This window comes from Myotis brandtii, unplaced genomic scaffold (assembly GCF_000412655.1).
Source record: "Myotis brandtii unplaced genomic scaffold, ASM41265v1 scaffold417, whole genome shotgun sequence".
Classification (NCBI taxonomy): Eukaryota; Metazoa; Chordata; class Mammalia; order Chiroptera; family Vespertilionidae; genus Myotis; species Myotis brandtii.
The window spans coordinates 25,840-78,071 of NW_005366017.1; the positions used below are offsets into that span (position 1 = coordinate 25,840).

The 52,232-nt window shown below is 44.6% G+C and overlaps 3 protein-coding genes and 1 long non-coding RNA gene across 7 annotated transcripts; 2 read left to right on the forward strand and 2 right to left on the reverse strand.

Moving 5' to 3' along the window:
* Nucleotides 1–1,902: 1,902 nt before the first annotated feature.
* Nucleotides 1,903–4,624, reverse strand: LOC106727371. Of its 2 annotated transcripts, XR_001363551.1 has the most exons (4): nt 4,400–4,624; nt 3,025–3,268; nt 2,619–2,641; nt 1,903–2,154 (listed from the first exon to the last, which is right to left on the reverse strand). It is a non-coding gene; the product is annotated as an uncharacterized LOC106727371 (long non-coding RNA). The 2 variants fall into 2 exon arrangements; XR_001363550.1 differs by lacking the exon at nt 4,400–4,624 and having other exon boundaries at nt 3,025–4,393.
* Nucleotides 4,625–9,107: 4,483 nt separating this feature from the next.
* Nucleotides 9,108–20,906, forward strand: C1RL (complement component 1, r subcomponent-like). Of its 2 annotated transcripts, XM_005873649.2 has the most exons (6): nt 9,108–9,213; nt 9,756–9,984; nt 16,036–16,225; nt 17,318–17,443; nt 17,565–17,639; nt 19,465–20,906. In XM_005873649.2, exons 1-6 carry the CDS (start codon nt 9,131–9,133, stop codon nt 20,235–20,237), a joined length of 1,476 nt encoding a protein of 491 aa, XP_005873711.1. In that variant the 5' UTR covers nt 9,108–9,130; the 3' UTR covers nt 20,238–20,906. The 2 variants fall into 2 exon arrangements, with proteins under 2 accessions (XP_005873711.1, XP_014401129.1); XM_014545643.1 differs by lacking the exon at nt 9,756–9,984.
* A 3,364-nt stretch (nt 20,907–24,270) lies between these two features.
* Nucleotides 24,271–32,582, forward strand: C1R (complement component 1, r subcomponent). Of its 2 annotated transcripts, none has more exons than XM_005873651.2 (11): nt 24,271–24,403; nt 25,131–25,359; nt 26,932–27,124; nt 27,441–27,587; nt 27,689–27,885; nt 28,182–28,329; nt 28,440–28,561; nt 29,294–29,372; nt 29,719–29,874; nt 31,160–31,234; nt 31,705–32,582. In XM_005873651.2, coding segments are annotated over exons 1-11 (2,118 nt in total). In that variant the 5' UTR covers nt 24,271–24,401; the 3' UTR covers nt 32,475–32,582. The 2 variants fall into 2 exon arrangements, with proteins under 2 accessions (XP_005873713.1, XP_005873712.2); XM_005873650.2 differs by lacking the exon at nt 24,271–24,403 and adding an exon at nt 24,930–25,022 and having other exon boundaries at nt 31,705–32,580.
* An 8,167-nt stretch (nt 32,583–40,749) lies between these two features.
* On the reverse strand, nt 40,750–50,031 carry C1S (complement component 1, s subcomponent). Its single transcript, XM_005873652.2, has 12 exons — nt 49,848–50,031; nt 48,531–48,608; nt 48,036–48,243; nt 47,664–47,841; nt 46,690–46,815; nt 46,055–46,254; nt 45,340–45,493; nt 44,860–44,975; nt 44,371–44,449; nt 43,734–43,862; nt 42,947–43,021; nt 40,750–41,923 (listed from the first exon to the last, which is right to left on the reverse strand). The coding sequence occupies exons 2-12, from the start codon at nt 48,551–48,553 to the stop codon at nt 41,124–41,126; spliced, it is 2,088 nt and encodes a 695-aa protein (XP_005873714.1). The 5' UTR covers nt 48,554–48,608; nt 49,848–50,031; the 3' UTR covers nt 40,750–41,123.
* Nucleotides 50,032–52,232: the final 2,201 nt, after the last annotated feature.

Sequence of the window (52,232 nt, forward strand, 5' to 3'; positions counted from 1 at the left end):
CTGGAACCAGATGACAAGCAATAGGGGCTGGGGGTCGAAAAGGGCGGGCAAAGGTCTGGCGCCTCCGGGACTAGATTGTTTCAGCAACAAGGTTGTTAATCTTTCCATAATGATAGGCAGTTCTCAGACAAGGAGGTTGGACTGCATTCCGATGTTGGCTCCCATGTCCTGGGGCGTACAACTCTCAACTAGGTTTTCTCTAATCACACTAGAACAATCACATGAGCATGATTAACATTTCTTATAATTATAGCGTCCGCACTATTCCATTTCTGCTCCTAACATTCCTCACTGCTATTTCTCTCATCTCATATCTATGAGATTAGTTTTAAGTGAAAAGTCTCATCCTGCTGGACTGCATTGGCTTCTGCCTTGAAAGCAGTTGGCAGGGATGAAATATAGGGAATGCAGGATCTAAAATGAGGAAGACATTGAATACAGCAGCAATATTTCTTATAATTATAGCGTCCCCACTATTCCATTTCTGCCCCTAACATTCCTCACTGCTATTTCTCTCATCTCGTATCTATGAGATTAGTTTTAAGTGAAAAGTCTCATCCTGCTGGACTGCATTGGCTTCTGCCTTGAAAGCAGTTGGCAGGGATGAAATATAGGGAATGCAGGATCTAAAATGAGGAAGACATTGAATACAGCAGCAAGCAATCAGGCTACAAAAATAAACAGGAGAAAAATGAAGCCTGATTCTCTAGAATTGCCTCCCTGACCTGGCTCAGCTCTTGATTTACCCCAGGTATTGTCGTTATTAGAAGTGGCATTCCGGGCTTTTACTTTGCTACCAGTCAGCTGGGCCACTTCCACCTTAAGGGAGCCTACCATTACCAGCATAACAAAAATGGTAAAGCAATATATTCAGCAGGACTCCCAGTTGGAGATCGCCGTTGCAGTCCAGTGCCACGGCTGTGAGAAGATCCCTTTTGGTTCAGACCCTGTGATGTTTCTGGGGCATAAAGACAGTCAGTCATCCTAAGGAACAAGGCCTCCCAGTCCTGCTGGCAGGGATATATGAATAAATAGTTACCCCACATATCAAAAACCACCCAGCCGGCAGCTTAGCATGTCCATTACCATAAGGGAGGGTGAAATTATCAGAACAGTTCAGATTGTAGTTCTTAGATATTAAAAGACAATATAGAGCAACCGGTAAAAGTCAGACATTTGCCACAGGAAGTCCTTCCCTATGCAGGACAGCAGGTGGCAGCACCAGCAGGAATTTCAAAAATAATCCAAATTCTGAAAACATGTTTATGCACTTCTTACACTCACACCCATGGACTTCGGCTTTCTCTCCATCCTCCCCAACCCTCACATCACAACTTTGAAGACTGTCCCTTCTCCCTGCTTCTGCCCTTTGCCCCTTCTCAGTCAATGAGAAACAAATTCCAATGGAGGGGAAGAGTTGAGACAGTGGGACATGAGGTGTCTTCAGACATGAGCTCCCCAAGGTTGAAAGAATCATGCCTGGTCTAAGCTTATATCCAAGAGCAAAAAGTTCTTCATTGATCACACGGCCTAAAGATGCCACTGGAGCCAGGGTCTTAGCATCATCTTCAGGATCCAGGACCTCATCCTTTTAATCTTGTTTGTCTTAGAAGGGGCCATCTGGTCACAATTATCATTTTAAATACATTTATTTTATAATTATTAAAGTGATTTAATCACATCACATAAATTTCACTAAACAGAGAAACATTTTTTAAGTCACCCATAGCCTTATACTCTAATATGGTCACAGTTGTTTTATTTCTTTACTTTTTAAAATATATTTTTATTGATTTCAGAGAAGAAGCGAGAGGGAGAGAGAGATAGAAACATCAATGATGAGAGTGAATCATTGATCTGCTGCTTCCTGCACACCCACAGTGGGGAATGAGCTCACAACCTGGGCATATGCCCTGATCGGAAATCAAACCTTGACTTCCTGGTTCATGGGTTGATGCTCAACTACTGATCCTTGCCGGCTGGGCCGGTCACAGTTGTTTTAGATTGTTCTCTTGTTTCTATTTTTGCGAACATTGTGTACTTACAATTTTATAGATTGTTCCCTTTATTTCTTTTATTCAATCCTCTTAACCTATATTTGGGGACCCATGCATAGAGCAGATGTAGCCTTGGCTCATTATGGGCTCACATTAGCTAAGGGAAAGGGGAACAAAATAGATGATTGAAGGACTAGAAATAACCAACTGTCTGGGTTTGCCTGGAGCTGAACCAGTTTTAGGATTGAAAGCCCTGTGTCCCAGGAAACCCCTCGGTCTCAGATCAACCAGGACAATTTCTAATAGGTCACCCTTTTAGCAACAAGTCCCCCAAATTAATCCCATTTAGGGTCCAGAATTCCATTTCAATTTATCTATTGGCCTTTAGCTATACCTTTTTGCCTTTCTTTTTTTAATTTTTCTTTTTTAGTGATCACTCTAGGGCAGTTGGACTCAAGCTTTATACCCTTAAAAATTATTGAGAACCCCAAAAAGCCCTTGTCTTTGTGGGTTGTATCTATTCGTATTCACTGCATAAAACATTAAAACTGAGAAAAATTTAAAATGTAAGGATAAATAAGCACATGTTCCATTAGTTGTGAAGGGACGATGCTGACATACCTCGCGTAGCCTCTGGTCACGCCCTGATACATTCATGAGAGAAAGAGAGAGAAAACAGCAAATAACATCTTAGTGTTGTTATGAAAATAATTTTGGCCCCATAATCCCCTTCGAAGGATCTCAGGGATCCCTAGCGTTCCCCAGACCACAAATAGAAAACCACTGCTCTAAAGAGAACTGCATCCTTCACTTTTTTAGTCTTTTTAGACTTACTGTTGAATGACGAAACTTCGTTACCACATACTAGTAAGTCTCCCCTCATCCTTTATGCTATGGTTTCCATGCATATTAAATCTACACATGTTATAAAGTTCACAATCAATGTTATAATTTTTGCTTTAAACAGGCATATGTATTTTAAAGATATTAAGAAAAATACATATTTTATATTTACCCACAAATTTACCATTTCTCTTTATCCATCCAGCGACTCTGTTCTTCCATCTGGATTTCTTTCCCTTCAGCCTGAAGAAGTTCAGCGTCTCTCTTAATGCAGGTCTGCTGATGACAAGTTTTCTAAGTTTTCTTTCTATCTGAAGATGCTTTTATTTCATCTTCTTTCTTGATGAATATTTTTGCTGGGAAAGCAACACTGAGTTGACGCTTTTTCCCTCCAATGTTTTGAAGAAATTGTTCCACTGCTTTCTGGTCTGCTGGTTTTGATGAGAAAGCAGTGACATTGAAAATGCGGTTCTGTGATTGCGATGTGTTCTTTTTCTCTGGATGCCTTCAAGATTTTCTTTTTATCTTTAGTTTTTAGCAATGTGACTTTGATGGGCCCATGTGTGCTCTTTTGTTTATTTTTAGTTCTGCTTTGAATTTATTGAACTTCTTAAACCTGAAGATAGATGTCTTTTTCAACAGCTGGGAAATTTCCAGCCATTATTTCTTCAAATATTTTTTCTGCCTCATTCTCTTCTCTCCTTCTAGCACTCCAAGAACATGCATATTAGAGGGGGTTTTTTATATATTGTTCCACTATTCCTGAGTTTCTACTCAGTTAAAAAAATTGCCTTCCTCTGTTCTTCAGATTGAATAATTTCTATTTATCTTCAAGGTCACTGACTCTTTCTTCTGCCATCTCCATTCTTCTATTAAGCCCTTTCAGTAATTTTTTAAATTTCACATACTGCATCATTCAGTTCTAGAATTTACGTTTGGTTCTTTCTTAAAGTTTCTATTGCTCACCAAGTCGGTGTGGCTCAGTGGTTGATCCTCAACCTATGAACCATGAGGTTGTGGTTCGGGCCACATGCCTGGTTTGCAGACTCAATCCCCAATGCGGGGTATGCAGGAGGCAGCCAACCAATACCCTGGTGGGTATGGTACTAATGATCTTGCTAGACCGATCAGAGTCAACAACAATAAAGTGAATCAATGATGAGTGATTCAAATAAAGTGAGGCAGGGTGGGTGACAATCAACGCAGAAGTCACCAGTATTGTTAGGGCTACTAGGTGTTTAGACGGCTGGATGACAAAGGAGTAGCTATAGTGAAACATAATCAGAGAAACAAAGGACTATCATACTATGGGGTCCCTACCCCTTATGATCTAGTGGTTGGTTCAGCACCCCTCCTTCCAGGACAGATTCCTGTGGACTCATGCTATGGCCCCTCTGGGTCATGGGCTGGCTGTTCCAGCAGGTCCTGGCTTTTTACTTGCAGGTGTCAATAGAAAGTTTCCTCTTCTGGGGTTTCATTTGACTCCTCCCTCAACTGACAAGAAGTGGCCCAACCTGGACTTCTAAACACCATGGGCCAAGCAGTCCACAGCCAGCCACCTGACCTGCTCTGACATCCAATGAGAACGCAGGACCTCAAACACCAGCTGAACCTCCAGGTTTCCAACTCAGGGCAAGGAGGAACAGTGCAGACCAGAAACTGAGGAGGAGTCCACGGAGGTGAATTCTACTGCCTGCACCAAAGGCTTCCCTTCTCCCCCACCTCATATGAATGAGGTCGGGTCCTGGTGCTGCCACATGGCCTTCGCCCTTCTCCCCAGAGCACCCGGCCTAGAAAAGGAAGGCAGAGGTAGAGAACCAGGAGCATAAAGAAATGGAAATAGAGGCTTTGAGAAAGAGAACTTAAAAACAAAAAGTAGGCAGCTGGCCTGGTCCCCAGAGAACTTTCTTTAGCTTTTCCTTCAGTTAAGTCTGATAGTTGGTGGTTAAGAGGTTTTCCCGGTCTCAGAAATGTCAAGCCTCAATTGGGGTAAAAATCAGCTCCACTATTTCGGTCATCCCCAAGCCAGACCACAGTGGAGTCTACTCTGGAGATTTAAAGTCGTGTTGATAAGCTCTATATTTCCAGTAACTTTCTGCTCCTCCTGCTCCACAGAGCCTTCCCTACCTACAGCCCCGTTGCCTCGTCCAGGCCAAGCCCTCTCCCTTGGCCTGGAGTGAGGGGACCTGACTCACAATTGTAGATGAGAGACCTAATGTACTGTATTTCCAGTAACTTTCTGCTCCTCCTGCTCCCCAGAGCCTTCCCCAGCTACAGCCCCGTTGCCTCGTCCGGCCAAGCCCTCTGCCTCGGCCTGGAGTGAGGGACCTGACTCACAATTGTAGATGAGAGACCTAATGTGTCCAATATTTACACTTGTTAACTTGTTCTTTTCTTTTGTACATTTTAAGCTCCTCAGACCTGCCCTTTGTTCCCGCTAAATCCTCTGAAATGAAATTCTGGTGCTTGGTTTTAAACAGCAAGCCTCACAAATGCCAACAAAATAAACCTGAGCAAGATGAGGACAGAGTGTACTCCCTGTTAGCCTAGCCTTGCAGAAAATCAGACAGGATTCTGCTCATACAGTTGATTCTGATAAAGTGGAGAACCAAAAACACTTAATCTCACTGGTATGAAACTACATAATCCTGTTCCATGTTATATTTATGTCATCTTTGGAGTGTAATTTACACAAAGGAATCTTTAAAGACATTCAGACTTCAAAGATGATTGCTTTATGACCATGTAGTCTATAAATGTTAAAAGTCTGCAATTCTGATTGATCATTGATAACTTATTACTCATAAAAAATTTAATTAACCTTTTACTTTCCAGAAAGCATAAATACTTGTGAGATTATTGCTTATCTGTTAAACCAGAAGAATACCTTTGGGATTCTCTTTTCCTCCTTTCAAGCATAAAGATAAAATCCCATTACTCTGTTTGATTTTTTATCAGAGATTTAAGATTCTGCAATTATTTGAATTAACTGAAGGAATCCATGCTCAGTGATCGACCAGGGAAGATAGGAACCAGCCTATGGGAAGAGCTGGAAAAGGAAAGAGAGGAGCACAGAACAAACCGATGGTTGCCAGATGGGAGAGGGGGTGGAGGGGATGGACAAAAGGCGAAAGGGATTAAGAAGTATAAATTGCCAATTATAAAAATGGTCAAAGGGACGTAAAATACAGCATAGGGAATCCTATATAATAAACCCTAATATGCAAATCGACCGAACGGCAGAATGACCACAGGAACAACCAGTCGCTATGATGTGCACTGACCACCAGGGGGCAGATGCTCAACGCAGGAGCTCCCCCCAGCCCACAGGCCCTGACCCCGCAGCATCAGCGGGGGGCGGGGCTGGCGAGTGGGTGGTGCCAGGACAGCCAAGCCGGGTGCCAGCAGGGCCCCCCTCCTGATTGCCCTGTCGATCATCCCTGCTCACCCGGCGAGTGGGTGGTGCCAGGCCTGATTGCCCCGCCGATCATCCCTGCTCACCGGCCATGCCTAGGGACCCTACCCATGCATAAATTTTGAGCACTGGGCCTCCTGTATAGTCAATAATATTGTAATCACTATGGTGTCAGGTGGGTACTAAACTTATTGGGGGATCACTTTATAAGATATACAAATATCTAAATGTCTAATCACTATGTTGTACACCTGAAACTAATATAATATTATATGTCAGCTGTAATTGAAAAGTAAATTTAAAAGGAAAAGAAAAAAAAGAGAAGCAGTAAAACCCTGAGTTCAGTTACCTCAGGATTTGGAATTTGTCTGTGGCCTTTTTTTCATTGTTATTAGATAGTTGAGTTACAACCATATGTGTCTGTTGGGGGCAAAGGGGAGTATTCCAGGGGGATGGAGAAAGAAGGAAAAGTCAGGTCCACACAAGCCCACAACCCAGACATGTGGACCAACCAGGAATTGAACCATGACCTCCTGGCCCACGGCTCGATGCTGAACTACTGAGCCACGCCGGCCGGTCAAGCCAACAATAAAAATTCTTAAGCCCAACAGGAAACTTCCTTCTTGAGTCAGAGGCTCCCCAGGAAGATGGAGCAATAAGATGCTCAGAGGAGAGAAAGTTGTCAGAGCTGAAGTTAGAGCAAGGAGGAGGATGAAAGAGAGCACAAAGGCCTGGAGAAAGGGAGGGAAGGAGGGAGAGGGACAAATAAAAGCAGAGTAACAAGAAGGAAGAGAACATACACACCACCAGGGACCTGAGCAGCATGCATGCACCCGGAGTAGAGATTACTTCATGGAATGGGGGTGACAGGGATTGCCCCCCAAGCTGTCCCTTGGACTTAGGCTGAAAGGACAAGGCTCTAGGAAGGGGAGGACCCCAGAGGAATGGTGCTTGGGAAGGAGCCTGGTCATTTGGAATGACCCAGAGAGAGCCCAGAAGGAGCTACTTATTACTATTACAGGATTAAGAACATACAGAGGTCATATATAATACCTTAATCAATAAAGAAAAAAATTTAAAAATATATATACAGAAGTATACCGTTTTTCAGTATATTTTGTATCTTTAATTTTTTTTCACTGTTATTAGATAGTTAAATTACAACCATATGTGTTTGTTGGGGGCAAGGGGGAGTATTCTGTGGGGATGGAGAAAAAAGGAAAAGTCAGGTCCACAGAGTGGTAGCAGAAAAAATCTTAAAGCAACAGTGGGGCTGAATAAAGGAGGATTAGGGGGTTAGTGTAGGGAGGAAGAAGGGAAGAAGCCAGCTAAGAGACTTTCTAGCCATACTTGCAAGATTCAACCACACACATTTCCTGACCCTTATATGGGCTAGGAGCCCTCGTAGACATTGGTGATGTGAGCTCCGGCCTAGCAGATTGCTTGGGAATACCCCAAGGGTTCCCAGAGAGTCTCCTGGAAGAATTGTGGACTGACAGCACTAGAGGAGGTGAGGAGCCATTCTTGGCATATGGCAGCCTTTGTGGCCCAAAGAACGGGGGGGACAAAGGGTGAGTAAAACTATTTGACAAAGCCACCGCGAGGTGTGGCTCTGAGCCCCAGAGGTGTGCAGAACTTCTAGATGAGGCTGGAGTCCACCCAGGATGTGACCCTGTGACCACCAGTGGTGCAGAATCCTCCACACCTGCCTGCCCCCCCCATCCCTTCCCTTTCAGATCACAGCCCCGTTGTAGGGGCTGCTGCTGACCTTCCACACACCTGCCTCCTTTGAGGACAGGAACACTGGCCTCCACAAGGACTTCCTGGCCCCCTATCAAGCCATGGGTGAGTGTCTCCTAGGGAGTGTGGCCCCTGTGCCTAGTCATGGCCCCTGGTATCTGCCTAAAGAAGATGAAGTCAGGGCCTAATCCCAGCCCTGTGCCAACTTGACCCTGGTGGACGAGCAGCTTCCAGGGGTTGTGAGCAAAAGATTACCTAAGCGAGGGCCCCAGACTTGCTTGGGGGAGAAGCTCAAGGTCACAGATCACAAACCTCAAGTTCAACAATGGGTAGGCTGGTAACATAAATGAGTGGAAAGTCAGGGAGGGAAAGGTATGGCCGATTAAAGGCAACAGCCATACTCACAAGGAACCACCCTACCATTTACTATTTTGTACAAATAGTCCAAGAGAGCCCAGAGTCAGTGCCCTCGCACCCCTGATCTCTGAAGCCCACATCGGTTGCAGGGGTCCTCAAACTACGGCCCGCAGGCCACATGCAAATACAAATATTGTATTTGTTCCCGTTTTGTTTTTTTACTTCAAAATAAGATATGTGCAGTGTGCATAGGAATTTGTTCATAGTTTTTTTTTAAACTATAGTCCGGTCCTCCAACGGTCTGAGGGACAGTGAACTGGCCCCCTGTTTAAAAAGTTTGAGGACCCCTGGCAGAGTTTTTCCCCTTAAGTCAGAGGTTCTCAGCCTGTGGGTCGCGACCCCTTTGGGGGTCGAACGACCCTTTCACAGGAGTCGCCTAAGACCATCGGAAAACACATATATAATTACATATTGTTTTTGTGATTAATCACTATGCTTTATGTTCAATTTGTAACAATGAAATTGGGGGTCACCACAACATGAGGAACTGTATTAAAGGGTCGCGGCATTAGGAAGGTTGAGAACCACTGCCTTAAGTTGTGGTGGGTGAGCTATCCCCAAGTTAGACAGTAGGTGGCGCTCAACCCAGAGAATTAGAAAAAGGAACCAGAGAATTACTCAACCCGTTTCCAGTAACTGCTCCCTCCTCCCCCTCAGGGCCCTCTCCAGCCCCACCTCTTGTTCCCTAACCTGGGCCAAGTCCTCTCTAAGGTCCCAGATGGCCCATTCCAGATGCCTGGTCTCAGAGGTGGAGAATCATCTCTGGGGAAGCCCCAACTCCATAAGCTGCGCACGCATGATGTGAGTGTGCCCTTGGAGAGGCCTGGAGGAGAGGAAAAGGATGGGGTGGGACCCAGGGGTGTATGTACACACACACACACACACACACACACACACACACACACTCACACACACACACACAGAGAGCCACTTCATGCAGAGGGGACTTAGAAATTGCCCGTAGCTTCTAGCAGCCTTTCCTGGGGGTGATCAAGCCCGATGCTCTGAGCCAGGAAACTAACATCTAACTGTCCCTCACTTGTACCACCATGTCTCCCTCAGTTCCCAGGGTGGGGGTGGGATCTGCTAAAGCAGAAAGTAGCCCCCAACTCTGTACGAGACTCTCCATGGAGACAGCAATGGTGGAAAACTTCTACTCAGGCTGAGTAGGAGGCTGGAGGAACTGGGGCAGAGAGGGGTGATAGGGAGCAGGCAGAGGTGCCAGGCCTCAAGGGCTGAGGCCACAGCTGCTAATGCCTTAGCTGGTCCCTCAGTCCCTTGGCACAGCCTGCCCCCACTCCTCACGACTCCACAGGCTTCATCTTGCCCTCACCCCCTCACAGGTGGTGGCTGCTTCTCTGGGGCATCCTCCAGGCTTGCCCCACGCAGGGCTCTGTGCTCTTGGCCCAGCAGCTGCCCCAGCAGCTGACCTCCCCAGGGTACCCAGAGCCATACCTCAAAGGCCAAGAGAGCACCACTGTCATCCAGGCCCCGGAGGGCTTTGCTGTGAAGCTTATCTTGCAGGACTTGGACCTGGAGCTGTCCCAGGACTGTGAGCCGGACTCTGTCACTGTGAGCTGGGGTCCTGGAGGGACTCTGGGGAGGGATCCTCCGGCCTGGAGCCCAGGGGGCAGTGGGAGGGGGCAGTGCCCTGAACCTCAGAGGATGGATGAAGAGCCCAAGTCAGGGCCACAGGCGGGTTTACCTGGGAGGCCGGGGTCTGCCCAGGTGTACAGCCTCCGCCAGCAGCCCTGCCCCTGGCTCTGCTACCATCTTGGCCCCAAAGGAACATACAAATACTGCCAATCCCTAGAATAAAGAGCAAGGACTCACACGTCAGTCATTAAACACACCTGAATACTTGCTCTGTCAGGGCAGGCAGCTGGGCATGAATAATAACAAAAGATTTGGTGACTAGATTTACCTTAGAGGAGCTATGGCGAAAGTTCTTAGGGTAAGGGCATTATCCGAATAAGGACACTTCAAAAACAGTACCTCATGTTATCTTTTGGTTTAAGTTTTATTTATATCAAAATAATACATGCACATAGTTGTTGTTGTTTTTAATATATTTTATTGATTTTTTACAGAGAGGAGGGAGAGGGATAGAGAGTTAGAAACATCGATGAGAGAGAAACATCGATCAGCTGCCTCCTGCACACCCCCAACTGGGTATGTGCCCGCAACCAAGGTACATGCCCTTGACCAGAATCAAACCTGGGACCCTTCAGTCCGCAGGCCGTCGCTCTATCCACTGAGCCAAACCGGTTAGGGCTGTTGTTGTTTTTTAATCAGAGTACTACAAGGCATATAATGAGAAACAGTTGTCTCCAGCCTACTCCCTCCCCCCCCTCCATTGTCCTCTCCTGGGGCAATTAGTTACAATTCATGTAGCTGTTTCATCTGGTAGTTATTTTCATCTGTATCACTAACATGCTCATTCTGGTTTTGTTTGTGTTTTGTAAAACACATTTGAAAGGGTAAAGTTGGTGATGCACGGTCAGGCTAAATAGCCATCTCAGGCAGTGAATAAAGAAATTTTAATTTATTTAAGGAAAAGGGGATAGGAGTTGGAGATATCCAAAAGGAAGGGCTGCACGACGCTGAGCCAAAGGGTATTGTATCCATGATGGCAGCAAAAATATCCTTAGGACAGTGAAGCAAGGAAGGCCATAGAAGAAGCCACAGGAAAGCCTGGGTGGGCCGCTTTGGCTCACTGAGAAGTCAGAGAAAAGGGGGTCCTGGAGACAGGTTCGGGGGTTAGCCTGGGGCGAGCTGCCGCTGCCCATTGCTCCTCTGGTTACAAGTCTCCTGGGATCCCTTAAAAAAGAAGGGGGAAGGGAATGGTGCTGGCGTGCTCCCCTGGGGCAGTGTGCGCACTGGGGTCCTTTGTCCTAAGCATATGTATCTCTCTCTTGCAGGTGGAAATCTTAGGGGAGGTCTCAGGGGAGAGTCTTAATAGAATATTCATCAGTTTTCTGGGTGTGCTCTACTGACTGGTCAGTGCCAGGACAGGGGGTCACTAGTCAAAGTAGCTTGTCCTGAGGCAGCCAGAGCATCACTTGTCAGGTTTTGCTGCTTTTCTGGACCTGGAGCTGAAATACAACTGAGGCCTCGATGTTATCTTTAAGGAGGAAAAGGTCAGGGGGTCTAAACCACCTGACCATCGATATGAAAGACCAGGGGTCCAAACCGCATGAGCAGTGACATGCTAGGGGAGGATAGGTTACCTGGGGGTGAGGTTCTTGTTTTCCCAGTTTTCCCCCTTGCTGGGCATCCGGGGCTTTCTGCCCTGTGAGTTTCTGTGCCTGGCCTTGCTCTACTCATGTCTGTCTAGCAATATTACCCATTAACTTTCAACTATAGATGATAGGACTAGCTCTATCTCAGAACTTCACCATCTACATTTCCCCTCCTCCATCTGCCCCGTTCACCAATACTGTCATTTTTTATTAAATCTAGAGTCCTTATTTGTATTATTATAACTTTAAAATATTCAGATCTGAGCCAGTGAAGTACAATAATTATAGGTTTGTTTGTTTTCTCCGACTTTGGTTTCCAAGAGTCAATAATTACATGGAGTTCTTTGGAATTTTTTGTTGGTTTTTGTTCTAATCTTTGGTTTGTTTAGTTCTCTGTAACTGACCTCCCCAAACTCTTAGCCAGGAGAGTAAATCTCTTCTCAGCACATTCAAGTACAAATGTCAATCTCTGAGTCCTCTTTTTTTATTGGTGACACTCACCTACAGATCTCTTGATGGTTTCTTCCCTCGGTCTGAATTCTTTGTTCTCCAAGCCTTCACACTTTCTGGGAGTCCCCTTCTCCCTCATGCTGGCGATTCCCTTTGCCTGTCCTGTGTTGGAACTGACTCCCATCACCATTTCTTTCCTGGTTTACTCCCTCTTTTTGTAGGAGCACTTTCTCCTCCAGAAAAGGTATGTGGGAGTACATTTCAGAGGCTCTTACATAACCCTAAATGTCTTTGTTCTGCCCTCACAGTTGATGGATTGTTTAACCGGGTTGCATTCTAGGTTGGAAGTCATTTTCTCTCAGAAATTTGATGGTATTGTCTTCTAGCTCTCGTGTTAAGTCGGATAGCATTGAGTCGTGATCCTTAGTTTTTTTCTCTCTAGAGCTTTGGGAATATTTTCTTTATTACCAGTATTCCGAACTTTCATTATGTGCTTTTTACTGGTTGTACAGAGTTATCTGAATCTGGAGACTCTTTTAATCTAGTCCTTCAATTCTAGGAATGCTCTTGTATTGTTTCTTAAATTATTTCCAGACATCTACTCGCTTTATTTTTGATTTCTGGAACTCCTGTGATTTAGCTGCTGTATGTTCTGAACTGATTCTCTAGTTTTGCTATTCATTCTGTTGTGTTTTCCATCTCCTTGTCTTTTTGTTCCACTTTCTGGGTGATTTCCCCCTTTTAAATGCCAACTGTAATGGTTTATTTTCTGTTGACACATTTTTATGTCTAAAGCCTCGTTCTTATTTTCTAAATGTGCCTTTTTATAGAATACTGTTCCTGTTTACTAGACAATACTCTTTTCCCTATAATAGAATTATTTTTAAATGTTTCTTCTAGTCCCTGTATTATCCAAGTTCTTTTTTACTCTTCATCTGTTTTAGTCTCTGCTTTTCATCTCTCCTACAATGTTTGATAATCCTTGGCCGTCCATTCATACTTAAGAATGAAGTACTAGAATGATATTGGATGCTCTGTGTGATAGCTGAAATTTGTGAAACAAGTTTGAAAACAGGGTTATCAACAAGGTGATGTCTGTGGGGGGGCCTCCAGTGTCAGTATGCAGAAGTACTCTCTTTGAGGACAGCCAGCCTCACTTAGACGTCTGTGGGGGGCTCCCAGTGTCCGTATGCAGAAGTACTCTCTTTGAGGACAGCCAGCCTCAGAGAGGAATCCTCTGGTCTCCCGATCAGAGTTGCCAGCCTTCTAGTAAACAAGCAGTAGCATCTCACTGTTTGCTATGTAGACTTTCACCTAATCCTTCTGTTTTCAATTCTGGCCTCACTCCCTCTATCAAGTGTCCCAGGGGACCCCAAGTCCAGGGTCTCTGACTCACATTCAGGTCTCCTGCCAGGGTGAGCCTGAAAGTTATCTGGATGCATAGGGTGAGCAAAGGGACCAGAATCCTGAGGTCTCCCTACATAGGCTCCTCTTAGCCTCTCTCTCATCCCCATCCTCACGGTGCCTGGTTATCCTAATTTCTGCGATGAGAACCTGCTTGCTTTATGTTGGCCTCCACCTCTGCAGAGTCAGGCTGTCCCTTTTGCATCTCCATTCCACCTTTCAAGATGTTACTGGCATCGCTCATCTGCTGTCATCTCTCACTGTTTGTCCTGGACCATGTACACCATTTCATCCCTTTGCTGTCATATTAATGGGACTGGAGATAAATGCATGTTTAAAGCTTCAGATTTCACCAGAAGCCAAGACTATATTCAATTCAACCGATTCTATTGAGCACCTACCATGAGCCCTGTTCTTCTTAGTCATGGACAATTTTAAGCCCAGACTGACTCTTCCCTTGTCATTGAGGAAATCCAAGCTCAGGAAGAGAATTTTTTTCTCCTCTCTGCTGCCATGGCAACACACACACACACACACACACACACACACCCCTTAAATGCAATATTCTCAACCAGACTATGGGCTCCTCGGTAGCAGAACCATGTCTTATTCATGTCTGTATCCCTGCACTTAGCATAGTATCTTGCACATAGAGCATAATAACTCTCAAAGAAATAAATGAAAGAATAAATGAAATCCAAGCTCGTCATACGTGTAGGACACACAGCACAATGAATGAGCAGGTATTTTGTATCATCTTCACCACTGCTCTTTAGGGACATACTGGAAAGCTGCCATAGGACATGCTGCCCTGACAGCAAGAGGCCTCACAGACCATTTTACAGGACAGGAAACGAAGATCTGAGGTGGTTGAGCAACTGCCCATGTCACACAGTCTTTGAATGAGCAGGTATTTCGCATCATCTTCACCACTGCTCTTCAGGGACATACTGGAAAGCTGCCATAGGACATGCTGCCCTGACAGCAAGAGGCCTCACAGACCATTTTACAGGACAGGAAACGAAGATCTGAGGTGGTTGAGCAACTGCCCATGTCACACAGTCCTAAGAGCAAAGTCTTAGGACTCACGGCCATGTGTTCATTCTGCTTTGCTAGTTAGACTCCTACGTGATTCTATTTAGCCAACAACTTGTGAGGAAGCTAAAAAGAAAGCTGAGGAGTTTGACAACCAAGTAGGTCAGTAAAGGACAGTTTCAGAGAGCAAAAAGGCTTCTTCCCACAATAGATAATGAGTCTCTTAAATATGGGGCTTAAGTTTGTTGTTGTTCTGAGGAAAAGAACAGTATTGGAATGTGCCCAAGCAAGGCATTGGGGTGACTGAGAAATTTTCTTCATGCCAACTTTTACCCAGTTAATGTGATCACAATGAGATAGGCTGGATGGCCTCTTAAAGGAATTTGAGACTTTGGAAGAATAAGCGAATGAAAAACTAGCAAGGACGCAGGTTGTGGGTCAATATGAAATCAGGAATAAAATTTTAAAAATAAAATGAGCTGAGCAGTGAGCCATGTGCCCAGAATAGAGACTAAGCATGAAGCATCAGTCAAGGGAACTCCTTCCAAGGTATCCTGCGTTGGGTTGGGGAACCCACAGAAAGGAATTTGAGCAGGGGTGAGGCAGTCAAAAGGGTTTGACACAGAGACACCCTGCTCAAAGAACATGTAAGTTAAACACCAATAGCCAGAGTATCCACACTGTGTACACTTGAGTCCTTAGATTCCCACGCCTTGTGGGGCTTTATTTACAGTGCAAGGGGTAAGAGGAGGGACACTCCAAAAGAAGGAGAACAGGAAAGACCAGGAACCCCAGCTAAGTGTTTGCAGAGGGTCTTATTGCATCACAGCTGTTGGCCCACAGGAAGTTACTCAGAGAAAAGGAAGGTGATGGGGTTGGATGGAAGGGACTTTTGTCTGCATCATCGTTGATTCAAAGCCGTGGTGCTATAGGCACCATGTTGAGCATCAGGGATTCAGTGGCCAGCAGAATAGATGTACTTCCTGCCTTCTTGGAACTTACAATCCAGTGGACTATTGGGAGAACCCTAGGGTTTCCAAGGAACTTCTTTTTTATTGATTTATTTTTCATTATAATTGACATATAGTATTATGTTAGTTTCAGGAGTTCAATATATTGACTCAATATTGATATACCTCACAAAATGACCACCACAATAAGTCTAGTAACCATCTGTCACCAAACATCGTTGTTATGATGTTATTGACTCTGTTCCCAAGGAGCTTCTTGAAAGAAGGTAAATATGGTAGACTTTATGAGACAATTACAGCAGGCTAAAGAAATATGCAAGGTATCTGGTCATGTCTGGAAGAAACTGGGGGGTCAATAATGGAACAGGAAGCTACTTGAGCAAGGCTCCACAGAGAACAGCTTCTCAGCCCAGAGGAGGCAGACCTCCTAGATGGGGATGAAGCCTGTGCCCATGATGTGACCCTGTGACCCCTTGGGCTGCAAATTCACCCCACACCTGCCTGCCGCCCTCTCCTTTCAGATCACAGCCAGTGCGATGGATCCAAGCCGGTTCTATGGCCACGTGGGCTCTCCGCTGGGCAGCCCCCCAGGTCAGAGGGAGTTTGTGTCCTCGGGGAACAGTTTGCGGCTGACTTTCCCTGCACCAGCCTCCTCTGCGGACAGGACAACGGGCCTCCACAAGGGCTTCCTGGTCCTCTACCAAGCCGTGAGTGAGTGTCCCTCGGGGATGCACTCTCTGCCCATAGCCATGGCCCTGGTACCTTGAAGCTACAAGCAGAAACTTGAGTGACTGTTGACACTGGGGGCTCAGGAACACCCAGGCCCACACCTTCCCTGCCCCCTCCAGGCTCCTGCTGATGAGCTGCCAGTTAAAGGGCAGCCATTGCTCAACAGTTGTTTCCATGACCATTTACTGGCCCAGAATTTGCAGATCATCTTGTTTTTTCGAGAGAAGCCAAAGGTTACCAATTGTTTTTCAATTGGTAACTCAGAATTTTTTTAAAGGTAATATATGCTCACTATAAAAATATCCCAAAAATGTGGTAAAGAGTAAGTCTTTCTCTGATCTCTGGCCCTTAGTCCCTGGCTATCTTGTCCAGAAACAACTCTGTTCTCCATTTCCTGGGTATTCTTCCAAAGACATGCTATGCCATTCAAATATAATTGTGTGGGTAGGTGAGTGTGTGTGTGTGTGTGTGTGTGTGTGTTGTGTGTGTGTGTGTGTGCTGCATGCATACTATTCACAATGTTTTAAATTTGACATTTTTCACTCAGTGATATATCTTTTTTTTTCCAGTGATATATCTTAAAGATCATTCCATATACATGTGGCTAGCGTTGCCTAATTATTTTTAATGGCCATATAATATTCCTTTGATTGATGTGTCATAATGTGTTTAATCAGTCTTCCACTGGTAAATATTTTGCTGCCACAGACAGTACTGTTATGGATATCTTACATATACATCTTGGAGCACACATATGAGGATAAATTCTTAAAAATGGAAATGCTAGGTGACAAAATGCATTTTTAATTTTGGTATTGCTAAATTTCCCTCCTAAGAGGTTTTGGTACTTTACATTCCCACTAAGCATGTCTGAAAATGCCCGTTTCCCCATATCCTAGTTATTTGTTTTTTAGCATTGACCATCTGATCAGTGAAAAATAATTCAAATGTTTAAAAAGAAAACAAAAAAACACTGTACAGGTCAAACTAAATATGGCCATGGGCCAGAATCACTCTCTGGGGTGCCAGTTTGCAATTCTGTTCTACGTCCTAATGAGCACTTTTTCCCTATAGGTATGAACCATAGTCGGCCCATCAGCCAGGTTAGTGGTGACTCTGAGGCCACACACACACCTGGGGACAACTCCTCCAAGATCCAGAACCACTGCCAGGAGCCCTATTATCAGGCGGTGCCAGCAGGTGAGTCCCCACCTGCTGGGGAACCAGCTTCTATCTGCCTTACTCCCACCAAGGGGCCTGTGGCACCTACTTTTTTAGCCCCACCTCCCAATTCTGAGCCTCACCTCATTTCACTCCTCAGAGACGCTCACCTGCAGAGCCCAGAGCCCTGGGAAAGAGACGCTGGACAAGGAGGAGGCTCCTCACTGTGTGCCTGGTGAGTAGTGACCTGCCAGTGCTGTGATTATGGCTACTTTCCAAGCAGGGGCCTGTGGAACAGAATACAGGGGGTTAGAGGAAAGCCTTCAAATAGAAAGAGGAAATAAAGGCAGAAGGGGAGGAAGAAGAGGGAAACCAAGAAGGTCCAAAAAAGAAGAGGCAAGGAGCTTGTCCCATATTCTTCAAAGATTGAGAGATAACCAAGCCCAGCCGGTGTGGCTCAGTGTTTGAGCATCGACCTATGAACCAGGAGGTCACGGTTCGATTCCTGTCAGGGCACATGCCTAGGTTACGCCCAGGTTTCAGGCTCGATCCCCAGTGTTGGGGTGTGCAGGAGACAGCCAATAAATTATTCTCTCTCATCATTGATGTTTCTATCTCTCTCTCCCTCTCCATTCCTTTCTGAAATCAATAAAAAAATATTTCTAAAAAAGAGATAACTAAGAAAGCAAAAGCATGAAGGAAGTTAATCAGATGGAAAAGTGAAGGGGAAAGAGGGGCAGAGTTGTAATAAGAGGAAACCCTCTCTTGGTATGGTACGCTTTAGGAATACACAGACAGGCTCTCTGTCCCCAAAACATCTCCCTTCTTAGATCCCACAGGGCCAGAAAGTCCACCTTTTTTGTTTGTTTGGTTTTTTCCTGAAATAAACTTCACATAATATAAAATTCACCATTTTAAAGTGTACAATTTAGTAATTTTTAGTGTATTTACAATGCTGTGCAACCATTACCACCAATTCCAAAACATTCCCATCATCCCAAAAAGAAACCCAGTACCCTTCCAATTCTCCCCTTCCCCATCCTCTGGCAACCACTAATCTGTGTTCTGTCTCTATGGACTTGCCTATTCTGAACATTTCATATCAATGGAATCATACAATATGTGACCCTTTGTGTGTGGCTTCTTTCATTTAGCACAATGTCTTCAGGATTCATCCACATTGTAGCTTGTATTCATACTTCCTTCCTTTCATGAGTGAATAGAATTCCACTGTGTGGATATACCACATTTTGTTTATCCATTCACTAGTTGATGGACATTGGGATTGTTTCCACTTTTTGCCCTTTATAGACAATGCTGCTATGAGCATTCATGTACCAGTTTCTGTTTGAACGTATGTTTTCAGTTCTCTTGAGTATATACCTACGAGTGGAATTGCTGGGCCCTATCATAACTCTATATTTAACTTCTTGAGGAATTGCCAAACTGTTTTCCACAATGGATGCACCACTGTAAATTCCCATCAGCGGTATATGAGGATTCAAGCCTACCATTTTTGAAACCCATTTTTTTAGTCCAACCATTGCCTTTCTAACCCATTTGAATAAATTTTTAAGATTTACTCCTGATCCACAGAAAGCTCTAGGGGCAGCCTGAGGAAATGGCCATGGGCAGTGTGGCTCAGTTAGTTGAGCATCATACCATGCACCAAAGGGTCACCAGTTGGATTCCGGGTCTTGTAGGCTCCATCCCCCCACATCCCCAGTGGGGGGCATGCAGAAGGCAGCCAATCAATGTTTCTCTCTCACATTAATGTTTCTCTCTCTCTTCTTCTGTCCCTCCATCTCTTCCTCTCCCTCTAAAATCAATAAAAACATTTTCTTAAATGAAGAAATTACACACAAAAACAGAGGCAAGAGGCACGGAAGGCAAACTCTGCCTGCTACATGAGTTTGCTCAGGGTGGTCCCACCAAGAGTGTAAAAATGTAGCCTAAAATGGCTCAGGAGGCAGGAGGAAGAGCACTTCACAGAAGTAGGTCTTTAATCATTGTGGCTTGATGCATGCTGGTTTCTCACCCTTACCTCTCCTCTCTCCCAGTCTGTGGACAGCCAGTCACCCCCATCGCCCAGAACCAGGAGGCCCAGGGTTCTTCCAAAGCTAAGCTGGGCAACTTCCCCTGGCAAGCCTTCACCAATATCTATGGCCGTGGGGGCGGGGCCCTGCTGGGCGACAGATGGATCCTCACTGCCGCCCACACCATCTATCCCAAGGACAGCATCTTTCCCAGGAAGAAGAGGAATGTGGACGTGTTCCTGGGCCACACAGGCATAGATGAGATGATAAAACTGGGGAACCACCCTGTGCGCCGTGTGGTTGTGCACCCAGACTACCGTCAGAACGAGTCCTACAACTTCAACGGGGACATTGCCCTCCTGGAACTCCAGCACAGTGTCCCCCTGGGCCCCCACCTCCTCCCAGTCTGTCTGCCCGACAACGAGACCCTCTACCGCAGTGGCCTGATGGGCTATGTCAGTGGGTTTGGTGTGCAGATGGGCTGGCTAACTACCGAGTTGAAATACTCAAGGCTGCCTGTTGCCCCGAGGGAGGCCTGCGAGGCCTGGCTTCAAGAGAAACAGAGGACTGAGGTGTTCTCTGATAACATGTTCTGTGTTGGGGATAAGACACGGCAGCAGAGTGTCTGCCAGGGGGACAGTGGTAGCGTCTATGTAGTATGGGATGACCATGCCCGTCACTGGGTGGCCACGGGCATCGTATCCTGGGGCATTGGGTGTGGCAAAGGGTACGGCTTCTACACCAAAGTGCTCAATTATGTGGACTGGATCAAGGACGTGATGGGTGGGAAGGGCTGACCCTGGGAGCGCTGAGCAATGACACCAGCACTGTGGAGGCCCCAGAAGAAGAGGGTTGAAAGCGAAGACTGAGTCCTGTGGGTGGGGAGGGGGTGGGCAGGGAATCCCTATCCGAGTCCCTGAGAGAGAACTCCTCCTCTGCTCAAGGCTGATCTCATCCCAGATAAGAAGGGTGCCCCCCAACCCCTCCTCAGCCTCTACCTTCCTGTGAGTTTGCGTGAAGCCCAGGGAAGCCCTGTACATCTCGGTGAGTTTCACTTTGAACTTCACTTTCTGCTGACACAGCCACCCGCTCATCCCCCTGTTCAGTGATGTATGAGGGAAGTGGTCTTAATTTCATTGCATCTTTGAAACATTCCCAAATCTCTTTAATTGACCTTCAAATATCCAAACTGTCAGCTGCACCGCCTACCACAACTCCCAGATGCAATTAGTGACAGCTCGGTTTTTGTTACACATTCTGTATACCAGGCGCTTCACACGTGCTACTTCATTGACTCCTCACACCAAGTTTGCAAAGGATGTGTTATGATCACATTTTATTTTCTTTTTTTAGATTTATAGATTTTATTTTTACTCCTTTACATTTTGTTGGAGCTTGTTTTTAGACCGTTTTTTATTACATTTATTGGAGTGACATCGGTTGATAAAATTATATTTTCAAGTGTACAATTCTATAATACACCATCAGCATATTGCATTGTGTATTCACCACCCAAAGTCAACTTTCCTTTCATCACCGTGTATTTGAGCCCCTATACCCTTTACTACCTCACCCCAACCCCTCTGGTAACCACCGTACTGTTGTCTGTTTCTATGAGTTTTTTGTTTGTTTGTTTGTTCATTTATCACTTTCAGTTTTATATTCCACATGAGTGAAATCATATGGTTCTTGACTTTTTATCTCTGACTTATTTAACTTAGCATGATATTCTCCAGATCCATCCATGTTGTCCCAAACGGCAGTTGTTTCATCTTTTCTTGTGACTGAGTAGTATTCCATTGTATAAATGGGTCACAGGATATGGAAGTGTCCCTCACTACATGATTGGGTAAAGAGGATGTGGATGCAGGTTTTATTGGAATTTACTTGATCTTTTCAAGGCTTACTTTTAAGCTTTGTTAGTAAATGTATGGATCAACCTTTCACCTATGAACAATTGGACACTATTACTGTGGGAGTACTTTTTCAAAACTCAATGCAAAGCTTTTTCCACTCTGCTGACTCACATTTTAAATGAGGAAACTGAAGTTCAGAGGGGTAAAGTGACTTGCCCAAATGCCACAGCTGGTCTGGGACAGCCAAGGCCGTGTGCTTCCCAGTGCGCCTTTACACTTCTCAGGGCTCCTCCAGACCTGCCCTATCGCCCACTGCCCCTTCCCAATCCCACATCCCTACAGATTCTCTCTCCCTGGGAATTCCTGCTTCAGTGAGGAGGATGACACCTGGCTCGCACTTTCCTGGGGCCCCATCTCCTGCAGACACTCCATCTCCTGAGCCCAGCCCTGGGCTGGATGTTCCCACAGAGCCCTCCAGTGCTGCTGGACACCCCAGGCCATGCTCCACCTGAGAGGGCCAACTATTTAATTTTTAGTAAGGACATGGTGGTGATTTAGAGTAAAAGTTGCAAATAAAATACACTTGTTCAAATAGAACTAGAAAATGAATGAAACAGAGAAGAGAGCAAATTTGCTACTATTGAAAATCAAGTTAGCTATATAGTTAAAGGTTAAATTTACCTTTGGAAAAATAGGATTAAAATGTGAACGTACATGTGGTTACTTCTATTTTACAAAGTTGAATAGTACATAATACAAAGACCATTAAAAATACTCTAAGCCCAGCAGGTGTGGCTCAGTGGTTGAGTGTTAACCCATGAACCAAGAGGTCACTGGTTCAATTCCTGGTCATGGCACATGTGGGGGTTGCAGGCTTGATCCCAGCAGGGGGCATGCAGGAGGCAGCCGATCAAAGTTTCTCTCTCATCCATGTCTCTCTCTCTATCCCTCTCCTGTCCACTCTCTCTAAAATCAATCAACTAATAAAGACATTTTTAAAATACTCTAAAATGTTCTTCAGAGATTGTTTTAAGTGGTATAATTCTGGCTGTTTTGTTTTCCATGTTTTTCTCTATTTGCTAAATTTTATTTAATGAACATGTATTTAGTTTTATTGTTTTTTATTATTGAAAAAAAATGATATGAGTTTCTCCCAACCAAAGCAAAAAATATATACCCATATGTATACATCTATATTTATATAACTAGATATAGGTATAATTATGGATATAGCCACAAAGAAAAACCTACCATTACTTTAAGGGAGAAAAAATTTCCCCCAAAATCAAATCCTAAGAGGAATGAACAATGTAATAGACAATGTCTTCAAATACTGGCTTTAAGTCAAGTGCCTGACACTCTTTATATGGCTGTTCCTTCTTTCTATTCTTGTTATGAGTCAAGGGCATAAGTCAAATGTGTAAGTAAAGGTTATTCTGAGTGGTTGGGCAGAGTGGAGGTTAGGGTGGGACTGAGCTAATGAGGGCCAGGTTTGTCACTTTCCAGTCATGTTGCAAAGTACTGGGACAGACCTCAGAATCTGTAGATGGGCTAGGAGAGCTTCAGCTAAGACTTACATTCTCAGACCACCTCCTCCTTCCCTGTTACCTCTGCCATCCTGCCCCCACCATGAACACACACACACACACACACACACACACACACACTGCTGTCAGGATGCTAATGTGCAATTTGCTGGGCAAGAGTCCCCCTCCTTCTTGTCTCCTGATCTAGTCCTTATCCTCCCTATCCTCTGTCTTTCCTGACCTTACAAGGCCATAGGTCATGTCATGGGTCACGCCATGGGTCAGCCCTGCCATAAGATGTATTCCTCGGCTCCGACATATAAACCTGCTGAAGAAACCCTCCACGTGCCTGCTCTCACTGCATTCAGTGATGACTTGTTGCTGCCTAACGGAGAACTGCTCCATCTTCATGAGTCCTTACAATCCATCGCCTAGGAAAGTGCCTGTCTCATTACGTAGGTGCCCATTAAGGAGGAATGAGTGGGTGGGTGGGTGCAGGGATAGAGGAATTGATCTAATAAGGGAAACAAGCAGGATACACGACAAAGGCCTCAGACCTCAGGGCCCTGCTCTGCAGCCCGAGCCTCCCAATGGAATTCATGCCATAAGGCATTTGAACCATGGAGAGTTGATGAAGAAAGGCTCCCACAAACAGCAAACCTTTAAAACAGGACACTATGTCCTGGTGGACAGGAGGGACAAGAGCTCTCCTCCCTCCCAGGGTTCTAGCTTCCCCTCAACTCACTCTTGGTCCACAGCCACTCCCTTCGCCTGGCCCTAAGCAACTGTGATGCTCAGGGGCTCAAATTCTTAACAAGATGCTGAGGCAAAGAGGATGTCTCCGCCCACTCCCCAGCTGCCCTTGCTTCTCTAAAAGCCAATTTCATTGAGGAGGGGAGGAGGAGTCTTACAACAGACCCTAGTGCAGCAATTCCTGTTCTATGTCTAGGTGTCATCCATGAGCGAAGTAAGCCAGGGTTCCAATGCAGCCACACTCCATTCTCCTCTGTCCACACCCTTGCTGCCCTCCTCTACCCCTGTCACATCATCCCGGGTGTCAAAACTCTGGCCATTGCTGGACCAGGGCTGCTGTGACTAAGGGCAGGACAAACCCGGTGAATGGAAAAGGGCAGTCCAGAAGAGAGAGTCCCCTCAGCTGAGATTTCCACTGCACTTCGGGTGGGAATCTTGCAAACACAGCAGCAGTCCCTAGGAAGGTCCCTGAAGATAGGGAGTATTCAGATCAGACTTAGAAAACAAGAAGTTTGGGCTTCCAACCAAAGGCTTTTCTGTCCCTAAAAACTGACTCTTCCCCCATGTAGGCCAGCAGGTGGCAGCACTATCAGGGAATTCAAAACCAAAACTGAATGAAACTGGAAACAGATTTTTTTTTTCAGTTTTGTTTATGCAAATAGTTCATTCCCTACAGCATTCCTCCGGGAAAGGTCCCCCTTCCCCCACCTCAGTCAGTCCCTCCCTCCCCCTTCTCTCCTCTGCATGACCGCTGCTCTCTCCCTCTGCACAGAGTGGATGAAGACGCTATCAGGAGAGTCCAGGATCCAAAAACAGGACTTGAGAAATGTGAGTAAGGCTGACGGGGACCGAGGAGGGAGGAAGATACCAGAGGGGAGAACCCAGGGCATGGGAGGCAACGCTGCCCCCAAATATATTCAGAGAGACAAGAACAGCCTTCTCCTCCCCATATCCCTTATCTATTCCAATGAGCACATGCATGCACACACTCAAACTCATACTCCCCATCCCTCCTCCTGAGGACTAAAGGAGGCCTGAGACATATGAGGTGATGGCCACATCCTCTTCTTCCCCCCAGCTCATAGCAGGGGAGTGCCAAGATGAGGGAACCCACTCTGCTCAGTAGGGGCTCTTCTGTGCTACACTTCTCCATACTCCACAGGCGGTTTCTCCCAGAGGCCTTTGCTGAGCCTTTGGGAGCCCTTTAAGAGACCCATGACTGGAAACCCTCACCCTCAATTAGCTGGTCCCAAGCCATCCCTATTCCAGGAATGAAAAGGGGGGGGTTGGGGGGAGGGGGGAGTGATGGTACAGGGCAGGGGAGGAGGATGGGGAGAGAGGTGAAGGCAGTTGACCTCTGGACTGGACTCTGGCCTGGGGAGAAACAATCAATGCAGCAGATGCAGAGACCAGCCTCCCCACTCCAACCACTCTCACCTGGAACATGGTGAGGTCTAGAATGGGCAGAGGAAAATGCCCAGCGGTATGACTATCCCATCCCCCACCCCAGTCACTGCCCAAACAGCCCTCCAGACACCCTCTTTCTTTCTGGCAGGTGGCTTTTATACCTCCTGGCGTCAGTCCTGTTCTGCAAGGTGGGAGGCTCCATGCCCATCGCTCAGGATCTCTATGGGGAGGTGACTTCCCCTCTGTACCCCAAGCCTTACCCCAACAACTTTGAGACCACCACTGTGATCACAGTCCCCACGGGATACAGGGTGAAGCTTGTCTTCTGGCAGTTTGACCTGGAGCCTTCTGAAGACTGTTTCTATGACTATGTCAAGGTAGGAGGTCAGGTTGTGAGGGCAGAGGGAGAGCTGGGTGGCTCTGGAACATGAGGACTTGTGTTCTAACCACCCCGGTTATATTCCCCATCCGTGGACACAGCCCCAGCCCTGTTAGAGCTGATGGCCAAGTGGAGTTCTGGGAGTCGGGTGATACCATGAATGGTGTCCACCCGTTTTTAGAGGCCCTCAGTGAGCACTGTGGGGGAGAAACACAGAGGAAGGAAGGTACAGTTCCCACTCTCAAGAAATGTACCATCTACAGCGGCGGTTCTCAACCTGTGGGTCGCGACCCCTTTGGGGGTCGAACAACCCTTTCACAGGGGTCACCTAAGACCATCGGAAAACACATATGTAATTACATATTGTTTTTGTGATTAATCACTATGCTTTAATTATGTTCAATTTGTAACAATGAAAATACATCCTGCATATCAGATATTTACATTATGATACATAACAGTAGCAAAATTACAGTTATGAAGTAGCAACGAAAATAATTTTATGGTTGGGGGTCACCACAACATGAGGAACTGTATTAAAGGGTCATGGCATTAGGAAGGTTGAGAACCACTGATCTACAGGATTCAGAAAAACCTTCCCCATCCATTTCCTTGATGGGAGTCTTTGAGAAACTGCTCTGCCTCAGTTTCCCTGTTTCCATCGAGAATATCACCATGACTTCCTGCCTCATCAGGAGCACAGGAACATGGGGAAGAAAATGTGTGTGGTTATAGCTCAAGCGTAGTCTTTAGCAAGGACAGTGGACTCAGTCCCCTCCCCTCTGTAATAACTAAGGGTACCCTCCCAGTCCCATCTTTCTGCATCCAATAAAAATGAGATTCTAGATTCAGGATTCAAATAGAACCTACACACCTCCAATAAATATCATTCTCAGGAGGTGGTGAGAGAATAACATGAAAATGGTACGTCTTCCTAGTTCAAAGGACTTGGGAAGTTTGCTGTGTTGGAAGGAGGGTTTCGGTGGCAGGGATAGTGAGGAACTGGGTTGGGGGAAGGGCATCTGCTTTTGATGGGCTAACGAATCATGAAGAAAGAAATAAGGAAAGCTGGGCGATGCTTGCCGATGCTAAAGCTGGAGGGCCCCTGCTGGGCCCCTGCGGCTCACATTCAGCTATGTGTATCAGGAGACTTGACTGGATGTGAATGGTTTGAATAAAGTGAGGTCCAATAACAGGATAGAAATTAAAGCAGATCAGTCCAGATTCTAAGAATGAAGGAAAATAAAGGCTGGGTAGAGGCAATCAGGATTCCAGTGGAAGACTGGAAGGGAAGGGGTGGGAATGAAGAAAAGTCTGAAACATGCTTGGGGAACATAAACAGGGGAGGGGCACAGGAGAACATGAAAAGAGTTAGCCAATGGGAGACTCAGGTGCCAGATGAAAATCACCTGGGGACAGCCAGAGCCCAGCAGGTGGAGATGAGTTGGAGGCCATTCTAGAAGTGGGGCTTATTCACTCTTTGGACAAGATAAGGCCAACCATCACTGACTATCCACATGGAACATGTCTCAAGAGCCCTTCTTTCTATTCCTTGTCCTTCCTCCACCAGATTTCTGCTGATAAGAAAACCCTGGGGAGGTTCTGTGGGCAACTGGGTTCTCCACTGGGCAACCCCCCAGGAGAAAAGGAATTTATATCCGAAGGAAACAAGATGCTACTGACCTTCCACACAGACTTCTCCAACGAGGAGAATGGCACCATCATGTTCTACAAGGGCTTCCTGGCCTACTACCAAGCTGTGGGTGAGTGGTCCCCAGGTACCCTTTTTAAGGCCTCCGTCCTTTTGAATGGGAACTGGAAAGAGGGAATCTTGAGTACAAAGAAGCAGGAAGCCTGACCTTCCTTATTTTTCTCCTCAAGAGAGCTTTTTCCAGAAAAGGCATGCCAACCTGGGCTCTGTTCCCATTGGGTAGTTCCCAGAAAGCCTTAGAGAGGCCTAGAGGTCCAGGTGGGCAGGAGCTAACTTGGTCTTGTGGCCTCTGGTGAAAGACACTCTGAGACCAACAGCACTACAGAAGTCCCCTGGCAGGAATTTAATCCTTCCGGAATCTCTTCCAGACCTTGATGAATGTGCTTCCCAGCAAAACACAGTTGAGAAGAATCCCCAGCCCCTGTGCCAACACCTTTGTCACAACTACGTTGGTGGCTACTTCTGTTCCTGCCGTCCAGGCTATGAGCTTCAGAAGGACGGACATTCCTGCCAGGGTGAGGTTGGGTAGTGTGGGAGAGAGGTAAAGGCTGAACAAAGGTTTGCTGGGCCAGCCAGAGAGTCTCCTGGTGACCCCCTCCCGGCTGTGCTCTCACAGTTGAATGCAGCAGCGAGCTGTACACAGAGCCATCAGGCTACGTGTCCAGCCTGGAGTACCCCCAGCCCTACCCTCCTGACCTGCGCTGCAACTACAGCATCCGGGTGGAGCGGGGCTACACTATTCACCTCAAGTTCCTGGAGCCTTTTGAAATCGATGACCACCAGCAAGTACACTGCCCCTATGACCAGCTACAGGTACGGCCATCCCACCCCCAGAGAAACCCCTCCCTCTCCTTCCCATCCCCACTTGGTCCTTTTTATCCCTACTGCCTGCTGGATCCTCTGGCCAATTGGGACAGGAATGTCCAACATCACACATGGGCTGGGCAAGCTCCTATACAACTGGAAGCAGGTCCTGGGGATCCCTTTTCCCCTCCAGCTGAAAACAAACAATTATATAATTTATGGTATGAAGCAAGATTACCACCACCACCCGAACCTGTGGGAAAATGTCTGCATTGGAGAGATGACCCTCCTTCCTACCCCACCAGATCTACACCAGTGGGAGGAACATCGGCGAGTTCTGTGGGAAGCAAAGACCCGCTGACCTTGACACCAGCAGCAATGCTGTGGATCTGCTGTTCTTCACAGACGAGTCAGGGGACAGCCGGGGCTGGAAGCTGCACTACACCACTTCAAGTAAGGTTGCCTGGGGGCCTCCTTCACTGACCAGCAATGGGGCAGGATCAGGCAGGGAGAAGGAAGGCAAGTGGCTCTGAAATAAACGTACCCTCTGGTCTCTGCCACAGTCATCAAGTGCCCCCAGCCCAAAACCCTAGACGAGTTCACCATCATCCAGAATCTGCAGCCTCAGTACCAATTCCGTGACTACTTCATCGCGACCTGCAAACAAGGCTACCAACTCATCGAGGTAAGAGCCCAGGGCTGAGGGAGAGAGCTGGCCCAGGAGTAATTCAGATGGACATATAGTACATAGGGAATATTGTCAATAATCTAGATATATAAAAGCCTAATATGCAAAGTGTCCCCTCGGGAGTTTGACTGACCAGAAGTTCAATCTCTCACTATGACATGCGCTGACCACCAGGGAGCAGGGCGGAATGAAGGGAGGTCCTGGCCAACAGCCAGCAGCTGCTAGGGACCCTACCCATGCACAAATTTTGTGCACTGGGCCTCTAGTATTGTAATAACTAAGTATAGTGCCAGGTGAGTACTTGAATTATCAGGGGGATCACGTTGTAAATTATATAATTGTCTAATAACTATGCTATACACCTGAAACAAATATAAAATAATATTGAATATCAACTATAATGGAAAAACTGTTAAATAAAGTGAATAAATAAATAAAATTGTGGGGTTCAATTAGACTTCAGTGGAAATAGACAAGAGTCTAGAGAGAGGATTATTGGGTCTGACAATTAGCCCTTTCTCTGACTTTCTCCTGTATGACTCAGTGCTCCCATGTATAACTCTGGCCTGAGCATCCTGGCTAGGGAGAAGGATGAAAGAGCCACATCCCCAGGGGTGCTGAGGTCTGAGAGTCTGAGAGCTGTATTTGCACTACTGTCATGTAGGGAAGGGCAGGATGGGAGTTGCAGTGCCTCCTGTACTAATGGCACCTCTACCTCTGCTCCATCAGGGGAAACAGGCGCTGCCCTCCTTCACAGCTGTCTGCCAGGATGATGGCACGTGGCACCGCGCCATGCCCAGGTGCAAGAGTAAGTCACAAGTCAGGATGTGTCTCCCACCTTGGGGACCCAGGCTGAGAAGGAAAGAGGGGGGTCTGGAAGTAAGCCTCTCCCCAAAGACCCTCCCCTTGATTTCTTCTTTGAAGCCTATGGCCATCTCAGGAACCAGGCCACCCTCATCTCAATAGGATTGATGGACTCTGCTTGGAACTGAACTTCAGTCCATTTAGTTCTCATCCACCCCAGGTGCCCCCCAATAGAGAAACTTATTTCTCTAAGGTTCTCAGCCTGTTCTGTGGGTAGACAACTCACATTCCTCTCACCGAAGTTCCAGCCGTCATTGTCAGCTCTCATGTGGCCCTGTGTTCTCTCCCAGTCAAGGACTGTGGGCAGCCCCGAAGCCTGCGTAATGGGGCCTTCAACTATACCACCACAAAGGGGGTAAACACCTACCAGGCCCGTATCCAGTACTACTGCAATGAACCATATTACAAGATGAAGACCAGAGATGGTAGCAGCGAGTCTGAGCAAGGTAGGACCCATGCAAATGGCAGTGTTTCCCTTCTATCTTCTCAAGACATCTTCTAAGATTTCTTCCAATAGAAACCCTGGGGAATATATATTAAAGTGGCTGCCCAATACACTAGGTTCAGGGTCCTAAAGTACAGTGCCAAGAGGCACCTAGTCATGTTGAAGAAGGAAACACCTAAGTGACAAAGAAAGACTTGAATCTCATAAACAGTCAGCTCCCTCTCGCCACCACCACCACCATCACCGTCACCTCCATCACCATCACCACCACCTCCATTACCACCACCATCACCATCATTACAACCATTCCCATTATCGCAACCATCACCACCCCCACAGCCACCTTCACCATCACCACTATCATCACCACCATAACCATCATGACCACCACCACCATACCACTACTAATGCCAACAACAAAACACCATCGTCACTACCAACAACACCACATAAGCACCACCATTATTACTATCACCAACACCGCCAACACCACCACAACCATCACCACCACTACAGTCATATCAGTGGGACCTCCCCCAGCATTCTCCCCACATACGTCTCAGGCTGCTATGTTGTGATATTCTGCAGCTAGTTTTGCTAAATGACTCTCAAATTCATCTATGGTATCTTTAAAATTTTCTTTAAAGAAAAGAAATCCCTTACTTCTGGTTTGAAACATGCAAAAAAAGAAAAAATCTTATATGTGGGTTATATATGATGTTATTTAAGAGCTGGACTTTGAAATCAGACAACCCTTACTTTGCATCTTGGTTCTGGAACTTATGTGGCCTTATGTACATGATTTAAGTTCAGTTTCCTCGTCTATAAAATGAGGAGGATAATAATGCACACCTGAAAGTGTTACTGGGGCACTTAAATGAGATAATGCAGATAAAATGCTTAGCAACAAGCATGGCACATTGTCAGCAATCAGAAATGTAGCTGCCATTATTATCTACAATCCCACTATGAAGATACCAAGACTCTGGTAAGATCTTGATATGCTCCTCCCAGTTTTTGTGTCTATTTTCACAAATAGAAATCACATTGTAGTTAAGTATTCTAATATTTTCATGTAACATTAAAACAAAAATGTATGTATGAAGCCTCTTCACACTTTCTATGTTCCACCCTTATATATATTTGAATCTTTCCCTTGATCCTTGTCCATGCTGGTTCTGATTCTCCCCTGTCTCTTCCCAACACACTCAGAGCTCATTGACCTCTGTAACCTGGTCTCCCTGCCCAGCTCCTCCCAACCTGATCATAGTCCCTTCTCCCCTCAGGCATGTATACCTGCACAGCCCAGGGCATTTGGAAAAATGAACAGGAAGGAGAGAAGATTCCTCGGTGTTTGCCAGGTGAGTGGAAACCCTCTGGAGACATCCTTGGTGACTTTGCAACCGAAAAAGCGTGCACAAAGAATGGAGGCAAAGTGAGTGGAGAGACACTCCAGCTTGAAGTTGAAAATAGACATGAGGAGTAAGAGAGAAAAAGAGAGGATGTCCCAGGAGAAGGGGAGAGAGAGAAATACAAAGAACTGGATGCAGTCCTGACATTCCAGCATTTTTTTTGAGCAGATGGGAAATCAGAAATAAAAACAGCAACAGCAACAACAACAAAAATAAATAGATAAAACAGGAAGAAATAAACAAGAACAAGGAGAACAGTCTGACAATAGGCCAGAGATGGAGCTGTTGGAATGGGAGGAGAAAGAGGAAAGGGCCCAGAGCCAATAAGAAGGGATGAAAAGGGAATGGGTTGACCAAAGGAGGGAAGAGGGGCGGGCCTAGAACTGACTTGTCCTTGACTTCCTGTCTCTCTTCTCCAGTGTGTGGGAAACCCGTTCACCCTGTGGAACAGAAGCAGCGCATCATTGGAGGGCAAAAAGCCAAGATGGGCAACTTCCCCTGGCAGGCGTTCACCAACATCTATGGGCGAGGGGGTGGAGCCCTGCTGGGTGACCGCTGGATCCTCACAGCTGCCCACACCCTGTACCCCAAGGAACACAACGCACAAGCCAATGCTAGCATAGATGTGTTCCTGGGCCACATAAACGTGGAAGAAATCACAAAACTAGCAAACCACCCTGTACGCAGGGTCAGCATCCACCCAGACTACCGCCAGGATGAGTCCCACAATTTTGAGGGGGACATCGCCCTCCTAGAACTGGAAAATAGTGTCACCCTGGGACCCAACCTCCTCCCCATCTGCCTCCCTGACAATGAGACCTTCTATGATAGCGGCCTCATGGGCTATGTCAGTGGCTTTGGGATAATGGAGGAAAGGATTGCTAACAATCTCAGATTTGTCCGTCTGCCCGTAGCTAACCGAGGTTTGTGTGAGAGGTGGCTTCGGGGTAAAAATAGGAACGATGTGTTCTCACAAAACATGTTCTGTGCTGGGGACCCAACTCTAAAGCAGGATGCCTGTCAGGGGGATAGTGGAGGAGTCTTTGCTGTGAGGGATCCGAATACTGACCGCTGGGTGGCCACGGGCATAGTATCCTGGGGCATCGGGTGTAGCAGGGGGTATGGCTTCTACACCAAGTTACTCAATTACGTGGACTGGATCAAGAAAGAGATGGAGGAAGAGGGCTAAGCCCTCATTTCACTAGGTCAGAATCCAGAGTGCGTAAAAAGAAAATTATTTGACTAGTTGTTGGTAACCACTAAGAATCCATATTAAAATCATTGATGCAGAAAAACACTGTGTGAAATAAATTATCTTTTCTATAATCCCATCCACATTCTTGATCTGAAACAACCCAAAGGTCACCTTTCTTTCCTCCAAGGATTGCAGAAGATACATTCCACAATCTCTAGTTGTCATTGTCCTCTTCCATTTTTATCATTTGATATTTGTATAAAACTCTTTCCAAATAAAATGTTATGAGAAATTCCAAAGTGTAAAATAAGTTAAACATAGTATTTAATAAATATAAAAATATTTAGCAAGGTCATATTTAAAATATTTTACTTAGAAAGTCAATGAGAATAATTAAGCGTATGCACACATTTACAACTACAGTTGTAGATCATTTATTTCTGTATTTTGTTTTGATGGTACAATATGAAGAAAATTCTGATTTTCCCACATACATACTTACAAATATAACAGCTTTTTTAACAGCTCACCTTCCAATTTCTATATATTCCTTAAGAGAGGAGTGGTGTGAAATTTTTTGTTTCCAATTTGAATCATTAAAAATATTTCTAAATAACTTATGTTCCAATCATAGCAGATTACAACGTTACACATCCACAAGTGACACACTCAAGGGGCAGACGCAGTGAGCACCAAAGCCCCACTGAAGCAAGTCCTGCTCCATAGCAGTGTTTCCTGCACAGCAGCTCTCCCACTGTAGTCACAGCTGGTCCTCACAGCCAATTGGCCGGGAGGTCAACTCCTCCCAGTGACACCAACAGCAATCAAGGCTCAGCTACAAGATAGTAGCACACAACCCACACAGGGGCACACCTAGAGTGCCCCGCTCAGGTCTGGCAAGGCTGTGCTACGGGGCTCTACAGGGCACCTACTGCACAAGGCTACTCTACCAATTCCAGGAGACATTGCAGCTCTACCTAATTCATAGAAACAAACACAGGGAAGCAGCCAAAATGTGGAGGCAAAGAAACATGTCACAAATGAAAGAATGGAAGCAAGCAAACTACTGGGTACAGAATGGAAGCAAGCAAAACCATGGTTATAAGGTTACTCAAGGATCTTCATGAGACTTTCAAGGATCTTAGTGAGAATGTCAGACATGAAAAAGGACCAGTCATAAATTAAGCATACACTAACAGAAATCTATATTAATAAAAGGGTAATATGCTAATTAGACCGGACGTCTTCCAGACATCCTTCTGGACAAAGCCATAGTGGCTGGGCCAAGGCAGAGGCACTTAGGGGCAATGAGGCTGGCAGGGGAGAGCAGTTAGGGGGATCAAGTCAGCAGGCAGGTGAGTGGTTAGGAGCCAGCAGTTCTGGATTACAATATTACATCCCCTGAGGGGTCCCTGATTGGAGAGGGTGCAGGCCAGGCCGAGGGACTCCCCCCCCCACCCCCATGCATGAATTTCATGCACCGGGCCTCTAATAAATAATAATGTACAGGGATTCAACAGTAGAGTAGAGGATTCCAAGAATCAAATCAACAATTTGGAATATGAGGAAGCAAAAAAACACCCAATCAGAAGAGAGAAAAAAAAGAATCCAAAAATATGAAGACAGTGTAAGGAGCCTCTGGGACAACTTCAAGCGTACCAACGTTCACATTTCTTCTATTTGAAGAAGAAATCCCCGACCTGACGAACGAAATGGACTTACAAGTCCAGGAAGCACAGAGTCCCAAACAAGAGGAACCCAAAGAGATCTACACCAAGACACATCATAATTAAAATGCCAAGGGTTAAAGACAAAGAGAAAATCTTAAAAGCATCAAGAGAAAAGCAGTTAGTTGCCTAAAGGGAGCACCCATACGACTGTCAGCTGATTTCTCAACAGAAACTTTGCAGGCCAGTAGGGAGTGGCAAGAAATATTCAAAGTGATGAATAGCAAGGACCTACAACCAAAATTACTCTACCCAGCAAAGCTCTCATTTAGAATTGAGGGACAGATAAAAAGCTTCACAAATAAGAAAAGGCTAACCCTAACCGGTTTGGCTTGTGGATAGAGCATCGGCCTGTGGACTAGAAGGTCCCAGGTTCGATTCCGGTCAAGGGCATGTACCTTGGTTGCAGGCATATCCCCAGTAGAAGGTGTGCAGGAGGCAGCTGATCGATGTTTCTCTCTCATTGATGTTTCTAACTCTCTATCTCTCTCCCTTACTTTCTGTAATAAATCAATAAAATATATTAAAAAATTAAAAAAAGAAAAGGCTAAAGGAGTTCATCACCACCAAACCAGTATTACATGAAATGTTGAAGGGTATAATTTAAGAAAAGGAAGAAGAAAGAGGAGGAGGAGGAGGAGGAGGAGGAGGATAAATCAATAAAATATATTAAAAAATTAAAAAAAGAAAAGGCTAAAGGAGTTCATCACCACCAAACCAGTATTACATGAAATGTTGAAGGGTATAATTTAAGAAAAGGAAGAAGAAAGAGGAGGAGGAGGAGGAGGAGGAGACAACAATAAATAAAAAATATGAACAATAAAAAGGCAACAAATATATATCTATCAACAATTATATCTAAAAAATCAAAATAAATAAACAAGAAATAAAATGAACAAAATAACCTGAATAAAATAGAATCAGAGGCATAAAAGCATGAAACAGATTGACAAATCTCAGAGGGAAGGGGTGAGGAGGGGCAGGAAAAAATTAGCCAAAGAACTTATATGCATATATGCATTATCTATGAACACAGACAATAGGGTGGTGAAGGCCTGGGATGGGGCAGGAACTGGGTGGAGAAGGGCAATGGGGGAAACAAGAGGGAACATCTGTAATACTCTCAACAATAAAGTTTTTTTTTAATAAAATAAAATAAAAAAGTGAAGAAAACAACCCCAGCCAGGCTGGCATGGCTCAGTGATTGAGCTTCGACCTATGAACCAGGAGGTCATGGTTTGATTCTTGGTCAGGGCACATGCCTGGGTTGTGGACTCAGTCCCCAGTGAGGGGCGGACAGGAGGCAGCTGATCAATGATTCTCTCTCATCACTGATGTTTCTATTTCTCTCTCCCTCTCCCTTCCTCTCTGAAATCAATAAAAATATTTTTTTAAAAGAAGAACAAAGAAAAAGCATAACACCTCCTGATTTCAAACTATATTACAAAGCTATAGTAATCAAAACAGTATGGTATTGGCATAAAAACAGACTCACTGATCAATGAAACGTAATAGAGAGCCCAGAAATAAACCCACATATATAGGGTTAACTAATTTTTGAGAAAAGAGTAAAAAATATACAATGGGGAAAGGGTAATCTCTTCAGTACATGGTTTTGAAAAAACTGGATTGCCACATGCAAAAGAATTAAACTAGGCCCTATTTTGGACCATACACAAAAATCAACAACAAAAAAGTTATTTAATCTTAATAATTTGAGTTTAAGACCTGAAACCATAAAACTCCTAAAAGAAAACATAGGGGCTAAGCTCCTTGACATTGGTCTTGGCAATAACTTTTTTTGCCTGGCCAGTGTTGCTCAGTGGTTGAGTGCCAACCTATGAACCAGGAGGTCAGGGTTCAATTCCCGGTCAGGGCACATACCTGGGTTGTGGGTTCAATCCCCAGTGTGGGGCATGCAGATAATCAATAATTCTCTCTCATCATTGATGTTTCTATCTCTCTCTCCCTCTCCATTCCTCTCTGAAATCAATAAAATATATTTTAAAAATTAATAAATAACTTTTTTTACTTGACACCAAAAGCAAAAATAGCATGTGGGACTACATTGCACTAAAAAGCTTCTGCTCAACACATTTGTAATACCTCAAACAATAAAGAAAAAAATTTAAATAAAAAATATTAAAAGCTTCTGCTCAGCAAAGAAAACCATCAACAAAATGAAAAGGCAGCCTACCAGATGAAAAAAAATATTTGCAAACCACATATCCAATAAGGGGCTAATATCCAAAATATACAAGAAACTCATACAACTCAATAGCAGAAAAGGAAACAGCCCAGTTTAAAAATGGGCATGCCCTAGCTGGTTTGCCTCAGTCAGTAGAGCATTGGCCTATGGACTGAAAGGTCCTGGGTTCGATTCCAATCAAGGGCACATGCCCAAGTTGCAGGCTTCATCCCCAGAAGGGGGCAAGCAGGAGGCAGCTGATCAATGATTTTCTTTCATCATTTATGTTTCCATCTCTCTCCTTCTCCCTTCCTCTCTCTGAAATCAATAAAAATATTTTTTAAATAAAATAAAATAAAAATGGGCAAAGAACCTGAAAAGACATTTTTCCAAAGAAGACATACAAATGGCCAACAGGTACATGAAAAGATGCTCAGCATCATTAGTAATCCAGAAGATGCCAATTCAAATCCAATGAAATATTAGTTCACCTCTGTTAGGATGGCTATTATCAAAAGACAAGAGATAAATGCTGGTAAGGATTGTGAAAAAAGGGAACCCTGGTACATTGCTGTAGGGAATGTGCACTGGTATAGCCACTATGGAGAACAGTATGGAGATTTTTTAATAAATTAAAAATAGAACTTGTCATATGATCCAGCAATCCCACTTTTTGGTATATATCCCAAAGAAATGAGAGCATTATCTCAAAGAGATACCTATACTCCCATGTTCATTGCAGCATTAGTCACAACAGCCAAGATATGGAAACAACCTAAGTGTCTGTCAACAGGTGAGTGGATCAGTAAAATATATTATATAATTATATACATTTAATTTTATATATATACTAGAGGCCCGGTGCATGAAATTTGTGTACTCGTGGGGGGGAGGGGTGTCCCTCAGGCTGGCCTGTGCCCTCTTGCAGTCCAGGAGACCTCAGGGGATGTCTGACTGCCAGCAGGGAGTAAGCCTAAGCCTTTGGACATCCTTAATGCTGCTCTGGAGGCAGAAGAGGCTCCCGCCACCACCACTGCGCTCACCAGCCATGAGTCCGGCTTCTGGCTGAGCAGCGCTCTCCCTGTGGGAGCACACTGACCACCAGTGGGCAGCTTCTTCATTGAGCGACTGCCCCCTGGTGGTCAGTGCATGTTATAGCAACCGGTTGTTCCACCATTGGGTTGATTTGCATATTACCCTTTTGTTAGATAGGATAGAATATTACTTAACCTTTAAAAACTAAGAAAATTCCGTCATTTGTGACAACATGGGTAAATCTGGAGGGCATTGTGTTAAGTGAAATAAGCCAGTCAGAGAAAGGCAAATATTGCATGATATCACTTACATGTTGAATCCTTTTTTTAAACAAAAATGTCAAACTCATAGAAATAGAGAATAGAAAAGTTGCTGCTGCGGGTGGGTAGATAGGGAAACAAGGAGAAGTTGGCAAAAGGGTTACAAATTTCTTCTATAAGCTTAATAAGATCTGAGGATATAATGTACAGCATGATGACTATAATGTACAGCATGATGACTATATGTGGTAATACTATCTATACTAATAAAAGCCTAGGTGGCCCTCATGTGCAACGTCATCACAAGATGGCCGCAACAAGATGTTTCATGCTTTCATGCCTCTTCACTACAAGATGGCGCCACAAGGTGGTGGGGCCTGGCATCCGTTCCGCATAGTGAGGCCTGGGAGTCCGCACAGCATGCGGAGGAGGCCGGTCCTGGCAGAGGAGGTGGGTTGCAGCAGGGGAGGGCAGTTGTGGGTATTCAGGCCGGGAGGGGAGGGCAGTTGGGGGTGATCGGGCTGACAGGGGAGCAGTTAGGCATAAATTAGGCCGGCAGGGTCACGGTTAGGGGGCTAATCAGGCTGGCAGGCAGGCGATCCCTGTGGGATCGGGCCTAAACCGGCAGTCAGACATCCCCCGAGGGGTACCAGATTGGAGAGGGTGCAGGCCAGACTGAGGGACACCCTCCCCGTGCACGAATTTCATGCACCTGGCCACTAGTATTGTATAATTGAAATTTGCTAAGAGAGTAGAACTTAAATGTTCTCACCATAAAAAAGAATTTTTAAGGGTTAAAATGTCAGGTTACAGATGTGTAAACTAACTTGATGAAAGGAATTCTTTCACAATATGTATGCATATCAAATCATCACATTGTAAATTTTAAATATCTTAACAATTTTATTTCAATCACATCTCAATAAAGCTGAAAATATGGCTTTCTCATATTTTTAATTTAAACAAAAGAATAGATATGCAGAAAGCATAAAGTCACATTACCACAGAATATATTTCTGATTTTAGGAAATCACAATAAAAGCAACTTTAGAGTCACAAAATTCTGGATTAGTCCAGTGTTAACTGGGTTCCTTCCTATCAAGTCCTCTTGGCCTCTGGGCGTCTTCTTTTCTCCCTGGCATGAGGGGCTGACCCACCAGTCCATTTTCTTCTGACCAAAGAAATGTGACAAATCACCTGCTTTAGAAAATAAGTCCTTTCCTGAATTTCAGGTGAACAGACACATATTATTCCCAAGTGACTTGCCAAGCAGTATCATTGATACCCTCCAAGCCACAATGAATGATTTTCGAGGCCTTGGTGATGAGCCCTTCCCAGCTCTGAAGTCTCTGATGATGATTCATTTAGAAACCCTCCCTGCCATTCACCCAGGGAATTGCAAAAACCACACCCATTCCACTGTACAGCGCAGCTGTGAAGAGGAAATTCTTTCACCAGTACCTCAGCCTATCAGCAAGAGCAGAACCCAACTAGACTGAAGGTTCTCTCTGGTGGGGGTAGACTTCTTTTTTCTGATACTTGTAAGATTCTAGTAGCCAATTATAAAAAAGAAGGAAAATTTCTACATCATGAGCATGTTTCTTAACCTTAATATTTTTCCAATTCTTTTTTTCTCTAGAGGAATCCCCCTCTTCCCACCCCAAACACTGTAGTCCAGGGTACAATGTCAATTCCATTGCACATGTAATGACAGACATGTGGGGGTTCAACTTCTACAGTTAAGAAATAATGTAAATGGCTTGACACACTCTTTCCAGAGGTTCCCTATTATAATTCCCCTTTGATTCTTCAGACCCTTCGATCAAGTTCTGATTACTTCATCATATGTTAACCTCCAATCTAAGGTCAGTTGTGGAATTTAGCCCTTTTGGTCTATGGGAGATCAAAGTCCCCCCTTTTTTTATGGGCTCTAAATACACCCCTTTTGGCTTCTGGCAAAAACAAAAAACAAAAAAACTGTTCTCCTGAAAGCTATGCATCACATTAAACAGACCAGTCCTCCAAAATTCTTACTCTTAGTCTACAGCTTTCATAAGACACCCTGTTAGAGCAACTGCCACCTAAGATAGCTCTCCTAGCCTCTGTTTAAAAAATGCTAGTCTCTATTGTGTGGTTATTTTTCATCAGTAATCATTTAGGGGGCAGGAGGAGTTTTATGGGATTTTTTTTTCCATTCCCTTAGAAAAGGAATAGAAGAGAGAGTCTTTAGGTTTATCCTCATGGGGGCTTTGCTATAATTTCTTGGTACAGAGTTCCATCCAGTGATGACATTGTTGCTTGACTGACCAATTGACCAAAACCACCAGGAAAGCAAATAAGAGCATGTTGAATTTTTTTTCTTTTTTATTCAATCATAATATTGTATTATATGAGTACTAAAGGAAAATTAATCTGGAGACATATTGAAACAATTTATACCTCAAATTTTTATACTTAAACAGCCAATTCTAACTGTTGCTATGTGGACTTCTCAATGAGGTTCAAGTATGCTTAATGAGTTCAAATATGATATCTAGTGTTGACGATGTTCATGCTAATCCATTATATTCAGTATATTTTAATTAAATGAGAGGAGAAAAACAGAATTCCCCATTTTCATGGCAATTCAATATTAGCTGCTAGAAATATATATAGATATGTATATTTATATATATAAACAGCCAGCGACCGGAATATGATAAAGACCAGAACGACCAGTTGCTATGATGCCCACTGTGGCCAGCAAACCGTCAGATCAGGGGGTGGGGCCGGCCGGCCAACCTCCCACGGCTCCTCCCCACAGCCAGCCCAGCCCTGATAGCCCTGATAGCCCTGATAGCCGTGATCGGGGTGGCAGGCCAGCCAACCTCCAGCTGTCTCCTCCTCCAAACAGGCACCACCATTGCACAAATTCGTGCACTGGGCCTCCAGTACATTTTATATATATATATATACAGGCTGCTAGATGTCTGAATTTCCATGACACAACAGCCTTCTCATCACACTCTCCTTCTATGGTGCTAAGGTCTTGATGTGGAATAAGACAAGTCAGCCAGAACTGGGTTATAAACCTGCTTTATTACAAGTAGATAGTAGACATTGAGAATGATAGAGTAAGTAGAACTTTGGACAGATGAAAGGGAAACAAATAAATCAAGGGTATGCCCAACAATAAATTTCAGAGTCAGAACTGTAACACCAGGTAATCATCAGGAAAGGGGACTCCCTATGGAATAGTGCAAGATAGAAGTGCCCTCCCCATGTTGTTATCCACAGATTTAGACCACACTGAACGATCAATACTATGTCATGATCAAACACTACCTCCAGCCATGTATACCTACACCCAAGTTCTATTTAAATCATAGGTGTGAAGGACAGAAAGCAACAGATTGGTCCTAGCCCTTGGAGAGGCTGGTGGAATATGTGTGGATTAGTCCGTACTGGGGGTACTATTTTCCTGCATAGTCTTCATTATCCAGTCAATGTAGTTCTTCACTCTTGTGTAGATCCCATAGGTCCCACATTGTGGGCCCCAGGACACCAAGCCAGCTACATAGAATTTGGGATTACTTTTATCGGGGTCTGGTAAAACAAGGGCCCCACCACTGTCCCCTTCACAGCTATCAACACCTTTCTCTCCTCCAGCACAGATCATGTTATCAGTGAAAACATAGGTTTTCACATCCACTCCCGATTTTTTTGCCTTCACCTCCTTGCACTTTTGTAAAGGAGCAATGGGTAGCCTTGCCCCTCTGAGCTTTAAAACAATATTTTTATTTTCTGTTCTGCCCCAGCCTGAAATCAGTCCCCAGGCTCCCTCTGAGGGGTTGTACTCTGAGGAGTTGCCTGGCAGGCAGATAAGGGACACAGTGGGTCCCATTTTCACTGGGTCTTTAAGCCGTATCAGCGCAATGTCATTGTCAAAATTCTTCCGTGTTTCCGGGTCATCTTGGTAGGTCCAACCCGGATGAATAATCACACGTTCAGGAATGAGCGTCTGGGAATTTGTCAGTTTTTCACGATTCACTGAGGTAGACCCAACATACATTTCTGGGTTCCGGTTTTTCTCCACAACATGGGCAGCTGTCAGCACCCAATGCTCATCAATGAGAGCCCCACCAGCCCGTGGGTGTGCAAAGAAGACTTGCCAGGGGAAATTTTCAATATCTGCAAAAGACCCTCCAAATATCCTCTGTGTTCCTTCAAAGGGCTTACTGGGAATTCCACAGACTAGGAAGGAACAAGAACAAGGTTAGGAGGGAGCAGGAAATAGATTGCTAGCCTCCTACAAGTCCTCCAACCATTTAAAAACCTGCCAGGTTTCAGAGTTCTCTAGCACAATATAGCTAACCCTGTGTTTGGTCAACTATCTTCGTACTTGACTCATTCTGAACATACCTAAGGACTAAACATCCCATGTTGCCAATTCTACAAACAGGCTATGGGAAAGACTGGGTAAACTGAGGCAGTGTGTGAACTACTACTGCCTCATGCTGTGGACAGCTTGACTCATGGCCCCGTAGACCTCATCCCTGGGAGCCAGGCTGGGAAACTCTTTCCTCATACAGACAGCAGGAGAGACAAGCATTCTACCTTCGTCTTATGCTCACATCGAAAGCTATCACCTTCTTTACTGAAGTCCTAATTATAGCTGAGTCACTCCTAGAGATCCTTGGAAATAGGGCAAAGGCGGGGTTCTCTTCTTTCATTTCATTCCCCCATTGATTGGTTCTAGGTTTGATCACTTGCCATTACCCAGTATTACTAAAAATTAATTTTATTTCAGGTAAAGTTGTCTTACCTAAATCCCTCACTAGTCAGCCTGATGGACTCTGAGTTGAGCGTAACAGGCTTAGGCCTCAGACCTGGGTTCGAAGCCTACCCCTACCCCTTACTAACTTTGTGAGCTTGCACTTAATTCACTCATCTGTAAAATGGGACTAATAATACCTACCTCATAGGACTGTTGCAAGGACTTGAATGAGGTAATAAATTCAATTAACTAGCTCAGGCTATAGTAACACTGTTGTTACTACCAGAATCATTATTATCTTGGCTTTGCCTGAGAGCCTTCTCCTACTCCACTCTGATCTGTCTGCAACCCCTCATTTTTTTTATTGTCTTTACCTCACTGAGCTACACTCTGGTAGGCCCAGATTGTTAACACGGAAGGATTACAGCTACTTTCAGAGGTTGACCCCACTCACCTGTACCAGTGGCTATGGTTTCTACCCAAGCCTGAGCCCTGATTACCTGGAACACATTGTGGCAGCTCTGTGCCCAGCACATCATTCACCCAGCTCCCGTTTCCGGCACAGCGATACTCGCCTGGAATAGCACAAGAGACACAGGACACTCTCACCACCGTATCTTCTATCTTCTATTCCCCCCTTTCTTTCAGAGCCTCAACTTCTCTGGGATTTGAGGAGGAGATTGGGTCATATAAATTAGAAAAAAATCTTGATAACATCTTCCAAACAATTTCTCTGACCTCTATCCTGCCTAGGGAGGGAAAAGAATAGTCTCCAAAGTGGAAGGAAGAGGGTTATGGCAGTGATTGGGAAAGTGCTTCAAGAGGGAACAAAATTTTAATCAATTAATTTAATTTAAAGCAATGAAGTGGAACATACTATGTCTCATCCAGTCCTTCCTCTATCACTACCATGGCCTCTCCATCAAGAAAGCCAGTCATCATACCGTGGTGACTTGAAGCTGGAAGCATTACTCCTGTGGTTCTACATTAAATAATTGGTCAAACACTGGATACTCACATAAAGATGGATATTGTAGGGGGAACTCCTGCCTAGTTGTGAAGCTGAGCTAGGTGATCTCTATGATTCACTATGAATAATCCTATGGAACCTACCCTGCCCCATATGAAAACTATATCTTTAGAATAAGCCAAGAGTATGGACAGAATCCATCTCATCTCCTTCATTTCTTTCCAAACTCTCTCCAGCACAGCAAGATTGTGCTATTCACCCTCCAACACTCTCACCCTTTCTCTCTCTTTTCTCTAGTCAAAAAAAAAAAAACCTACCACTTTCTTCATTCTGCATGTAGTAATATGGCTCCTCACAAGTGTAGCGAGCAACAGAACCAAATAAAGTATCTTCTGGTTCTTCGACTTTACCATTCGGAATGGGATCAGGAGAGCCACAGTCCACAGCTACAAGAGGAAGGCAGGAGAGTGATGGTCAGGATAGACACTCTTCCCAGGAAGTCATTGGTCATTAGGCCAGTTCCATCCTCCCAGCCATGTCCTTCATTCTGCCCCACTCCTACATCCATAAGTACATCTGGAATGATTCTCCACACCAGCTTCTCTGTAGCCATGCTGTCCAACTGGTATCACTCACTCCTTCCAATTTATTCCAGACCCTTGAAAGCTACAAGGAAGAACCTGGTTCTCAGTGGTTGGTAGAAGCCCCTGCAGAAGCCAGGAATGGACCCATAGGGTGCTATTAACTCTACCAAGCCTCTTTTTTTTTTTTTAAAGAAACCTGCCAGTTTGTCCTGGGACCACATCAGAGTTGGCACTTCATGATGGTTTCCCTTCAAAAACCCAACCCACTCTCACAAGCCTGAAAGGAAACCATACATGTGAATTTTGATGTGCTCATCTTTCAATGCCTTTTGGGAGGAAAAAAAAAGTCCCATTTTAAAGAGATACATACGTTCACACTTCAGTTTGGAATTACTCCACTTTCCATTGCTTTGACAAGTAGAATAGAAATGTGTCAAGCTACTACTTCCCTAGAGAAAGATAGACATCACCATTAATTTATAAGGAGGGATTTGGGGAATTAAAATGAAAAAAAAATTAAATCAATCTCTGGCCTCGAATCAAAGAGGAATCCTCACCACAAAAACCTCGGGGACATCTTAGCAGAATAACCCAAAGCACCCAGGAGTCGGGGCTAAAAGACAAGTTTGCCCCAGCATATCAGCTCCCCTGCCCCAGGAGGACTGTGGGCACAGAGAGAATGCCAGGCTGGCCAAGGAGCTCTATGACTCACAAGGAAGAACTAAAGATCCTGAGCTGTCCTGTTCATGGAAAAGGTGTTATACCTTGCTCAAACAAGAATATTCAGAAAACAATAAGGCAATTCCAGTATGCTCATCCTCACCTAGGGATTAGGGAAAAGCCCCTAACAGTACTTTACCTGTACAACTTCGAACCCCTCCAGACAGGTTATCGTCACCACATCTTTGAACACATATTTTTCCTTCTGAGGCTCCCAAACAGAATTGGCAGTGAATTCTTTAGCACAGGGGATTGCTTGGAAAGGACAGGAAAAATAATTCACCAAATAGGTGGATAATCTCTGTTCAATGTACATCATCCTCACACTTTGTAAAATCATCCAGTCATCCTCAATCCTGATGTCTAATATTCCAATATGGAGATACCTAAAATAATAAGGCATTACTAACTAACCGCTCCCAAGTTGCCTGCATTCACGGGTCCAGTTGAAGTATTCCTAGAAGTTGAGGCATTTCTAGCAACCACTGACAGGTCTAGATCTTGCCGAGTAATGGGGAGTAATCAGGATACTCCTCTCTACAACAATCTACCTGTTTTGATTTTACATTGTCCAGGGACTTTTTACAACCAACCAAAGCACAACTTTTAGATTACTCACGATCTCCATGATAACGAAGTTTCCAGCCCTTTTGCTGCCCTGTTTGGTCAGTTTGAAAGATGATATCAAGAACATTACTATGGGTTTTAATATTTAGTGGCCCAGGGAATCCATTTCCACAGTAAGGACCAAATTGCTGGTCTTTTGCTACAAACTGAAAGGACACAACATGATGAAATCAGAAGAGAGAGCGAACTAAAAGAAAGAGGTAAAATAAGGGAGATAAATAAAAATAGTATAAAATAGCTAAGTGAAATAAGCCAGTCAATGAAGGAAAAATACCACATGATCTCACCCATTTATGGATAATAAAGACCATAATAAACTTTTGAACAAAAATAGATACAGAGGCAGAGCTGCCTCGAACAGACTGTCGAACTGCAGCGGGAAGGCCGGGGAGGGTTGGGGGGGCAGGAGGGGCGGGTAAGAGATCAACCGAAGGACTTGTATGCATGCATATAAGCATAACCAATGGACATAAGACACTGGGGGGTAGGGGAGGCCGGGGGATTGTCAAGGCCGGGGGGAAAAAAAGGAGACATATGTAATACTTCTTTGTAATAGTTTAAGCAATAAAAAAAAATGTATATTCAAAAAAAATAGTATAAAATAAAACAAAGGGTGGGGGGAGAAAGGAAAGGAGGAAAAATAATTTATCTTCAAGAAGAAATCTCTCTGTGTGAGTTGAGAGGAAAATTAATCATCTATCACGCACAACTAAACTGTCAACGCAGTTGCCCTCTGAATCAGCTGGTTCCACATCAAAATCTTCTCTCCGCACAGTCACCACCACTTGGAAACCCTGCTCCAACAGGATCTTATATTCACACCTTGAATTCTCGGGATATGGATTAGGATAATTGGGACTTGTGATCTGCCCAATCAGTTCAGTGAACACATCCCCACTGCAATTGACTAAGAGAGAAAAAAGAGAAAGGGAAAATCAAATATAGGCTAAGCAAAGAAGTTCCTGCCCTTTCTATGATTCCTCTTATAAACTGACAGTCCCTGACTGGAGCCCATATGCAGCAATTATACACCCAATAAATATTAGTAAAGATACCCAGTGCCTATTGGCTTTCCATCACATTGCTTGTGATAGAGCCTTTCATATTTATGAACAGTCACAGATAGACTCTTCAAAGGCATCTATCTCTCTTCTCCAATTAATTAACTTGACTCTGTAACCTTGTCGTCTTCCACTCTTGTGCCCCCCACCCCTCACTCTAAGCTAACTAAGAATAGATGCCAAATTCCAAATCAAGGCTGAAGGATAGTTAAAGCCCTTAACTGAAGCCTCAAGCCAACCCAAATCTCAGGGACTATGCACCCGTTCAATGCCAAACTGACCTCCACAATTTTTCATATCATCATGGAGGAAGTATTCTGGGGGGCAGGAGCAGAAGTAACCACCAATGAAGTTGTTGCAGAAGTGGCTACAAGGGGCATCTGCAAAGTCTGTGCATTCATTAATATCTACAAAAGTAGAGAAAGATTGAGGTCAAGGGCGATAGACCTAGAAAGAAGAGTGAGGTTAAACCCAAAACTGCAAGGGCAAGAAAAGTTAAAAAAAGAACTGTTGTTTAAAGACCTTCAGTAAATCACATTTCATCAGGGGATTATTCTATATTGCTCTCCTGAAAGGTGACTCCAAAGTTGTGCCTAAAGATTGTACAGCTATAAGGGAGCTCTCACTGCCAGAGACCCTTGGCCCTTCTCACAAACAAGCATTTCAGCTCCAAAGAAAATACTCCACAAGCTAAACATGATGATATGTCTTCTGCAGGGATAAACAATTAGTACATTTATTACTTTGTATGATGATGGCACTTCTGTCTAATCTAATAGTTTGGCTTTATGAGATGTTCTAACTTTATTTTAGGTGTAGAAGCACACAGAATTTGAAGGTTTGTTTGCCATATATTGAATGGGTTTGAATATCACACATTCCTTGTGTGAGTCTTGGCAAGTTATTTAACTTTTCTTGTCCTCACTTTCCTTATCTTTAAATGGAGATAATAATACCTACCTGGAAAGTTGAGGTGAAGATTAAATTAATATAGGTAACATTCCTTATACAGTGCCCACTTCATAATGGCTCTCAATAAATTGATGTGTATTATTTATTGTTAACATTATCATCATCACTACTAACTTATGATCATGTGTTTGAATTTCATAAAGGCAACTCATAAAGGGATCCAAGGCAAGTCAACACTTTGTAAGAGTTATAAACAGTCTTTATTCACTGCATTGCTCAATGTCTATCCTGCTTCTAATCCTTTAACTGGATCAATGAGTCAATAGAGAAGGGTGAGCCTTACCTACTGCAACATAGTATGCAGCAAACCCAGTGAAACGCTCTTCATTGGAGAAGTCTGACCTAAAGATCACCTGGAGTTGATTAGATGGGACTTGGAACTCTTCCACGATTGGGGAGTTGGGATTCTTGCTGGTCTTCTGTCCGCAGATTTTCCCTTCTTCAATGCCTCCTGATATTATCTAAGAGAAGAGTCAAAAAGAAGCTAGAAAAGGGTAATAGTTTGATACAGAGGTGAGAGAAAAAGGGACAGGGAGAGTAGAACACATACCACCTTACGACTATTTAGCTCTAGTTCACCATATGCCTGTGGCACTCCCTCCTCCATCTCATTTGATCCCCCAGTCCTATCCTGTAGGTGCTTATTATAATATACCTGCACCGAGTCATAGTCGCAGTTCTCTGACAGCTCTATGTCCAGATGGGTGAAGTAGAGATGGATCCCGTACCCTTCAGGAACTTCTATATCCCAAGTTTTCTCTACATCATTGGGGTATGCCTGAGGATAGTTAGGGGACAGTATCTCCCCATACATAGTAGGCTCAGCATAAACCCATGGCAAAACGTAAAACAGAACAATGCACCTGAAAAAAAAAAGGCATATGAAGCAGGGGTGAAAACAGAACAATGCACCTGAAAAAAAAAAAAAAGGCATATGAAGCAGGGGTGACACTGGTACAGAAGACTAGTGCAGAGCTCCAGCATTTGTCACTGAGACAAGAACCACAATATGGGGAGGAGAATCTTAGGTTGGAATAAAGTAAAAAGGCATAGATCAAACCAAAACCCAGGCTTCAGAACTGAGCTGTTTTCTTAAGAAGATGAAGAGAATGGAGTCTATGCAGATCTCCGCAGACTCATGGTCACTTACCACATGGCTGGCAATTTGTCCATCCTGGTGAGCAGCACGTGTCTTGGACCTGGCTCTCAGCACCTCTGGACTTTGGAGCTAAAGGGGATGGGGGCAGGTCTAGCTGTATTTGTCTAACAAACACAGGCAACTGCTTTGGAGAGTCACCTGTGGTCAGTGTCAGCTTCATAAGAATAACACACAGTTAAACAGTTATATCATCACCATATGACCCCTATATCCTCACACCCTCCCTGGTTCTACTTCAATTAACTTTCTAAACTAAAACTAAATCATATCCTTCTCTTATTGCTCTCTGGACCTTATCCCAGTTTTTCTCCAAAAGAATGAGTATGGCCCTAGCTGGTTTGGCTCAGTGGATAGAGCATCGACTTGCGGACCGAAGGGTCCCAGGTTCGATTCCAGTCAAGGGCACATGCCCAGGTTACAGACTCAGTCCCCAATGTTGGGCATGCAGGAGGTAGCTGATCAATGATTCTCTCTCATCATTGATGTTTCTCTCTCTCTCTCTCTCTCTCTCTCTCTCTTCCTTTCTGAAATCAACAAAAATATATATTTTTAAAAACACACAAAAGAATGAGTACTTGATCCCAGTTTTCTCCCTCCTCTGTTCTCCTCCTCACCCTCACCGCAGCCCACCCCCCATCCCAGCCCCAACTTCATCAGTCTCTCTCCTGCCCTCACAGAACAAGATCACTATTTCCACTCAGGTTTTCAGGAGTCTTTCCTCATTGTGCCCATTCATCTAAGGCATGTTCTCTCTTGACAGTGATCCCCCTATCACTTCAAACCAGCTGTCTTTGCTATATTTATTATTGCATGCATTTCTATTGATACTCCCAATGAACACTGATGGAGCAAGAGCTTCTTTCACTAGAGTAGGCAGTGACGTTGGGAGAACTGGCCTGAGACAGGGTTGGGTGGGGAAGGAGAAAAGGGGTAGCTGGATGACAATAAACATAAAAGGAAAAGAAAGGTATTCCCTCAATTTTCTACATTAATTTTCCAGGAGGCAAGGTTTCCCCCTTCACTAAAACAGACAAGATATCATCTTTCCACCGTTTCTAGAAAAGTTTTGCCAAAGGGGTGGGGGCAGGCCAGATGTAAATCCTGAAAACAGTACTAGGCACATGAGGTGGGGTGACGTGAGGGTGGATGAGGTACCTAAGAGAAATAGGTTACAGTATCTATATTTTTGCCTTCGTTTTATTCTGCTCTTTCCAACCCTCCATCTTTGCCCAAAACCTTTGTATGTAAAGTTTTCTGCTTTCTTTTTGCCTCCATCAAAGCTCTGCTCTTCGTTTTTAAGGTTTTTACCTTTAGAAGCTGAGGGAAGCAAGTGGGTCAGTCCCCTCTCTTGCCAGTGGGCATGCTGGGCGACCCTGCCGGCTCCCAAGGAGAGAAGTACGGGGTCTGGACGCTCCCTCCGCAGGAACCTCTTCCGGCTGCCCTGTCCTGGTTCTGTTGATATGATTCTCTACCCCAGTGTGCATGTCTGAAATTCCCTGACCTAAACCAGAGGGGGCTGGGAGACCATGACATAGGGAAAGGGTGACTCAGTCTTGATCTTAGAGCTCCCTCTGCTTTTGAAACAAGAACTGCATACTTCTCTCAGGCCTACGATTCCTCTATCCAGGGCTGCAGAGGGAGAAAGGAGGAATGGGGGATTTCACCGATTGCCTAATGCTCTTTTTCAGCCAAAGGGTGTGTAACAGAGTTTTCAGGGAAGTCAGGTGATTTGTGGGAGAAGGAGGTAATTAATACTGTGGGGGGGAAGCCAAACCCAGAAAGCCCAACCCTCCAGTTGTGTATGAATCATGAATTAAGGGAAAATAGTTATCCGTAATGCAGGTCTTCTCTGCTTTTAAGGCATATTTAACGGTTGGATAATGACATACCTAGACCCAAGCGGGTGTGGGATCGTGCTTTTTCCTCTTCCTAAAACCCCCTCCACATCTCCAAACATCTAAATTCTATTCACCAATCAAGGCCCAGTTCAGACGCAATCCAGAGTCCCTTATCCAGTACCGTTGAGTACAGACATGTTTCGAAATTCAGAATTTTAAGATTTTTAGAAAGACAGTGCAGTACATGGACCCAATATTAGGTCACACCTCTTCCTCTCCCTCCCCTTGAGGGCCTGGGAAAACACACCATTATCAAACATTAATATTTCTGCAGATAAACAGATTGATCCTCACAGTAAATGGAATAACTAAAATTGTAGTTTAGTTATAATCATATATTATGTTTAACAATTACTTATCATTGTAAACTAGGTACTTCCCATCAGTTCAGTCAGGTTTTGCTGCCAAATGAGTGCTGGACAGATGATCATTTGTCATTCCTGTGGCTGCCCAGCATTTGACCGTCTTCACCACATTTGGGGACTTCCTCATCATGAGTCTGGGGAGCAAAGCCCACCACCCAGGAGAGAAGACGTAAGTGAGGAAGTGTGTCCCTCACCACTCTAGCAGCCCTAGAGCAGCCCGTGCACTCACGCCTCAGTCATCGGAGACATCTGCCGAGGCTTTGAATCCAGAAGTAGTAATGCCAAGAAGCAGGGACTCTGGAACCTCTGGGGACTGTGGTGGCTGCAGCACGACGGAGGAGGAGGTTGTGCTTGCTAGCAGCATCCAGAATCCAGCCCCAGCGAGTAAGCATCGCAAGCTGAAGCATCTAGAACACAGCAAAGGCAATGGCAGCAGAGCAGCCATGTTCTGACTGTTGTTCCTGCTGTGAAGCTTCCACGCTTGGCGCTCCAGCCCTTGGCATTTCTGTGAGCAATCCAGGGCCCCTCTAATAAATTCCTCGTCTGCTGAAATCTACCATAGTTGGTTTCGGTTGCTTACAACTAAAAACAACGCTGAGTACCTGAGAAATAGTTGATTGAATGAGCCTCAGTGAGTTCAGATCACTTTCTACCTGTTTTTAGCTGTGTGGCCTAAGAAGTTACTCAACCCCTCTGAGCTCCAGCTTCATGATGTGTAAAATGGTAATAATATCACCTACCTCAGACCCAGCTATGATTGTCAGGGCCTATTGTAACCATGATTAAGTAAGAGGATGCATGATATAAACATAACCAATGGACACAAGACACTGGGAGTTAGGGGAGGCTGGGGGAAGGTCAAGGGGGAAAAAAAGGAGACATATGTAATACTCTTTGTAATACTTTAAGCAATAAAACAAAATAAAAAATAAAAATAAAAACAATGATAATCAAATGGTGCGAAAACTAGAAATTAGTGACTTTTTTGGTTCTGAAGTTTGTCTGCTAATTCTTTGATTGCAGGTTCATACTTGGTGCACTTCAAGGCCAAGCAAGTGCCACTAACTTCATCTGTTAGATGGTTTCTTTTGTTCGTTTTAATATTATTTAATGTTGAGAACAAAGTCTCACAAAAATATGTTGATGAAAAAATTGTTAGCAAAGCCATCGCTAGATTTTCTTATGTCACTAAAAGTGAAATGTATTCCTTCTTTTCATCAATACTTTTTTTCAAGAGGTGACAATGATTAGTTTCAAAATGTCTCTTTACATTCCATGTTCTGCTTACTACTGTTTCATTACACAGTATGCACAATGATCTGTTGTTTCTGTCGACAATCCCGTACATCTTGGTCCATATGTCTTGAAAGGGTCGGCTACTGCTACTTCCACTTCCTTTATCATTCAATCTTGCTTTTTTATTTTTTTGA

What these genes read in the sequence shown, in the direction of transcription:
- C1RL (XM_005873649.2), top strand. Translation starts at nt 9,131, where the DNA reads ATGGCCCATTCCAGATGCCTGGTCTCAGAGGTGGAGAATCATCTCTGG. An exon ending in ATAAGCTGCGCACGCATGAT is followed by an intron (nt 9,214 to 9,755) that starts GTGAGTGTGCCC and finishes ACCCCCTCACAG; the next exon opens with GTGGTGGCTGCTTCTCTGGG. An exon ending in GTGAGCCGGACTCTGTCACT is followed by an intron (nt 9,985 to 16,035) that starts GTGAGCTGGGGT and finishes CTCTCCTTTCAG; the next exon opens with ATCACAGCCAGTGCGATGGA.
- C1R (XM_005873650.2), top strand. Translation starts at nt 24,967, where the DNA reads ATGCAGCAGATGCAGAGACCAGCCTCCCCACTCCAACCACTCTCACCT. An exon ending in AAGGCTACCAACTCATCGAG is followed by an intron (nt 28,562 to 29,293) that starts GTAAGAGCCCAG and finishes CTGCTCCATCAG; the next exon opens with GGGAAACAGGCGCTGCCCTC. An exon ending in CGCCATGCCCAGGTGCAAGA is followed by an intron (nt 29,373 to 29,718) that starts GTAAGTCACAAG and finishes GTTCTCTCCCAG; the next exon opens with TCAAGGACTGTGGGCAGCCC.
- C1S (XM_005873652.2), bottom strand. Translation starts at nt 48,553, where the DNA reads ATGGACAAATTGCCAGCCATGTG. An exon ending in TGCATACTATGTTGCAGTAG is followed by an intron (nt 46,816 to 47,663) that starts GTAAGGCTCACC and finishes CTACTTTTGTAG; the next exon opens with ATATTAATGAATGCACAGAC. An exon ending in TGATATGAAAAATTGTGGAG is followed by an intron (nt 46,255 to 46,689) that starts GTCAGTTTGGCA and finishes TTTCTCTCTTAG; the next exon opens with TCAATTGCAGTGGGGATGTG.